The sequence below is a fragment of the Mytilus trossulus genome, chromosome 11 (assembly GCF_036588685.1).
Source record: "Mytilus trossulus isolate FHL-02 chromosome 11, PNRI_Mtr1.1.1.hap1, whole genome shotgun sequence".
Lineage (NCBI taxonomy): Eukaryota > Metazoa > Mollusca > Bivalvia > Mytilida > Mytilidae > Mytilus > Mytilus trossulus.
Genome location: NC_086383.1, coordinates 2,520,218 through 2,581,191, shown reverse-complemented (window position 1 = coordinate 2,581,191; position 60,974 = coordinate 2,520,218). Strand labels below are relative to the sequence as shown.

The window sequence follows — 60,974 nt, the reverse complement described above, 5'->3', positions numbered from 1 at the left end:
TAATATCAACCAATTTTCATTTTTTTCGTATAAAGAATATCAACAAATAAAATGTATACCCTATATTTAATAATGAAAGTCCAGAAATCCATCGTATCTGTCGTTTGTTTATGTGTTCCATATTTGTTTTTCGTTAAATTTTTTTAACATAAATTAGGCCGTTAATTTTCTCCTTTGAATTGTTTTACATTGTCATTTCGGGGCTTATTATAGCTATGTCTTATCTCATTGTTGAAGGCCGTACAGTTGTTAATTTCTGTGTCACTTGGTCTCTTGTGGAGAGTTATCTCATTCGCAATCATACGAATATATATATTTTATATTAAATGTGTATTCACCTTCCTTAATATTCAAATATGTGAATGGTATTGATTTTCTCTCTCTGACTGATTAGAATATTTGTTTAATATCTTTATATAACCATACTGAGGTATTTTAATGCAGATAAGTAGGATAGTGACTAAACATATTTAAATACAACAGAACAAAAAATCATAGTTTGTAGAACTTTAAAAATGATTATAGATTGATATAGTTATACACAGAAACACGCCACGCACATTATATAAATATATACATATGATTTTTCTTTTGATAACATAATTTATCTTACATACCGTTATTTTTTTGTTCAATGAAAAGATATCATATTGATGACGTATTTTACAATTTTTGCCCAGCTATTTGCAGGTTGGAAATACACATTTGGTAAGTTCAAAAAGCTTTTATTCCATTAGGCAAACATAACTTTAACGGATTATATTTTATAAAGTAAAAGTACAATTGTAAAGACAAAGTTTGAGTAACATACATTTTTTTGTAGTATAGTACATGATTTTATTTACTAGACTTGGAAAACCTGTTTTGCTAATTTACTCTATGGACAGGTTTTTGGGACAAACTCATTGATGAAGTGTTCAGTTATGGTCTTTAATCAGGTGAAAATATATAAAGACATAATGTGTATTCACAAAGTAAAATGAAAATAAAACCAGCCGTTAAACGGAGTTTAAGAACAAGAACATAAGGGGTCATTAGGGTTGTATCCTCTGTTTTACTTTTCAAATCTATATTTAAATATGTTTTTAGATTTGATCTATGATTCTAATGCGCATATTTTGAAACTTTTCTCGATTTAAGTGGATAGTATTTAAGCGCACACTTAATGGAAATTCAAATAGGAATGACCCTTTAATTGTGTTGAAGCTTGTTATAAGTGCATTTGTCTATTTACATTTGTAGATCGTCTTTTGTAGTTTCAACCAGAAACCTCAATTGCTGATTAGACACTTCGTGTCATGGCTGAAAGTGACGGAGATTACTTACTTGTGGCAGCGATCGACTTTGGAACAACCTACTCCGGATACGCGTTTTCCATGAGGGACACCTATAAAACAGAGCCTTTAACGATACATGCTAACCAAGCATGGAATGCTGGCGGAAAACAACTTTTGTCTCTAAAAACTCCTACCTGCCTTCTGCTTAATTCCAATAAAGACTTTGATTCCTTTGGCTATGAAGCTGAAAACAAGTATGCAGAGCTGGTGATGGATGAAGAGCAAGATGACTATTACTTTTTCCACAGATTTAAAATGAGCTTGCACAATCAGAAGGTTATTATCAATTAACGAATCTTAAATATATATATCTCACAAGAAAGATCGATTTTATTAGTTTAACATCCATTCTAGTTTAATAAAAGATATGTACTTTAAGTTAATATTATTAGGCCTTTTAATAGCTCCGATGTATTAACCGCTCGACTGATTATACTAGCTGAAATATAATGAGGATTGTGATATGTTAAATTTACACTTCAGTACACAATGTACCGGATTTCATCAAGCTCTGTTCAGTCGGTCCATCAATGAGGACTGATACATAACAAGTACCATTAATTATCAACTATTAAACTACAAATGTACTTAATAATATACCACTGTTCAACCAATCCCAAAAAAATAAAAATAGATATGCCCATATCGGATATTCACAGCAGTTAACATTATACTATAATCTGAAGCACTATAACAACAAACAAATATGTATCAAACAAGCAAAAAAGGCATATAGATAAATCATATAAGCAAAATTGAAAAACAAGAATAAAATAACTATCAGAGAACAATAACGCAATGATTGGATGCATAAGTACAGAGCCACGTCATATGTATTAGGTAAACACAAAAGGGCATATAGAAAAGCACATTAGCAAAAATGAAAGACAAGAATTCATAAATTGTCATAGAACAACAATATAATGATAAAATAAATAAGTAAAGAGTCACGTCTAATGGTTATCACAAAACCCCCAAACCCCGACTAAAATCAATAGTAATGTTATCAGGACAAATAAAAGAATAAGATGACTCATCATTTGGACTCAATAAAGTCTTAACCGTTCGATAAACTTTTTTTTTAAAAAGGGCGAGATATTCTGCGACATTCGTCTGGTTCATCAACTTCTTGCTCAGATTCTGGTGTCGTTTTACAAATTCTAAGTCGGAGTTACAAGCTTTTGCATATCAAATACGTTGGGAAATGTATATCCCATATGCAGATGGAATTGAATTATTACTTCTCAGTTGGAGGAAATAAACAATATATACTTTGTATATCTGTAGGGTTTATCTGATTTATTGTTTGCATGAAACTATTCTGGATTTTTACCAAACTTGGATATAAGCTTCTTACAATAAAAAAATAGTATCGAGAGGAATATTTTTATTGAAAAGTTTCCTCATTTTTGTGGAGTCCTGGACTAACAGCAAAAGTAGACGAGACACTGGGTTCCGCGGAACCATAACGATTTTTTTTTATATTCATATGTGTGCTTATTCTACTCGCTTATTTATGATACTTTATTTTGGTTCAGTATGCATTTCGAAATTAAGTGTTACGTCCATTTTTGCCTAACAAGTACACATTTTTGTTTAGAGGCCAGCTGTGGTACTTTTAACTGTATTGGAGACCAACTGGTGACTTTTAGTTGTTTTCTGCTATTGGGCCTGGTTGTCGTATCTTTGAAACTCTCCCTGTTTCCATTCACAATTTCAATATAAAATTTTTTGATGTTCATTAATCATGATCAGATATGCATTTTCTTTTCAATTTATAGAATGTAAAAGGTGATATGGTATTAGAGGATATTACTGGGAAACCAGTACCGGCGATTGACGTATTTGCACTTTCAATTAAGGCATTAGTCAATCATTTGATGGATGTCCTAGAAACTCGTGGAACAGGAGTACAATCAAACGAATTAAAATGGATACTTACTGTTCCCGCGATATGGACTGATAATTCAAAGCAGTTTATGCGGGAAAGTGCAGAAAAGGTATTCGTTGTATTCAACTTATTTTTTTGCCGATCATGAAGTATACATAGCTTTGTATACTAAAGAATATGAATTTATAATATATTATGATAAGTTATTGTTGAATCACCAATGAAAGTGATTTAATGAATATTTTGTCACTTTGAGCAACCAGTTTTGTTCAATTTTTGTGTGTGTGAATTAAGCACATTCAGGTGATTAATTGGACATCATTGGGTTTGGTTACACGTGAACTTTAATTCAATCCCTTAGCTAGAGATGTAGAGATGAAGTAAACATGAAAATAATCCATATAATAAAATCTATAATAGAAAATCAAACATACCTAGACATATGAAGTTGCACGGGTTCACTGTCCTAAAGTAGGATAATGATGATAATGAGGAGTTTTATTTTTGTATATCTGCATTTGTTTGAGGGGGGGGGGGCGGGATGTTGCTAAGTCTTTTGTGTCTTTCGGTGTCTTGTGTACTATTATTTGTCTTTTGGATTTTTTTTTTAGCCAGGGCGTTGTCTATGAGTTTGAATGTCCTGCTGCTATCTCTCGCCCCTCTCATTAGCATGTTACCTTTGATAACTATATACAGATTCAGTTTTGTCGTCTCTTTTCAGGATACATATATGTTCCAGACCGTATGAGTATTTGGACCGTACGCGTACGGTCTGGACCGTATGCATACTTTTTCAAAATACTCATACGGTCGGACCGTACGCGTACGGTCTGACTTATATTAAAAAGTTTGTAAAGTTTATTAGATACAAATGTATAAAGTAGATCAACATAACTTAACTATCAAATTAATATAAAAAAGTTCAATTGTAATTGAAACAAAACTTTATATGTTAACTTTTGTTTAAACTTCACGCTAATTAAATCTGGTCGATCAGTAGTACATTAATTGAACTATGATCACTGAAATTGAAGATATCCAAAGTAAACATAATGTGGGAGGACATTTGTTTTAGAATATTTAGCAACTTTACCAAAACATGCAAAGGAACATGCATAACAGTATACATGACAATGTGAAAACTATTGCGTTACTTGAATTATGTCACCTTGGGCGAGAGTACCAAAATTGGATTCAGATATACAATTAAACATATACTTAATTTCATGTGTTCGTTTGTTCATTTTATCTATCTTATTGTTATAAATAATCAATAACAATTTGTAAAACTAAAAAAAAAAGATTGTGATAAACGCTTGTTTTAATTTAACCCATATGATCAAATAATATGTATGGTCAGTTCGTACTGGGCCGTACGCGTATACTCATACGGTCCGACCGTACGCGTATGGTCAGACCATATGAGTTTTTAGACCGTACGGTCCGGACCGTACGCGTACGGTTTAAATAGTCATATGGTCTGGAACATATACTGAGCCAAAAAAGTTTTGCAACACTTTTTTTTTATATATTTTTTTTTATTGTTTTTGGAAAAAAATATTCAAACATCATTGCTATAATCCTTAGTTTTACCTGTCAATTAAAACAGTCGTACTTTTTCCCTGCTGTTTGAATTCGCGCCATTTCAGGTTTGCACGTGTAAATGATGTTTTATCTTCTGTATCTGTACTTTTAAAACAATATTAAACATTTCTTTTTCACTAACGTTCAGAAACACACCATTGGTAAGAAAAACACAAACACCTTTGAAAAAAATGCATGGGGAGTCAACCAGGCCTCCCCGACAGTCAGAAAGATCTTGAAATGGTTGATGCCTGAATGAGGGTTGCTGACATTAAGGCTCGATTAAATGTGCAAAAGGCAACAGTTTAGAGACTAACACACAGATATCAACAAATTACAACTGCACAGGATAGGTTGATATATCGTAGACAAAAAAAAAACTATTGTCAAGGGAGGAGCGATTCCTTTGCTTTAAATCAACATGTGACAAGGGTTTTCCTGCTAAAAAAGTAGTGCATTGACTAAGGGAAGTCGCTGGTGTGCATGCCAATCATTCATTGGTGCAATTAGGGCATGAGTGAAAAAAATGATTTTGAGAAACACTATACTCATTTACGCATTTTGACCCTCTCGCGCTCCATACAAAGAAAATCCTAATGAATGTGAGTGATAAACATTCATGTTGCTTCTGACATATCATGATTCCATTTTTTTATTATTTAATTTATATGTTGTTATGATTTTGTAATAAAATAAAATTCAATTTTTGTTGCAAAACTTTTTTGGCTCAGTATATATAAAAAATACACGAATCTTTTAGTGCGGAGAAAACTTATGAGCACAACTTTTAATCTTATTTTCGTTATTGTATTTTTTAGAATTGTTATTATTATTTCGTCTATAAATAGGCTGGTATACACAAAGACCACCTTTCGATATCACTTGAACCGGAAGCTGCATCAATATATTGCCAACATCTGCCTACAGAGAAATTAAGTGGCGCCGAATCTGGTTTCACAATGTCTAAAGAAGGAACAAAATATATGATAGTTGATCTTGGAGGTATTTATTTCGTACCTGTACTAGTACCTTACATAGAGGATCTAAAACAAACAATCCATTATTATTTGCATTTCTAAATTTTCAAAAAAACAATTATACTTGTTGTTTAAAGATTAATCAAGGTACTCATGCACAACAAAAACACAATTGTAACATGACGTTATTTATACTGTCGCTTTCGTGGTAACATATTTAACATAAAGGGCCAACCCTCTTTATTATTATGAGGCTGACGTCATGCAAGAACTTCTTAGGAAGAAAGATTAGAAGTTAGCAATATCCTTTAACTCTACTTTCCGCTATATAGACGTTTTTTCACTAAACAATTCAAAATTTGGTGATTATGTGGAACGCATCTATCCCATCGAATTAGAGATAAAGGATACTACAGATACAGTTAAGTCTGCTTCATATCTTGACTTACATCTAGAAATTGACAATGAGGGTCGGATGAAGACAAAACTTTACGACAAAAGAGATGATTTCAGCTTTCCAATTGTGAACTTTTCATTTCTAAGTAGCAACATTCCAGCAGCCCCTGCATACGGGGTATATATCTTCCAATTGATACGATATTCCCGTGCTTGCATTTCATCCTATCATGATTTTCTTGATAGAGGGTTACTGCTCGCAAGGAAGCTATTAAACCAAGAGTTCCAAATGGTGAAGTTGAAATCATCCCTTCGTAAATTTTACGGACGCCATCACGAGTTGGTTGACCGTTATTGAATAACCGTTTCACAAATGATATCGGATATGTTCCTTACGTCGTAACTACAATCCCCTTCCCTTTCATGAGTTTGACCTACCGAATTAAACTATTTACCGGATTTGTAATCACATAAGCAACACGACGGGTGCCGCATGTGAAGCAGGATATGCTTACCAATTCGGAGCAGCTGAGACCACCCAAAGTTTTTGGTGGGGTTCGTGTTGTTTATTCTTTAGTTTTCTATGTTGTGTCATGTGTACTATTGTTTTTCTGTTTGTCTTTTTTAGCCATGGCGTTGTCAGTTTGTTTTAGATTTATGATTTGACTGTCCCTTTGCTATCTTTCGTCCCTCTTTTGTAAAATCTGTAAAAATTCAAGCCCCCATGAATTATTTCTTAAACATACTGAAATGCAATAGTAAATGTTGATAAAAAGTGAAAACAACACATTTTGAAATTTACTCGTTCGAAGCATTTGTTTACTACTGAGCTGATAGTACCCTAAAATGCAACCGTCAGAGCTATTGACTCGGTGCCGTAAAAAAAATATCAAACACTTTACATTTTATCCTTAATAAATTAAGTGTTTTCTTGAGCTATCAATATTTATTATTTACACTATCGAGCACTGAGTCAATAGCTCTGTCGGGGGACTTATGGTACTATCGGCTCAGTACTAAACAAATGCTTCGAACGACTAAATTTTCAAAAGTTCAGAATTACGAAATTACTTCATATTATATGTAAGGAGGGTGACTGATATATATATACAATGTAGTTATTTTAACGCATAAGCGGACTTTCAATTGAGGTGCAATACAACTAAATGATAGTTGCATACAAAATAGGGTCCACAAAAATAAACGCTTGAATTTGACGGCTGTATGAAAGTAATCCTACATTTTATTGTAGTAACAATGTTTGACTCATAATCATATATCTGTGGTGTTTGGAAGCACTACTAATTTAATATTGTACATATAGAATATAAAGCATGTTGATGTTACATGGTTACTAAAACTTGTACTCAGGAAAAAATCCAGATATAATTTGATTGGTTAGATTCAATTGATGGTAATTGTCCTTGCAGTGATAGGTTATGTGCAATTTTGTCTATATAAAAGTCCTAGACCTTATTCATGTCAAGTATTTCTTTTTAAAATGAAGCGTGTAAATTTATTGCTACAATAAAGGGAAATTATGTGGTGTTTATATGATAACGCAAACTGTTTCATGACACTTTTTGAACAAGACTGGTTTAACAAATTCTTGTGTAAGATTTTGAAAATTTAAGTGATTCACACTGCATTAAAGATCATTGACCTACATGTACGAATATTTATTCCGTTTTACAAAGTAAAGACATTGTCAAGTTGTAGTGGAATGTTTTCTTGAGGTAATAATATGCTCCCTATCACCTTCTTAGCTATATCTTCTCTATATAAAAGTACCTCTCTTTTCCTCCATGGAAAGTAACAATCATGGCAGTATGTCAGAGTATGGTAGTAAAAGGGGAGATAGTAATGCTGTTGTTTTAGTGGAATATTATTCTTTATACATTTAGGAGGCACAGTGGACATAACTGTTCATGAAAAGCTGGCTGGAGGTGGTTTAACCGAAATCAGTAGAGCAACAGGTGGTGAATGCGGGGGAACTTCTATTGATGCTGAATTTATACAACTATTAGCAAAGATCCTTGGCGCGCCACTTATTCATTTAATGAAAAGAGACCAGCCCGACGCTTATTTGGACTTAATAAGGGAGTTTGAAATTGTGAAAAGGACTATTACACCGTCTAAGCAAGGAAAAGTAAATATGGCAATACCTTTCGCTACTCTTGATTCTCTTTGCAAAACGCATTTGAAGGATGATTTATCTACTGCTATAACCACATCACCTTACGCTAATTCCATTTCCCTTAGGGGAGACAAAATGAGATTTGGTGCAGATCTGTTTAAAAGTCTTTTTGATAAAACTATAAATAAGATTTTAACGTTGTTAAAAGAAATGTTCACACGGGAAGAATTAGAATCAGTTTCACTGTTACTTTTAGTTGGAGGTTTTTCTGAATGTGCATTATTACAGGCAGCAATTAAGAAAATGTTTACCTCCCGTAGAGTTATTGTGCCAGCAGGGAGTGGCCTTACAGTCCTTAAAGGTGCAGTCCTTTTTGGCCACAATTCAGAAGCCATCTACTCTCGTAAGATTCGGTTTAGTTATGGAGTTAGATGCAGGCCAATATTTAATCCAGAATTCTACGACCAACAGCACTACATCGTAGTAAATGGGGTGGAGCGATGTGAAAGTGTTTTTGACATTATTATAGAGAAAGATACCAACGTTATACGAGGAACAACTGTAGATAAGAACTATAATTCGACCATTGGTAAAAAAACATTAACGTTTGTAATATTTGCCAGTGATAAAAAGTCTCCAATGTATACTGATGAAGATGGGTGTTTTAAAATTGGGAAAGCTACAATTGAAATATCTAATTACTCACAAAGTCAAAACGTGGAAGTGGAGTTTATGTTTGGAAACACTGAATTAAGCCTAAATGCTGTGGAAAAAATATCAGGGAATCGTTGTCAATCAAGTTTTGATCTTATTTAGCGGTTTGAACCTATTAAGGTTTGTTCATTGTTTTGTTAACTCAACCAGAATATTAAGAGCACAGACAATTTTGAATAACAGTTTGATGTATTTATTATTTTGAATAAATAGTAAGATTATCTTACCTTTGTTTTTCCCCCTCATTACTGAACTTGTTTTTTTATGAAATTAATCCATACTAGTTAAAGGTAATCATAGTTATTTGACCATTTTTAAAGTGGCAGACAAAATGTTATTAGATTTATGATGATCGAGTGATAATGACTGCGACCGACGAATGAAAAAAATAAGAGCATCAGATAAAAAATGTGCGTAGGTCAGATATTGAATCACAAATCTGCCTTATGTCTTCTGAAGATATTTTCATGCACCAGATACTCGTAAATTATTTGAAAATTTATCCTGTCGTAGGGAAGTTACCTTAAAAAATAACAATTGTGCTTGTAGTATTCTTCTGTTCATATTTTGATTCTGTAACATTGTGTTTTTATCATATTGAATCACCTGTTATCATTAATTTATGAAATTAATATTGACTATTCTGATCCCTATGAACGCTGTCATTAGTAATAAAAAGAAATTTTTGTTACACAAATATAACTTATAACTAACATAAATTAACAGAAGTATTTTTGGTTAAAACACAATATATAAAGTATTTGTTTAGCAAAATTCAAACAAAACATTCATTTGCATGTTGGCAATGCAAATCAGAGTAACGTTTATCAAAATAATCTTGTATACATAAGAATCAACACACACATTCAACAACGATTATTTCTGAACTATTGAATAAAAACAATATTTATATATTTTATTATCTGTTTAAAGGGTAGGTACTTTTTATGAATTAAAACAAAAATCAATTATATTTCGCCATTTATTATGATATAACAACTATAGAAACATGATTCACTCTCCCTCATCAAATAAATAAAAAAAAAAAACCAACAAGAAAACAAATAGTAAAATCCCCAAAATGCTGAACTCAGAGGAAAATCTAATCGGAAAGTCCATAATCACATGGCAAATCATATAAAAAACGAAAGGACAAGAACTGTCAGATTCCTGACTTGAAAACAAAAGATGGCCATAAAAAAACCAAACAAAAATGATAACAAATCTAAAATAAAAGAGGTCAAGCCTATAAGGATTTTCATTCACACATACTAAATAAAAATTCTTATTGCTTTAATTTTTTAGGTCAATTTGTCTTAAGTTAAGGTCGTTAAGATCTAACTTTATGCGAAAAGTGGTTGACAGATGCTTAATCAAATCGTTTGTTTTAATTATTATGATAAATTGATAATTTTATAGTCGCATTTATAAAGAGGAAGAACCCCATTGATCATTATGTAAAAAGTCTAGGGTCAAGGTCAAAGTTTCAAAAGATACAAATAATTTTGTAGTCATCAAAAATCTACATACAGGCTTTTTTTCTGAATTTTTGCTCATTTCGCGTTTCGTCTAGAAGGGACCCACCAGTGACGCGCAAACAGAAAAATATTAACAGGCAAAACAAAGTAAAAAGTTGAAGAGAGCTGTCTACTGTTCTGAAATGTTTCAAAATATTTTTTTATCTGACTGTAATGACTTCATAGTAATGAAGTCACATATAATGACAGGTTGATCTCTATCGATCCCTATGTCTCTGAATTCAAGGTCAAATTAGACATTTAGACAATTCCGATATTAGTACCGAAAAATAGTTAACGAATTCTTTAACCTTTTTTCCCTCATATAATTGCATCTTAACAGGGCTGTGTAGTTACTTATAATTATCTTCAAAGTAGAAAATGCTGATGTTGAGGTAACTGCGTCAATGTTACATAATATATACACAATTTCTAAAGATAGAGATTTCCTTTGTTCATCCATCGGAAAGATGCTGGATAGAAAACCTTGGTCAACATTTTCTTTAAAATAGAATAATTTATATTTGATCTTGTGAGCTTGATACTGTAAAATATGGTGCGTGGAAGTGAGTTTTAAATAAGTTCTTGACGTACGTACTATTTGTAAAAATATGTAGTTTCAAATGTCACATCATTATACCATATAACCCGAATTCTAACTGTAAAAAAATAACAAGTTTCTGGATAATCATATTTTCATTCAAAACTGAATATGGGAATGTGTCGTTGCATTGCGTGCTGCTTAGATTTAAAATAGGAGTAAAACTTTAATAAAATTCTGATCAGAAACAAACAAGTTTACTATTTGTCATTTTTATATAAAAACATATGCTTCCAATACCCCACATGTATTTGTCATGGGTATGTCCTGACTGAAGTTGCGCCTTCATTTACATGTATGATGTCACTATTCAAAAGGCAAACTGGTTTCGATAGAAAAATCTATATGAAGTTGTTTCCATTTAAAAAGTCTAATCACGACCGATGATATACAAAAACTCCTATTTTGCGAACATAACAGATTTTGACACAATAGATTTGGTAGGCATATGTCTTACAAATATCTCAGAGGAATATCCTGAACTTATAACGTATACTAAAAGTGATTCTGTAAAAGAAACAATAATTTAAAAAAAATCATTGCTTGTTATTATTCTACAGATTCAAAAGTAATAACTTAAAGCTCTATAACTATACATTTTACATCATATGTTCAATGCATCTGTGTCAAATCAATAAAAATACAATATAAAAATGAAGATGTGGTATGATTGCAAATGAGATAACTATCCACAAAAGACCAAATTGACACAAACATTAACAACTATAGGTCACCGTACGGCCTTCAACAATGAGCAAAGCCCATACCGCATAGTCAGCTATAAAAGGCCCCGACACATATGATGGTGACTGATAGGATTATTTAAGACTACATCACTTATAATTGTTTGATATTGAACAAAATGTACCTGATTTATTAGGTTTGATTGACAATGTAAACTGATAACAAGTGAATAACTTTAAATCTAAAGTACAACTTTTTATTTATTTAACTATGAACTTAACCTTTGACTTTTCACCTCAAAAATCAAAGTTTTCTTTTTTTTAGCATTGCGTTAGTCATACAAAACACAATCTTTTTTTTTATATAGTTACAAGGAATTGATCAGTAGCAGTTTGAGTCTAAACATAATAGACGTTTACCCTTCTTTTTATGTTTGATCGATATATGTCAATTTCTTTAGGCAAAGGGAAACTAAAGTTTTCATTTGAAGAGCATTTGTTACAAATTATTATATTTTCAGTAGCAATCTCCTTTGGATTGACATACAAACAGACAGACTTCGTACTAAGTTAGGAATATAAAAGTTGTTTCCATTCCTTTGGGTTGTTTTCGCCGTTAATTTTTCAACTTTATACAGAAATTTCCGTTTTTAATTTTCCTTAGAGTTTTTGTTATTTTCTTTTTTCATTCAACAATCTGCATTTCAGTCCAAACAATTTCCTTTTTCCAACGTTTTACCCCTGGCTTTCACATAAATATATAAAGTTTTGGCGTTCCTCGTTAATTAAATCAAGAATAGCGCATCTGAGTACCAAATACGAGCATTTGCTCGAAACCTCTGTTTGTGAACTGTAAATCCTCGGGGTTAACATAAGCACATGAGTCAGAGCTACGAGACCGATATTTAAAAACATTTTCCTTTAAAATACCCTTTAGTTAATTAAGATATTATTACGAATCTGACTTTTCGAATAAGACGTATCGCTGATTATACTTACATGAGTAGCACTATGGGTGCAACATGAGTAGCAAGAGCTGCTTTACATTCCGAGAACCTCAGAATCCACAGCTTTTTTTTGTTGGGTTCGTGTTGCTCAGTCTTCAGTTTTCTATACTGTGTTTGTTTACTGTATTATGGTCGATTTTCGTTTCTGAAATGGTGTTGTAATTTTGTTTAGGAATTATAAATTTGTTTTTGTATCTTTCCTCATTAGTTTACTGTCAACATGTTAGGACTCTCGGATCAAAATATTTAAATGCCAATTTGATCACTGATGACAAAAAAGTCAAAGTTGCTGGAAAAATTCTAACTTTAATGTTCTAGATAATAATTTCTTAATCTACTAAAGGGAAAATTGGCTACGATTCAACGTAGCAAAATCTGGTGTCAATAGAATATGAATCTTGAAATGAAATATTTAATACAGTTTAGCTGACAATTACCGTTCTTATCGGATAAGCCCCTTTATTTCAAACGAATGACATCAATTCAGTGCGAATTGTTGTTTATAACAGAACTTTATTTGAACATTCCACCTGAAAATCCACATTGGATGCTACGTAACAAATTGCAACTGCATACTCCGCTTGTATTGGATTGATCAGTTGTTCAATAAACGGTAGTTTATAATGTCGTCGCAAAGTGTTTCTCGAGTCGGTTTTGTTTTTTGCTCACTGTTGAAATCGTACATTGACAAATATTTACTAACATTTAGTTCTTTTGTAGATATCTATTGCATTTTACAAGTATTATGTCATTGGCAATCTTACTACATATTTGTATTTCATATTGAAACTAAAACTAGCTACAAAGAGTTGACTGTATTTAAGATAAGAAAAACAGACCACATGTGAAATAGAAACTGTTACAAACCTATAAATGATTAGAAAAAAGTGATATTTGTTGATGTTACCACCATTAGGGAAAATTGAATCTACAAAAATGAAATGACAATTCGATTATTCAAGGTCAAACAATTAGAAGAAGGTGTACATTGAATGAATATAATAATGTTGCTCAAACTAATCAACATAACTTATCGTTTTGCATTAATACGGTCGAATGGTGTTGTTAATCATGTTAATAGCGTAGAGCTTCTTAAATGTAACTTCATCATGGCATAAATATTAATGTTGATTTTTCTTTAAATTTGGAGAATTAATTTTCAATTTTATTCCGTTAGCTGATAAAAATTATATATTAACTTTTAGAAAACGACACTTACTGTGTGTCATTTTTTTAGAATAATATGAATATATACAGGTTTATTCATTAATTATTTTTGACAACCAAAATGTTTTTAATCACGAAATGCATTCATGCTTGTCTGAATGATAGTCAACTAGACACTCGATAACCTAATTTCGAATATCGTTTTGGATAAATAATCATACGTTAAGCTATTTTTTTTTGCTCTTATGATTCAAGAATATTTTAAAGGTAATAAGTATTCAAGTCAAAATGTTTAGCGTAGGGAACACAAATGATTTTAATTGAAATGTTAGTTAATCAACTAAGCATTGATTAAAATTAGTGTCAAGTAACACGGTCACAAGGATACATTTTACATTTTCTAAAAATCTACAACTTTAAAATAGACTCAAATTTCCAAAACATATATTTTTAACTCATGTTCATTTTCTTATCTTGACCTGTCTGAGAATGATAAATCAAATAGCTGTGTCAGAATTTTATCATTACTGTAAGTTTACTTTGAGACAAATATGCTTCTTTTTCTTATTCTTAAACTTTTATTTATTTTTTTAATTTGAACTTTCCGCAATTAAACGTTGAATATATATAATATGCAAATGTAACTCAATGCATTATACTATGACGTGCTTCTTTCGCTTTGTAAACAACACCGTGATAAAATTATCGATATATCCATACTTAGCACAGACTAAGAGTCGATGTTATAATTTGCCTACCACATAAATCCACATATATCGGAACCTATTTGAAAACGCAATGCAGATTGTATTAAATTAAATATTGCAATTGAAAAAAAAACTATAAAAGTTTTATTCTTATTTGGATGGATGAGAAAAAGAATTAAGGCACATTAATTTGGAGCAATCAACAAAAAAAAAATAAGATAAAAATCTGCAATAGTCCTTTCAAAACATGACTTCATACAAATGATAACACTTAGTTTAAGGTTTTTTCGTTACGTGAACAATCAAAATTCGTATAATATTAAATTGAAATTAATTTTGAGGTAGGTGTTTTTTCTCTTTCTATTTCTCGTATTATTTGCGTAGTTACTGCTTTCAGCAAGTCATCATCGCGGATTCTTAGTTACAAAAAGTTAAACTTTGGATTTGACGGAAGCGTACGAGAAACACAAGTTAATTTTGAAATGTTGGTTTGAAACAATTAAGAACAATTTATTCTAGCGTTTATTTACAAAATAATTCATGCAAGCTACACATTTATTTGAATGCTTTAGTTTTATCTTACAGTGATTTTAAAGACCGTATTTTTCCTATTAGAATCGAAATAATTCATTGAAGCCGTAGATTTATTGTAAATTTGCACTTGGCCTTGGCCATGATACTAGTATTCATTAATTTAATCCTTTGCTATGGCTCAGAATAAAATTCCTATATCACGACATACTTAAATTTCCAAGACGAAACTGACGTGCGTCTGGTGTATCAACTTATAATCCTGGGACCTTTGATAAGTTTTTCTTCTGTTTTTCCCCCAACAAATATATGGCTTCCATGAATTATTCTTATACAACAATACTGTTCAGGCTAATTCAAAACCGCCTTCTTTAGTTGCTTTTGTTAATATTAATTGTGTAACAAATAACGACCTCAACATATGGAAAATACCTTAATGCCATGATCACAGATAATTTCAATTTCCTTCGGCTGAACAGTAGATTTTGACAGCATGCAAGCAACCGTTGAATATGGAGCAAATTGTTTAACTGATAAAGCCTTATTTTTTCTTTCTCCAAAGAGAATTTCTATGATAGTAGGTGTGTAAAAAGAAAAGTACCATAACAGAGCTTTTCAGAAGATAAAATTGAGGATGGAAATGGGAAATGTGTCAAAGAGACAACAACCCGACTATAGAAAAAACAACAGCAGAAGGTCCCCACCAGGTCTTCAATATAGCTAGAAATTCCCGCACTCGGATAAACTATTTCCTAAAAATGTATATATGTTTTTAAATTTTCGGAATCAGAATGAAAAAAAAGAGTCTGGTCCACATGATTTAGTAAAGTGTGTTGTAAATGATCAGGAAAACATTCAATTATTACTATTATTGTACGTTTTATTTACAGAACCAACAATGACTTACTTGCTGATGATATTTGTCTGCATAATACTATATGTTTGTACATCAAGTAGCAACATGACATGCTCACAATGCTCACCAGGCTCACAATGCTCACCAGACTCACCATATTCGCCTTTTCTGTGCAGACATGGCAGACTCGCTTATTCAACTTTGAGACAGGAAAAGGAAGCAACCAAAGAAAAATTTCAATTCAAATAAAAATCGTGTGAATATAATAGTTACAAGAGAGATTGCAACTCAAAGTCACAGATAAACGTATCGAAGTATTTGAAATATATAATCTATAGTAATAGACGTTCAGCTTTGTTAATCATGCCTTCATAACAAATCAAAGTTTATCGCATATTGGTGTTTGTAGAATACAATTTTTCTGCACCTGTTCAAGGTCAAATATTTTTGAAGCCATACAAACACATAAAAGCTAAATGCTACATTCAAAATCGGGCATTTGGATCATGTGAGATAATCAATAAGCTTTGATTAATCTACCAAGAAATAAATCAATTAATCAGTAAAACGTACCTAAATAAGAAAGGATATATCTAAACATAACAACAATAAGTTCTAAACAACAATGCACTAAAATAAACCTAATCAAATGGAAGCAAAGTAAATATGATCAAGAAATCAGAATTAGAAGATTCTAGTCATTCAATAAAAAATCCGGAATAAAATCCTACAAAGAACCTAAAATAAATTGACTGAAAATCACTGTAAATATACCAAAAAAAAAAATTAGATAATTTTGACACTTTTCCCTGAACTTATCTTGTGGAAATTCTGTGATTTTAAATTATCTTATATGGTCAAAACTTTTGTCAGTTAGTGTAGTTTTAACCATATAATACTTCACAAGAACAAGATAAAAAAAAATAAAGATACAATGAATAATAATTACCAACAGAATCTTAAAATAGTGTTTTCGGAAATGATGCTTTCAACATATTTATTGTAATTGACTGTTTCACTGGGTTTACCATATGAAAGTTATTTCAACAACATGTGTATTGCATCTCGGAACATTTTGTGGATACTCAGAGGAACGAATTAATTTTGTTCTATTCTTCATAACATGGAAACGAAAAATCTGAAATAAAAAAAAGGGAACTTACGTCAATAGATATTGGATCAATTTCTATGAAACTCTCCAATCTCTGAAAAAATATTTTTTCATAAAAGAATGAGAGATGATTGACTTCTAATGGTGAAAGCAAAAGAGTCTGAAATTGACTTTATGTTTGAAAATGCAAATAAACAACATGACCTGCTAAAGTTCACGTACGAATGCAATAAACAGTCCATACAATTTCTAGACCTAGAAATCTTCAAGGGCGAACGCTTCAAAAATACTGGTGTTTTAGACCTGAAATGTTTTACAAAGAAAACTGAAAAATTCCAATATCTTCATAAAAACTCAAACCATCCCATCTCAAACTTTAAATTTTTTATTAAAGGCGAAGGCATTCGTATACTTAGAAACACCAACAATGAAAGTGAATTTCAAATAAGAAAAAAATCTCTTTATTGAAAAACTGTTAGTAAGAGGATATACACGGAAATTGGTAGAAAAATTCTATCAAAAATCAAATTCCAAGACAGACAAATTAAATTAAAGAAAAAGAACAAAGTCGAAAATAAATACAATGTATCATTCATTACAAATTATCATCCTCAAGCAGAAAAACTTCAAAAAGTATTCAGGAAATACTGGCATCTTATTAAAACGGATTCTACAATAGGTGCTAAGTTCCATAAAAACCTATCAATATGTTTCAAAAGAAACAGAAACATAGGTGAATTAGTTAAACGAACTATAAAATAATTTATCTAAACCTCACAGTTCCTACTAAACATATAACTGTGCGGAACTAATTAATGACCATCATGTAAACAACACATGTAAACTGATATTCTTCTGAGGACAAATTCGTACTCTGAAACGCTTAATTAATTAATTCAACATTGATTGAAAAAGTTAAGAAAAACAAAAAACAAAAAACAAATCAAAAAGTGGAATTATTAAAAAAACACAATTCAGAAACGGTTTAAAATATTTAGAATTAAAAAAAAAAAAAAAGTAAATAAATTAAAAATCAAAACTCAAAAAATCAAAACTAAAACAATAGGGGTGGTTTCTGATGAAGGTTTCCCTGGAATAAAAACATTTCCGAAATAACCCGAAACATTGCGTACATAGCACAGTATCAATGTAAGGCCAGAGATATGATTCGCACCTAAATGGGTGGATATTGGATCAATTTCTATGAAATTATGTCTAGATCTTATCTTATTGATCTCATCCGTGCATCTGATCACTTGTGATCATGGTCCCTGTTTGTGGCTGCTAAAAATTGTATCTCTGAGCTTGATACTGTGCTACATACAACCAAATATTGAAAACATTAAATTTTAACATCAAAATTCATCCTCAAAATCAAAAACAAAATACAAATCCTAAAATAAAACCTAATAATTATTTTAATTGAAATTTAAACACTTATTAACATTAAAACCAGATTGAAAATAAAAAACTGGTCAAAAGTCATTTATAGACTTAACCAATTAAATCATGTATAATACTAAACCACGCCCATCTAAATAACAATGGTCAAAGACACTATTTAAGGTTGCTGCAAATTTTAAAGCTTAAAACTTTTGTAAACTTCACTAGTTCAAGTATAATCAACGCAAAGCAACACACCATGGCTGAAAATCTGGATTTTAGTATTTCCACAGAAAATCTGTACTCTGATGAAAATCTGGATTTAAACGATGACTTCACCATACCTTGCAGTCAAATCCCAAACAGTCAAAAACCTAAAGATGAAATCGAAATCGCTGAAGAGGGAGTGCAAACTATTACAGAACTCAGTAAGAGAAGAAATCCTCTTTTGACAATGAAAACTTTGTTGGAGTTCCAAAAGAAACACTCCATTAAATCTGGAATAATATCCGTGCATTTCAATGGAAACGTAGGACCGAAGACCAACAATGAGGTCAACGCAGATATCAACAAAACATTGAAACCTGCAATAGACAATCTTCAGGATTCTATAATACAAGTGCTGAACGAACATATTAATAAACTGAATGTGATGCTAAGTGATGCATATACTGAAACAATAGAATCCATTGGAGTAACTACGGAAAAAAGTGGTGACGCAAGAAATATGTTAAATAGAAAGTCTAGGGAAATAAATGATGAGTTCGAAAAACGCTTAAGAAATTATTCAAAAAGCTTAAAATATGAAACCAGAAAGAATACTCCTAGCAGAAGGAAACCAGAAACTAAAAAGAATGGAAATGAAAAAGTATTGAATGAACTAGCCAAACTGTTAGCCAAACACAAATAACGGATTACATGCATAAAGTGAAAAGTAATTATGAATAAACAAGGAAATATCTCATTCCTATCCATATGGATTAAAACGAACAGTAATTACAAATTTCATAATTAGTTCATGCGAGATAAATCTGTAATTATTACTAATTAAACCATATCGAATCTATATCAAACTTTTGTCTTTTATCAAATGGTTACTGAAATACATTAACTCTACTTTTGCTTTTACTTGGATTGTTGATATATTGCAAATTAATGACAGTAAATCAATAAACCTGGGAATATTTTATCCCTAGGTTTGTTTATTTATTGCCTACTGCGTATCCACGATTGATCTAGATAGCAATTATAGATACTGACCAAACAATAATGAAGAAGGACACACCCCTTGTCTTGTGGTCATTACACAATTAAAAACATCCAATGAGAATAGTGATACAGAATCATATTTAAGTATATGAAATACTACAAAATAAAATTGTTACCAATGCAAAAATAAAAGCATGGGAAAACATAGAAGACTTAATAAAAACAAGAAAAAGTATAAAAACATTGAAAAATTCAAAGCAGTTAAAAATAAAATAAAACTACATAAAAAAGAAATCAAGCTTAAAATTGCAAAACAATTTGTGCTGAACCTATCCTCTAAAACATTATCACATCCAGAAACATTAGTTCTTGCTAAAGGACTAAACTTTGTTCCAACAACAAAAACATCCACAAAACAAATAATGAAAGATTTTAAAAAAACGGAAAGAAATTTGAGACTCTCATACTTTTTCCTTGAAAATCGAAATATACATAGTAAAATTCATCCTTTCAAGGAGAAATCAAAATTTTCGGTGCCAGCATTTGCCGACAACCCTATTGAAAAATATATGTTCTATACGAAAATGGAATTATCTAAATATGTCCCTAAAACTGAATTTAACCTTTCACTACATGAAAGGAATTGTCTAAATTTCCAATAATGAATTTACCTTTCATGGAAATTCATATCGACAAATCATTGGAGCATCAATGGGAGCAACAGCTTCCCCTGAAATATGTGACATTGCTATTTACAATCACATAAACTCAATCCTAAAAAACTCTCCAATCTCTGAAAAAATAATTTTTCATAAAAGAATGAGAGATGATGGACTTCTAATGGTGAAAGCAAAAGAGTCTGAAATTGACTTTATGTTTGAAAATGCAAATAAACAACATGACCTGCTAAAGTTCACGTACGAATGCAATAAACAGTCCATAAAATTTCTAGACCAGGAAATCTTCAAGGGCGAACGCTTCAAAAATACTGGTGTTTTAGACCTGAAATGTTTTACAAAGAAAACTGAAAAATTCCAATATCTTCATAAAACTCAAACCATCCCATCTCAAACTTTAAATCTTTTATTAAAGGCGAAGGCATTCGTATACTTAGAAACACCAACAATGAAAGTGAATTTCAAACCAGAAAAAATTCTCTTTATTGAAAAACTGTTAGTAAGAGGATATACACGGAAATTGGTGGAACAAATTCTATCAAAAATCAAATTCCAAGACAGACAAATTAAATTAAAGAAAAAGAACAAAGTTGAAAATAAATACAATGTATCATTCATTACAAATTATCATCCTCAAGCAGAAAAACTTCAAAAAGTATTCAGGAAATACTGGCATCTTATTAAAACGGATTCTACAATAGGTGCTAAGTTCCATAAAAACCTATCAATAGGTTTCAAAAGAAACAGAAACATATGTGAATTAGTTAAACGAACTATAAAATAATTTACCTAAACCTCACAGTTCCTACTAAACATATAACTGTGCGGAACTAATTAATGTCCATCATGTAAACAACACATGTAAACTGATATTCTTCTGAGGACCAATTCGTACTCTGAAACGCTTAATTAATTATTTCAACATTGATTGAAAAAGTTAAGAAAAACAAAAAACAAATCAAAAAGTGGAATTATTAAAAAAACACAATTCAGAAACGGTTTAAAATATTTAGAATTAAAAAAAAAAAAAAAAAAAAAAAAAATTAAAGTAAAATAGTAATAAAAAAGAAAATAAATTAAAAATCAAAACTCAAAAAATCAAAACAAAAACAATAGGGGTGGTTTCTGATGAAGGTTTCCCTGGAATAAAAACATTTCCGAAATAACCCGAAACATTGCGTACATAGCACAGTATCAATGTAAGGCCAGAGATATGATTCGCACCTAAATGGGTGGATATTGGATCAATTTCTATGAAATTATGTCTAGATCTTATCTTATTGATCTCATCCGTGCATCTGATCAGTTGTGATCATGGTCCCTGTTTGTGGCTGCTAAAAATTGTATCTCTGAGCTTGATACTGTGCTACATACAACCAAATATTGAAAAAATTAAATTTTAACATCAAAATTCATCCTCAAAATCAAAAACAAAATACAAATCCTAAAATAAAACCTAATAATTATTTTAATTGAAATTTAAACACTTATTAACATTAAAACCAGATTGAAAATAAAAAACTGGTCAAAAGTCATTTATAGACTTAACCAATTAAATCATGTATAATACTAAACCACGCCCATCTAAATAACAATGGTCAAAGACACTATTTAAGGTTGCTGCAAATTTTAAAGCTTAAAACTTTTGTAAACTTCACTAGTTAAAGTATAATCAACGCAAAGCAACACACCATGGCTAAAAATCTGGATTTTAGTATTTCCACAGAAAATCTGTACCCTGATGAAAATCTGGATTTAAACGATGACTTCACCATACCTTGCAGTCAAATCCCAAACAGTCAAAAACCTAAAGATGAAATCGAAATCGCTGAGGAGGGAGTGCAAACTATTACAGAACTCAGTAAGAGAAGAAATCCTCTTTTGACAATGAAAACTTTGTTGGAGTTCCAAAAGAAACACTCCATTAAATCTGGAATAATATCCGTGCATTTCAATGGAAACGTAGGACCGAAGACCAACAATGAGGTCAACGCAGATATCAACAAAACATTGAAACCTGCAATAGACAATCTTCAGGATTCTATAATACAAGTGCTGAACGAACATATTAATAAACTGAATGTGATGCTAAGTGATGCATATACTGAAACAATAGAATCCATTGGAGTAACTACGGAAAAAAGTGGTGACGCAAGAAATATGTTAAATAGAAAGTCTAGGGAAATAAATGATGAGTTCGAAAAACGCTTAAGAAATTATTCAAAAAGCTTAAAATATGAAACCAGAAAGAATACTCCTAGCAGAAGGAAACCAGAAACTAAAAAGAATGGAAATGAAAAAGTATTGAATGAACTAGCCAAACTGTTAGCCAAACACAAATAACGGATTACATGCATAAAGTGAAAAGTAATTATGAATAAACAAGGAAATATCTCATTCCTATCCATATGGATTAAAACGAACAGTAATTACAAATTTCATAATTATTTCATGCGAGATAAATCTGTAATTATTACTAATTAAACCATATAGAATCTATATCAAACTTTTGTCTTTTATCAAATGGTTACTGAAATACATAAACTCTACTTTTGCTTTTACTTGGATTGTTGATATATTGCAAATTAATGACAGTAAATCAATAAACCTGGGAATATTTTATCCCTAGGTTTGTTTATTTATTGCCTACTGCGTATCCACGATTGATCTAGATAGCAATTATAGATACTGACCAAACAATAATGAAGAAGGACACACCCCTTGTGGTCATTACACAATTAAAAACATCCAATGAGAATAGTGATACAGAATCATATTTAAGTATATGAAATACTACAAAATAAAATTATTACCAATGCAAAAATAAAAGCATGGGAAAACATAGAAGACTTAATAAAAACAAGAAAAAGTATAAAAACATTGAAAAATTCAAAGCAGTTAAAAATAAAATAAAACTACATAAAAAAGAAATCAAGCTTAAAATTGCCAAACAATTTGTGCTGAACCTATCCTCTAAAACATTATCACATCCAGAAACATTAGTTCTTGCTAAAGGACTAAACTTTGTTCCAACAACAAAAACATCCACAAAACAAATAATGAAAGATTTAAAAAAAAACGGAAAGAAATTTGAGACTCTCATACTTTTTCCTTGAAAATCGAAATATACACAGTAAAATTCATCCTTTCAAGGAGAAATCAAAATTTTCGTTGCCGGCATTTGCCGACAACCCTATTCAAAAATATATTTTCTATACGAAAATGGAATTATCTAAATATGTCCCTAAAACTGAATTTAACCTTTCACTACAAGAAAGGAATTGTCTAAATTTCCAATAATGAATTTACCTTTCATGGAAATTCATATCGACAAATCATTGGAGCATCAATGGGAGCAACAGCTTCCCCTGAAATATGTGACATTGCTATTTACAATCACATAAACTCAATCCTAAAAAACTCTCCAATCTCTGAAAAAATAATTTTTCATAAAAGAATGAGAGATGATGGACTTCTAATGGTGAAAGCAAAAGAGTCTGAAATTGACTTTATGTTTGAAAATGCAAATAAACAACATGACCTGCTAAAGTTCACGTACGAATGCAATAAACAGTCCATAAAATTTCTAGACCAGGAAATCTTCAAGGGCGAACGCTTCAAAAATACTGGTGTTTTAGACCTGAAATGTTTTACAAAGAAAACTGAAAAATTCCAATATCTTCATAAAAACTCAAACCATCCCATCTCAAACTTTAAATCTTTTATTAAAGGCGAAGGCATTCGTATACTTAGAAACACCAACAATGAAAGTGAATTTCAAACCAGAAAAAATTCTCTTTATTGAAAAACTGTTAGTAAGAGGATATACACGGAAATTGGTGGAACAAATTCTATCAAAAATCAAATTCCAAGACAGACAAATTAAATTAAAGAAAAAGAACAAAGTTGAAAATAAATACAATGTATCATTCATTACAAATTATCATCCTCAAGCAGAAAAACTTCAAAAAGTATTCAGGAAATACTGGCATCTTATTAAAACGGATTCTACAATAGGTGCTAAGTTCCATAAAAACCTATCAATAGGTTTCAAAAGAAACAGAAACATATGTGAATTAGTTAAACGAACTATAAAATAATTTACCTAAACCTCACAGTTCCTACTAAACATATAACTGTGCGGAACTAATTAATGACCATCATGTAAACAACACATGTAAACTGATATTCTTCTGAGGACCAATTCGTACTCTGAAACGCTTAATTAATTATTTCAACATTGATTGAAAAAGTTAAGAAAAACAAAAAACAAATCAAAAAGTGGAATTATTAAAAAAACACAATTCAGAAACGGTTTAAAATATTTAGAATTAAAAAAAAAAAAAAAAAAAAAAATTAAAGTAAAATAGTAATAAAAAAGAAATAAATTAAAAATCAAAACTCAAAAAATCAAAACAAAAACAATAGGGGTGGTTTCTGATGAAGGTTTCCCTGGAATAAAAACATTTCCGAAATAACCCGAAACATTGCGTACATAGCACAGTATCAATGTAAGGCCAGAGATATGATTCGCACCTAAATGGGTGGATATTGGATCAATTTCTATGAAATTATGTCTAGATCTTATCTTATTGATCGCATCCGTGCATCTGATCACTTGTGATCATGGTCCCTGTTTGTGGCTGCTAAAAATTGTATCTCTGAGCTTGATACTGTGCTACATACAACCAAATATTGAAAAAATTAAATTTTAACATCAAAATTCATCCTCAAAATCAAAAACAAAATACAAATCCTAAAATAAAACCTAATAATTATTTTAATTGAAATTTAAACACTTATTAACATTAAAACCAGATTGAAAATAAAAAACTGGTCAAAAGTCATTTATAGACTTAACCAATTAAATCATGTATAATACTAAACCACGCCCATCTAAATAACAATGGTCAAAGACACTATTTAAGGTTGCTGCAAATTTTAAAGCTTAAAACTTTTGTAAACTTCACTAGTTAAAGTATAATCAACGCAAAGCAACACACCATGGCTAAAAATCTGGATTTTAGTATTTCCACAGAAAATCTGTACCCTGATGAAAATCTGGATTTAAACGATGACTTCACCATACCTTGCAGTCAAATCCCAAACAGTCAAAAACCTAAAGATGAAATCGAAATCGCTGAGGAGGGAGTGCAAACTATTACAGAACTCAGTAAGAGAAGAAATCCTCTTTTGACAATGAAAACTTTGTTGGAGTTCCAAAAGAAACACTCCATTAAATCTGGAATAATATCCGTGCATTTCAATGGAAACGTAGGACCGAAGACCAACAATGAGGTCAACGCAGATATCAACAAAACATTGAAACCTGCAATAGACAATCTTCAGGATTCTATAATACAAGTGCTGAACGAACATATTAATAAACTGAATGTGATGCTAAGTGATGCATATACTGAAACAATATAATCCATTGGAGTAACTACGGAAAAAAGTGGTGACGCAAGAAATATGTTAAATAGAAAGTCTAGGGAAATAAATGATGAGTTCGAAAAACGCTTAAGAAATTATTCAAAAAGCTTAAAATATGAAACCAGAAAGAATACTCCTAGCAGAAGGAAACCAGAAACTAAAAAGAATGGAAATGAAAAAGTATTGAATGAACTAGCCAAACTGTTAGCCAAACACAAATAACGGATTACATGCATAAAGTGAAAAGTAATTATGAATAAACAAGGAAATATCTCATTCCTATCCATATGGATTAAAACGAACAGTAATTACAAATTTCATAATTATTTCATGCGAGATAAATCTGTAATTATTACTAATTAAACCATATAGAATCTATATCAAACTTTTGTCTTTTATCAAATGGTTACTGAAATACATAAACTCTACTTTTGCTTTTACTTGGATTGTTGATATATTGCAAATTAATGACAGTAAATCAATAAACCTGGGAATATTTTATCCCTAGGTTTGTTTATTTATTGCCTACTGCGTATCCACGATTGATCTAGATAGCAATTATAGATACTGACCAAACAATAATGAAGAAGGACACACCCCTTGTGGTCATTACACAATTAAAAACATCCAATGAGAATAGTGATACAGAATCATATTTAAGTATATGAAATACTACAAAATAAAATTATTACCAATGCAAAAATAAAAGCATGGGAAAACATAGAAGACTTAATAAAAACAAGAAAAAGTATAAAAACATTGAAAAATTCAAAGCAGTTAAAAATAAAATAAAACTACATAAAAAAGAAATCAAGCTTAAAATTGCAAAACAATTTGTGCTGAACCTATCCTCTAAAACATTATCACATCCAGAAACATTAGTTCTTGCTAAAGGACTAAACTTTGTTCCAACAACAAAAACATCCACAAAACAAATAATGAAAGATTTAAAAAAAACGGAAAGAAATTTGAGACTCTCATACTTTTTCCTTGAAAATCGAAATATACACAGTAAAATTCATCCTTTCAAGGAGAAATCAAAATTTTCGGTGCCGGCATTTGCCGACAACCCTATTCAAAAATATATTTTCTATACGAAAATGGAATTATCTAAATATGTCCCTAAAACTGAATTTAACCTTTCACTACAAGAAAGAAATTGTCTAAATTTCCAATAATGAATTTACCTTTCATGGAAATTCATATCGACAAATCATTGGAGCATCAATGGGAGCAACAGCTTCCCCTGAAATATGTGACATTGCTATTTACAATCACATAAACTCAATCCTAAAAAACTCTCCAATCTCTGAAAAAATAATTTTTCATAAAAGAATGAGAGATGATGGACTTCTAATGGTGAAAGCAAAAGAGTCTGAAATTGACTTTATGTTTGAAAATGCAAATAAACAACATGACCTGCTAAAGTTCACGTACGAATGCAATAAACAGTCCATAAAATTTCTAGACCTAGAAATCTTCAAGGGCGAACGCTTCAAAAATACTGGTGTTTTAGACCTGAAATGTTTTACAAAGAAAACTGAAAAATTCCAATATCTTCATAAAAACTCAAACCATTCCATCTCAAACTTTAAATCTTTTATTAAAGGCGAAGGCATTCGTATACTTAGAAACACCAACAATGAAAGTGAATTTCAAACCAGAAAAAATCTCTTTATTGAAAAACTGTTAGTAAGAGGATATAAACGGAAATTGGTAGAACAAATTCTATCAAAAATCAAATTCCAAGACAGACAAATTAAATTAAAGAAAAAGAACAAAGTTGAAAATAAATACAATGTATCATTCATTAAAAATTATCATCCTCAAGCAGAAAAACTTCAAAAAGTATTCAGGAAATACTGGCATCTTATTAAAACGGATTCTACAATAGGTGCTAAGTTCCATAAAAACCTATCAATAGGTTTCAAAAGAAACAGAAACATTGGTGAGTTAGTTAAACGAACTATAAAATAATTTATCTAAACCTCACAGTTCCTACTAAACATTTAACTGTGCGGAACTAATTAATGACCATCATGTAAACAACACATGTAAACTGATATTCTTCTGAGGACCAATTCGTACTCTGAAACGCTTAATTAATTAATTCAACATTGATTGAAAAAGTTAAGAAAAACAAAAAACAAATCAAAAAGTGGAATTATTAAAAAAACACAATTCAGAAACGGTTTAAAATATTTAGAATTAAAAAAAAAAAAAAAAAAAAAAAAAAAATTAAAGTAAAATTATAGTAATAAAAAAGAAATAAATTAAAAATCAAAAATCAAAAAATCAAAACAAATCAAAACAAAAACAATAGGGGTGGTCTCTGATGAAGGTTTCCCTGGAGTAAAAACATTTCCGAAATAACCCGAAACATTGCGTACATAGCACAGTATCAATGTAAGGCCAGAGATATGATTCGCACCTAAATGGGTGGATATTGGATCAATTTCTATGAAAAAAATCAACAAAGTTCCATAAAAGTTTGATGAAGCGTTTTTAGTAATTGTCCGAAGTGCATACGACGGAAGGACAGACGGACGGACAATGGTATACCATAATAGGTCCCGTCTTAGACGGGCGTATAAACGTATTAACATTTCGAAGAGTGTTATTCCATGCTATTTTATTCAACATGTTCAACAGAACACAGCTTTTCGAATATGGAGTTTTCATCAGATATCCAATGCATCATCGTTATACTAATAACAATAATTATATCAGCCCAAGACTCCCATATCAAGCCAGAGGGCTTTAGCCCGAGGGCTTGATATGGGTCGTGGGCTGATACCATGGGCCATATGGAAAATGACATGTTATAATCTATTTATCTCATATTTTCAAGCAGGAGAAAACAAATAGCTTACACCAAATTATGTTTGATATTTCATCAAAAATGAAAAAGATATTTAACGAAAACAATAAATAAATGTATCACTGTGCCGTTGAGTTAAAAAAGTTCGTATCACAGTTGGTTAACAACGTTTTGTGAAAAGTTTCAGAAATAAATTAACAATAAATGTATTAATTCTAAGAATTGCAAATATTAAACGACTTTAAAGTGTTACATTACAAATTCTTCTACAGCACATTTGTAACTTTCTAAATTTCTTTTCATTGTGTTTAACTTGTTTAAAAGTAGCCTTTGATTGACAGGTCACCGGAAGTTAAACTCGGGGGCTTGATATGGATTTTGAGGGCTGATATCGATATCGGCCCCGAGGGCTGATAACCAACCTTGACTTCCGGCTATTATTGGCCATGCAAAAACGTACATATAATTTTTTGATTGAGTTAAGTCTGCTAATTGATATTTTATCGTATGTTTTTATATGTTGTGATGTTATGCTATTGTTTCAGAAAAAGGGAGAAGGTTTGGGCCCATTAAAACGTTTAATCCCGCTGCAAATGTTTGCACCTGTCCTAAGTCAGGAATCTGATGTACAGTAGTTGTCGTTTGTTTATGTAATATATACGTGTTTCTCGTTTCTCGTTTTGTTTATATAGATTAGACCGTTGGTTTTCCCGTTTGAATGGTTTTACACTAGTAATTTTGGGGCCCTTTATAGCTTGTTGTTCGGTGTGAGCCAAGGCTCCGTGTTGAAGGCCGTACTTTAACCTATAATGGTTTAATTTTTAAATTGTTATTTGGATGGAGAGTTGTCTCATTGGCACTCACACCACATCTTCCTATATCTATATCAGTACAAAATGTGTGATAATAACATAATATACACATATGGTTGATAACTAAATAGTTTTATGATAAGTATATAATATAAGGTCAATGTCAGGAAAATATATTTTTTTTTGTATGAGGCTAATAAACTGTTTTGCCAATTAAAAGTTTTGCGCCGAGTTCAAACAGAGTTTATATTTTATGACATTGACCTAATATTGTTTTTATACTGCATCTTTAATAATACATTGATAGCTTTTGAAATCGTAACTCAGATGTCAATTTTGTTTTCATCCCTTAATGGATCTCTGATTTTGGACAAAGTGTTTCATCTAAAAAAAATCGTTAATTCGTTCCAAAACGATGCATAATAAACTATGAGGGAAGTAAAGCATTACGTAGATTTTAAGGTCATGTGAAACATTTAGAAAGAGACCAAAAACTGTGTGAGAGGGATACGTCTATTCAAGGTAAGAACTGGTCTGCCATTCTTTGGGTTTTGTTTTATATGATACAAGTAATTTATAAGTATATGGTGATGTAAAGTTATCTTTTTTGTATATGCTAATAAGGCAATAGTAATGAATTGCAATCGTTAGAAAATGTAAACGGTTTACTTTAGCATTTCTTTACAATCGGGGTTTCTATAACCAGAATACATCTTTATTACTATCTCAAGGGGTGACGGAGAGACATTATGCAGTTATTGATATGTTTACCTATAATGTGTGTTTGGTTTGCTCACACATTGTTGACAATATAATGAAATGATGTTCGATTGTCATACAAGTCTTAGTTACAGCTTCATGTACAACAAGATTTACTTTTATATATTCTACACAAGCGGCATATCAATCATAACCTTTTCATCAGATAATACATAACGACTAAACAACCCGAAATGGCGTCCGTAAACAATCAGATGTATATGCAAAGTCACCACTTGCAACTCTTGGATTAAATACAAAAAATGTAAAGTTTGATTTTCATCTATTTCAAATTTGCCAACTGCCGATAAAAAAATGAAATCACATTAAATGACTTTTCCTGCTTATTGACCAAGGATTCATACTTCCCTTGGAATGATCAACAAGTTGAGAACGTTTGGACCATCACTTCTAATTAGGAGACCTACAAAGGATTTTTTTAAACTTAATAATCATTTTGTAGCCATAAGATGTACAAGGTGAATGCATTGCTAACAAGGTACTGACATCCTTTTATCCGAAAAACCTATAGACGTGATATCCTAAGTATCAGAACTGTTTAAGGATTGTCTTTTTTGCAAAACAGGCAGCTTATTATTTTGGTCGCAATAATATTTAACCCAAAATGGTTGTAAATTTATGCAAATTGAAGAAAGAACTTCTGGTTATCTTGCAAATTGTTTGTTTGATATTCATTTATTAACTCGATCTGATCACAATTAACAATTCACGAGAGGTCTTCTGAAATAATAAAAAAAAAGATATATAGAATGCAGATACCTCTTTTATTTCATTAATTAATTCGTATAGGGTGTTTCAAAGAACGCTATCGGCGTCGTAAAGTGCTTCTCATGAAATTATTTTGATCGTTTTTTCTTTTGAGTTTTGTTTTAAATTTTGTTATCAAAGAGCCTTGTATGGCTTGTTATTTGGTATATACTTTTTGTCTATTGTCAATCCAGTATCGTGACATATATTTTCTAACATTTAGCATGTCCATTATGTCATTATGTCTTTCCTGTATTGTAGTTTGCCATCATACCAGATATTTGTAAAAGTAATCATAAAAGCTTATGTTAATTTATTTTCTTGTCATGTTTTAAATAGCGTATACCTTCTCACATTTAAATTTATAATGTGATCAATAATGATGCATGCTTTTCTGTAAAAAAAATTTCAAGATTTTTCATTTTAAGAAAGGTAAATAATTGTGTTAAAAAATAAATGAAAGTCTATCTATAATCAAATTAAGAAGAAAAAAAAGTTGAATCTCTTTTCGTGTATTCCATTCTTGTCAGAAAGATAAAATAAGTAATCTAAGTTCACCTTGCATAATTTGTTTTAATGTATGACCTTTTCGAATTATCAGCAAGGTACACGGTCACATAATACGTTTAACATTTTCTGAAAATCCACAATTTAAAAATAGACTCAAATTTCCAACATATATTTATAATTCTTGTTAATTTTCTATCGTGGCCTGTCTTCGAAGGATACATTGTACCTGAAATAAGTGTGTCAGCAGTCAATTATAACTGTTATTATTACTGTAAGTATATTTTGAAACAAATAATGCAGCTTTTGTGTATTTGAACATGTGGCAATGCAATTTCGATTTCCGTTTTTTTAAAGTCGTTATGTAAGCCAAAGATTAAACCCATAGAACGACCAGAAAGGGTTCACTTTTATCTAATATAAGAAGACTTTGGTAGCATTTTGCAACACAAGCTTGCACTTTCAGTCCTTAGTTCATATAGGAGACAAAAAATGTCATATTCATTAATGGATTTAACATGTTTAAATTTCAAGCAAGGCTTGAAAATAACAAATTATCAGAGTGAAAAACCTTACAACGTTTAACGTTACGTTACAGATCCTTGTTAACCGCTAGTAACAATTAAGTTTTATAATTTTATTAAATTGTATTATTCTTAATTTTTCTTTCCTTTTTTGTAGTTTCCAACAGAAACATGAGTACCATAAAGAAATATGTTAAAGAGGATGTGTCTTATTCTGAAAGCTCATCTGACGACGAGAATCGATTCAACAAAAAAGGTTTGATAATTTGTTCGATAGTTACAAAAGTTTTAATGCTACATTACTCGATTTCGTCGGATAACATAGCAAATTATTCATCATGTTCATAGAGCATATGTTTTAATGAATGATGTGAGACTTACAAATCAGGATGATAAGTGGAATTGAGAAGACATTTTCTGATTTGTCGTGCATGCACTTCCTTTATAAATACTGTTTTAATGTTCTTTTTATATTCAATAAACTTGGAAGGTTTTTAATTGGTCATACCAGTATAACAAGTCAGAAAATTCATTTGACGACATTATATGTAGATATAGATAATTTAATCTACGCATTATTAATATCTGCAATTTTCACAATTTATTCAAAATAAAAATATTGTCTCGATTTCAATGTTTGAGGGAAAAGTAACAGTTTTACAGTAGATTTGTTGACAGAAGAATCAACACAAAATAATATTAATAGTAAAATGAAAACTGAGCAATACAAACCCACCAGAAACCGCTTGTTCGAAATGAGAATCTTGTGTCGAAAATTGGTACAGTTCATGTTATTACTAAATTAGTTCAAATGTATAAGATAGTATAACATGTTTTATACGCTTGACTTTATCATAATTCCGAAGTAGTATTCCTGGTTATGAGAAAACTAAACTGTTTCTTCATGAATTCTTGACAATGTTATTTCAAAGAGTGAGCAAAGAACCTGCCGGGTATCTGCTATTGTGTTGACTACTATCTGTTGAACTATCAATTTGTCAATCGTTACAATGATGCCTTGATTGGTTGCTGTGTTAATGAATATTTGACAAAACATACTGCTCAGTGGAAAAAAAAATATATATAGACAATCATTCAATGTTGAGTTAACAAAATACACGATTTAAAATGATGGTGTAAACACTTGATTTCTGTCAAATTGCAGAAATTCTTAAAATTCAGTTTTTAAACTTTTCTGCTTTTCTGTATTCTTTTTTTTATGATAGCGCAGTGTAATTTCGTTTGCTCTTTCTTGACAAACTGAACAAGTCGACCATAAAGGCCAGTATGCACTTGTTCTAGTCGGGGTTACGACTGAATCGTTTGTATCTCAGTTGAATCGAGTTTCTTTCTAATTAATTAAACAGCTGTTGTTTTTTTTATTATCATACGATATTGTTTCTTTTTTTCTTTTAGTTTGCACTTATGTAGATAATGCTATTTTCGAAAGGAACTTTACGGCTAAAACTATTTGACTTGTTCTGTGATGTTCCGTAAAAAAATAAATCTTAGAATGGAAAGTTCAAATTATAGCCTTTGTATGAGGTCGTATTGACCGGAAAGAAGTGTCTTGACCGAGGTCAATTTCATTCGTTAAGTCGATATATTATGTATTGACCTCACACAAAGGCTATAATTGTTGTATCATTAAATTCCAACCATGAGTGTATCAAAAATCATCAGTGTAATATATTCGATCGTTTGCTTTTATTTGAGTTTTATAAGTATCATATTCAGGATAGTATCGCCTTAACATAACAACATATTTATTGTAATTTCATATATTGTTTTTAGTATTCATCATATGTTTTAGAAGATTTTTTTCTTTAAATAATCGATCATTAATAAACAACTTTTTATAACGTTTAGCAATATCATGAATTCATTAAATGACATGACGATGTATATTGGTTTTTAGATATTCGAAATTAACCGTGCAATATCACTTTTGCTATCCACCGTTTTCTATATATCTTCGTAAATATAGTTTTAACATGATTTTTCCTGAACGAATCAAATCAATTAAAATATACGAAATGATAAAATATTAATAAATATTAACCTAGCTCTATACATTTATATCATGTGCATGGATTAAAAGATAATATATTCTGAAAATGAATAATAGATAAACCCAACCATGTTAGATCTGTAAATATGCTTTCGCAATTATTTTGTTCTTCCCTCGCCTGCATTCAAACGAATGCTTCCCAAATATCGTGATACCAATCGCCTGCACTGTAGCCGTCCATATATACTATATATATAATGTTAGTGATTCAGAGTGCGGGAAAATTATATTAAATAATGTTCAGATAAATAACAGTGATTAAATTTATATTATGTTATCAAATGGAGAATGAAAATGGGGAATGTGTCAAAGAGAAAACAACCCAACCATAGAAAAAAACCAACAGAAGGTCACTATAAGGTCTTCAATGCAGCAAGAAATTACAGCACCCGGAGGCGTCCTTCAGCTGGCCCCCAAACAAATATACACTAGTTTAGTGATAATGAACGCCATACTTATTTCCAAATTGTACACAAGAAACCTAAATTAAAATAATACAAGACTAACGAAGGCCAGAGGCTCCTGACTAGGAACAGGCGCAAAAATGCGGCGGAGTTAAGCATGTTTGTGAGATCTCAACCCTCCACGTATACCTCAAGCCAATGAAGAAGAGTAAACGCATAACGATACGCACATTCAAATTCAGTTCAAGAGAAGTCCGGGTCTGATGTCAGAAGATTTAACCAAAGAAAATAAACAAAATGACAATAATACATAAATAACAACAGACTACTAGCAGTTAACTGACATGCCAGCTCCAGACTTCAATTAAACTGACTGAAAGATTACGATCTCATCATATGAACACCAGGCACAATCCTTCCCGTTAGGGGTTTAGTATCATACGATCATAACATATATGAGAAAACATAACCCGTGTCATCCCAACAACTGGTTTTTGAATAAATGTGTTTAGTTCCGATACAAAGACCCTATGAGTGAATTTAATATTAACGCCAAAATATGCAATCTTTAATGACCTGACAACAGTATCGTAACTTTATCCCTTCTTAATTAGTCTATTTAAAGGTTTTGTTAGTTTCTGAGGTGAATACTGACACCTTTGTGCTTTATAAAGAATATTTCAATAAAAAAATGGATGTGAAATACCTGAACGTATAAGAAGTCTGCATGTTGAGCTATATTTACGAATGATGACCGTATACTGATGATAAAATTTAGTAAATGTTTTGACTATTTTGTGATATCGAAAACCCTGGTGTAATAATTTTTCAGTAATATATAAATTTCTCTCGTTAAAACCAAAAACATTGATACATACACGAACAAATCGTACAAGTTGAGATATATAAACGGTGTCAAGGGGGAACGTCACCATCTAAAAATGGATAATTTACGATAAGAAATGAAAAATCATCTCTTTTATCATAAATTTTAGTATTTAACTTTCCGTTAGTGATATAGATATCAATATCGAGGAAAGGGCAGTGGTCATTGTTAGTATTATATTTATTTAAAGTAAGTTTAACAGGATAAATTTCTTTAGTATATATTATGAAGTCGTCATTATTGAGAGCCAAAATATCATCCAAATATCTAAAAGTATTATTAAATTTGATTGTCAGATGTTGTTTCGATGGGTCTTTGCTTATGTTTGTCATAAATTGTAACTCATAGCAATACAAAAACAGGTCCCCAATAAGTGGTGCACAGTTAGTCCCCATTGGAATTTCGATATGACGATATACAGAATCCCCAAAGCGAACAAAAATGTTTAGTAGTAAAAATTCAAGAGCATATATAGTATCAAAGCATGTCCAATTGACATAGTTTTTTTGTTTATTGCTACTAAAAATGACATACAAGAGTTTGAACATATATATTCACATTCTGACTTTTTAAATGCCCTTTGAATTAGGTGTGTGAATTTTTCTTAATGAGAATGTGAGGCAATGTTGTATACAGGGTAGAAAAATTAAAACTTTGAACAGATTCAAAATCACCAATATATATTTATTTTAACACAAATTTTCGTTTAAATTATCAGATCCCTTTTGAAATCTTTAAATTGTTTAGTCATAACTTCTGTATAACTTCTGTTTAATTATAACTTCAAAGATTTATTTCAATTGAACTGATCTATTGTTAAGGTATACAGGTTCAGGGGAGTGTTATTTCAACCTAACTGATAAACCAATTCAGTGCATGTCTCATGTATATTGTTTTTATTTTTATTTTTCAAACTTCAAATGTCTATTAATTGTGAATAAATGGAATTTAAAAACTATGTCAGAGGTGCTTTATCCCCGATTATTTTTTTTTCTGTCAAAAAAAACCCCGAACAGAACAAAAAAAAAAATCATTCACTAATTAGAAATATTTCATTGGGACTTGAATATATCGTGATTGAAACCACGGGTTTGCCCTTTATGACAAATATTTTACCCTGAGCGTGGTAAAAGTGCGATATATCTAAGCACTCCTGAAATATTTCGTTTCTAATGAAACAAATACGGCAATTCTTTTGGATAGAAGCGCCCTATGTAAAGGCAAATATGTGCCAAGCTTTAACTATTTACAATAACGTATTTAGATAGTTTAGGATGAATCTAAATGAAAATTTACTTATATGTATTATGTGTGTCCAAAGCTTTTTGTAGAATATGATATCTAAGATAAAGTTAAACGTTTCTGATGTTCCGTATCTAATTGATTTATCTATTGTCAATCGTCATATTTTGATGATTTTAGAGTTTAATGATAAAGAACTATCGAAAATTGCAAAACACTTACTAGAGGACTGGACGTTCATTCTAATGGAACTTGATGTGACGCTTGATGAAATAAAACACATCGAGAACTTACATCCCCGAGAAATGCGAAGACAAGCATTGGAGGGTTTAACAATGTGGCATAAAAGAAGCTCAGCTCCATTGACGGATTTATTAAATGTTTTTAGAAACAACAAAAGACAAGACATGATAGAACTTATTAAAGAAATGCAAGGTAAATATACACATGGAAAAAGTATTGCAACACCAAATTGAAATTGAAATTAAAAAAACACTTTTCATTTTTTTGGGATATCATTTGGTAAAATAGAACTAGTTAAACATTATTTAAGTATCATCTGAGTTTAATCAATAAATATTGACTCGATAATTTTTTATCTGCACATGCAGCTACTGTACCCGTAAACAGCAAAACAGTTGTTTTTATCCTCATTGTTTTCAACCCTTTAAATAACCAAATCTTTAAAGTTATGTGATTGAAACCTTATAATGGGTCATTGACAACTCTTAACTGCAGCAAGATGGCAGATTATCAGCATAAGGGAAGCAGGGATGTCGCTGTTAAGACTGCACGTATTGTTGGTAATCACCATTCCACTATAAGTCGTTTGAGAATAAATCAGGCAATAAACACTGTTAAAGACATTTCGAGATAATGAAGACCCCCTATACCATTTGCTAAGGAAAATCAAGCATAATGAAGGTTGGTCAGAAGGAAATCCATTGCATACAAGACAATTCTAAAAAGAGAGTGGTGGCCATACAGGAGCCTTTTAACAAGAACTGTTTGAGATCGACTCATCACTACTGGTTATCGTGCGATAAGACCATTTCGGAGACCTTTGCTAACGAACAGACACACAGTTTTCCGTATCCAATGTAGTGCAAAGCTCGCCAAAGTTGGCAATTAGCATAGTGGAGGAAGATCCAATGTTCAAATGGAATTCGGTTCATCTTTCTTGGCTTGATCGTAGCCCGAATTTCAACCATATCGAGCATATTTGGGACACTATTGGGCGGAAAGTGCGCGAAAGGACACCCCAGTTCAAACACATCATGAAATAAACAATGCCCTTCATCAGAAATGGTTGCTGCTACCTTAGCAACAAATTAGTCGATTTATGGCAGGAATCAGAAGACGTTTAGATGCGGTTATCCGTTTGAATGGAGGCTGCGCACAAAGTACTCATTCTTTGGCGTATAACAATCAACCATGATATGAACAGTAAAGTTCGACTACAGTAAAAGTTGTAAAATGCATTTTTTTTTGTACAAAAAACACTACATTTTGGTATTAAAATTGTGCTTATATACATTTTTTTTTTTCAAACATTTTTTCTTCGTTTTAATGCCAATGTTATCATAAACTATGTTTCAATAATATTATTCACATATTTTATTATATTTCATCCAAAAAAAGAGGTTGATTTTTCAAGTTTTAAAAAATCAAGGTGTTGCAATACTTTTTTCCATGTGTATATAGATATAAAAATATGACTTTGGCTTCGGAGATTAAACATGCTAAGCTAAGAAGATTCGGAAATTTCAAACGTGAAAACATAATACCGGTTAATTTATAGATTATATCATGTTTTTATTTTGTATTGTTTAACTCTTTTAAGGTCTACACAATCCTTTCTTTCGTGAGAAATAAAGTCCTTTACGCCATGTATATTTTCAGACAGCACAAAAAAGACAGTTAGACGTAAAAGACGTTTACCTCGCAGCTTCTATCGTCGTTCAACGAAAAAGAGAAGAACAAATCAAAAACAGCAAAGTTCAACGTTTCTCAGCATATGCGAGGAAAAGAAATCAGTAACAGATACAGATATGAATTTGCAATCTGACAGTGAACCTTCTGTGAGTTGATAATCGTACCATACCAAAAATCAATCGTAAAATACTAATGTATAAATATCCAGAAAAAGAGATTTAGACAATTTGTTAGTACTGTTGTCATATCTAACAAGATGAATTGATATTGTGACCTCTCCATTGATCACTCCTTAGATCAGTAATGATCCTCAAAATTTACGACGAACAATTTTCTTTTACTTATAAGTTGTTAACATTCGGATTTCCAGAGGTTGCTTAATTGTTATCAACTCGATGAATGATGATCAAAGTTTGAATCGGTCCATTGAGGGTTTATATGTAATAAAAAAGCCTAATATTCTAAAAGCAGACATCTTAAAAAAAAATCATTTATTATTAAATTAAAACAAATTTAAAAGGATAGTAAATATTTAAACATTAAGTAATATAAGAGCTTTCTTACAAATTGACGAAAGGTACGTATGCTTGACGAATCATACGTAAGAATTGTTTTAGGGATCCTTTATTTTGACATATTTGAATAGTAGTGGTGGAACTTCGGACAATTATCCTACATGATACGACTCTTATTAAATTGTAGTTTTCTTGAGATATATTTAGAATTTCGGGACGTACGATAGGTTAAAATGTGATTCCACCAGGTCGGAGGAGATAACACTTCAACATATCCTAAATATAGAGTAGTCAGACGAAAACAAAACTCCTAATAGACTAAAAACCAGGCCCCTCCCCAACTCTTCAATACTACAATTAGTTGTACTGCTTAACCTAAAAAAATGTCAAAGCAAATATATTGTCTTCTTCCCTTGCAGAAAAATAAGAAAAATCTAAACACAAATACTTCCTTGATTCAAAATTTACAACGCTCAAAATAATAGAATCAAAATGAAGAAAAAAGATGATCTTCATACTATGCCATATGCTGGTGCTCGTTTAAAAACTTTTGAATCATCGCCTCTCCCCTGGTAATATCACCCCCACCCTTAATGTGTATATATGATACACCGGAGCAATTGAAGGGTTCTTTTAGCGAATATTTACGTTTTGCCTATAGTTCGGAACATTCATGAAATATTAGCCAATTGACGATAAGTGACAACTTCGCGTCTATCTTCCAAACATGTGAACTGTTAAATCGTCATCATAAAATCCACAATATGTATGGCGCAAAATTGTAGGTTTATTTTCTTGATATACAAAATTTGTTTTTCTAGATTTATTCAACATTACTTTTTAACAACATTGTAACATCATGTTTTGTTTTTTTTAGCAAATCCCGATATTTCACTTTGACAATTCGCTGAAAGTGAACTATAAACAATAAAAATAAATGTAAATCTTGTCGTTAAATTTAGACTAACGTACTTCAATACTGTCATTGGAATGCTAATCGTGAAACTCGTGCTTAAAAAAATCCCGCGGAAATGTTTGTGCTCGTGTTTAACGTAAGTAACGTATCGGAAGTAAGTGTATTTGACACTATTTTTCTCTGTTTGATTATATTAAAATCGTGTATTATTTACGATATTATTATTTTTGAAAAATAAACTTGATTTAGAAAATAATGCTGTTTTACTGGATAAAACAAAGACTCTTTTAACTGTTATTGTGGAAATGAAATACGTGCTCCCTTTACGTTCGTTCGTACTTTTCGTCAATTTGTAAGAAAGCTCTACTAGAGGTAACAGATGAGATCACGAATCACGTACGAATCACGACGTATCACCTAATTTGCCGTATGACACGAAGCGGGATCATTAATTTCAAGTAAGGATTATAAGTGCATTTTTTTATTGTTTGATACGCGTACTGCCTATTTTATTCTTTTTACTTTGTATGTCGTCGTCAGTCACGGGGCATTTTCTGGTGGGAGTGGAGGGGGGTTATATTTTTTAGAACAAAATATTTTGATTCTGATTTCTGGCCAGCATCAAGAGTAGAAAACCTCCGTTTATTTTGTAAAGGGGGGGGGGCAGGGGACTGAAATAAAAAGGCAGGGCATTCATTAAAAGATAAAAAGTTAGGCTCTCTTATTTTTCATTATTGCAAATTTGAGACTTTTAAAAATAAGTAACAACTTTCATTGGATGCAGGTCCAAAACATCTCGCGTTGAAATTGTTACCAGAACATGAGTTTAGGGTCCGATAATTTAACTGGCATGGAAAAAGGGGGGTATTTTAAAAAAATAAATAACTTGATTCCAAAATCTTAGAGACTGAACGACTAAAGAATGGCTAGAAAAGGCAGAGACAAAAATAATTTCTGACGAGAAAATTGGACATGTCCTTCCTTGAACAGCCCTGCCCGTAGACCCATTTTTAATTTAAATGGATGGTCTCTTAGTTCAAAATTTCTGCCCAAATCATAGATTCGCCTGATAATTTTCGCCTGGTTAATTCTTAGGCCTGAAATTACCGGCCAAGTCACATAATAAGGTTCAAATTTCATACCAAATCATGGATTTGACGAGTTGAAAAATTACCAATTCTAGCGGAACGTCTGTATATTTATTCGGTACTTTTATATATGAATTGACCCCTCCTTGGGCGCATACATGCAAAGCTTTAGAAAGAATAAACTGAAAATTTGTATTAATTCGAATCATTGTTTAGAATGAGCTAAATAACAAAATGGGGGAGATTCCTTCTAGTCTTTGTACTGACTAGGGAAAAAAAGAAAAACAATCGAATACCAAATACTTAACCGAAAACCGGAAGGAAAATATGATACATGCACAAACGATAAAATATAAACAAGTCTAAATTGAAAACTACGTCCAAACCTATGATTGCGTTGGATAAAACCGCAATTTTTATACGTGTGCATGTAAAACAAATTTCGTTATAGAAGGGTCTAAATACTGCACAAACAGCATTTTCCAAAAGACCAAAAAAAGTGAAAAAGTATATTTAAACAAAACACATTTGACTAACAGGTCGAACAACTGATGTTCTTTAACCCTGCTGACTGCCATTGGCGATTGCCAAATAAAATTGATCACAAGATGTTACAAAATGGATCTTAATATAAATTTAATACTAAACAGAAAACAATGAACCTGTGAGCAAGATGTTATGCCACAAACACAAGGTGTCAATATTTTTTTTGTACACCAGATCTAGATTGCGACAATATATGTCTCTTCAGTGATGTTAGGGATCGAAACGGTTTTTGGAAGGCCATATAATGTACCCTCAATTTAAGGTTGACTCTTGAGTATATATATATACTATATATGTGTTCTTTCGCATAATAACCAATGAATAACCAAATAAGATATAATAATATAATTTTATAATTCCAGCGTATCAAGTTCCAAATTTTTTTTCGGCGTTCTATTCTTTTTCCCCGGACCAAATATACTAAATAATACCAGCAACACCGCATACTAAATGAGGGTTAGTCGACGATCCTTTGATTCTAGGATCGGAGCTGGCAGGTCACGTAAATAAAATTTGATGGTCAGAAAAATAATAGTAAAAAATATGCTGGCTCCAACCTAAAATAAACTGGCTTCCAAATTCTATTATACGGTAAAATGATACATGTGTAATAAATAATCTTGCGTGTAGCAGTTGAATTTTTTTTCAAAAATAATTAACATGACTGACCAAATCTGCCCGGTTGGTCCCATCAGAATCAAATGATTGCCTCCGTATACCCTCCTCAAAGATAGATGATCGATACCCGCTTTAACTACGATATAAAATAATATATAGGAAAAAGACTGGAGAATAATATATTTGATTTTGAATTAAATCTTATCTTGGATAATTACCACAAAAAAAAGTGTTAAATTTAAAAAAAAATTAAAAATTGTCGCGCCGCATATTTTTTTCAAGTAACTGGTCTGTCCCTACTAGTTAAAATGTTTATTTTTGAACAAATATGTATTCAATATCTTCTACATATTCTTCTTTCAAACACATGCACCGTAGTTAATTAATAGATTGTCCCCATGATTAAATCATGCTTTCATTCCACGTGACTATTAGAAGGTGACCACCACAGGTATACATTTATACGTACTGTTTCGTTTTGATCCATATTTAGGCACTTCCGGTATTTAAGTTAAAAATACATAGTCTTATAAATACCTCCTTATACTTGAAAGCTCGAATTGTATTGTTCTAATACAGGGAACTTTGTGAAATGTCAAGGGGTATTTTAGTCGATTATTCGATTTTAATAAACTTTAACCAATATGAAAATCACTGCTCCTACTACGTTCGTTCGTCATTATTTGTCGGTTCGTGATCTCACCGGTTACCTCTACTAAGAGTAATGGACTGGTATATCTTACGTGAAGATATATGTATGCGTAAGTTATTCATAACCATAATTATCAAATTCAAGAAAAATATTTAAAAACACCTGTCAGTTATAAACTTAAAAAATATTGATTTAGATACAAGTCAGTGGCATTCACATTTAGACAAACATAAATTTTTCGTTACTGATGTTAAACATATTACAGTACAGTAGAAACACTGTTAAAAATTATATTTACGGGATATAAATCAAATATGAATGAGTCAAGTTCAACATTACATTAAGATGAAAAACATAGCATACAATATATGTTGCTTTCAAAATACCCATAACTAACTAACAACTGTATGCTTTCATTTGCCCTCTACATCTCTCAATTGTGTGTTATCATTTATTAATAAAAATAATGGAGTACATATAACAATTTAATCTTTTCAATATAATAAAAGACTGTCAATTTAGTAATAACAAAATGCTCACCTTAAAACGAGTTCAACCGCATTTTATGTGTGTCTGTCCCAAGCAAGGAGCTTATAATTCAGTGCTTGTAGTTTGTTGCTGTGTAACATATATGTATTTCGTTTATCTTTGTTTACGAAAAATAGGCCGTTGCTAATTTTCTCCTTTAAATTTTCGGGCCTGTCAACGCTTACTTGGTGGTAAAGGCTTAGCTCATGGTCGAAGCCCGTACACTGGCCTAAAATTGTTTACTTCGGTGTCATTCGGTCTCTTGTGTAGACTTGTCTTAATTGCAATCATATTCCATCTATTATTTTTTCACTTATATGTTTAAAAATATCATATGTTTGTAGCTAGATGTTTAGAATATTAAATATTTAAGCTATATGATCAGTGAATAAAGTAAGTAAATATGATAGTTCAATATGTAATGGTTCATTACTTTGAGCATTAAATTCATTGATAGACAATTGATTTCTAAAAAGTAGCGGAACTGTCTGATATGCCTCTAAAACATTTCAGTTACCAAGACTGCACTAACAAACACCTATCTTACCTTAGCTTGTTACCTGTAATTTAAAGGTCTTTGTGAGAATTTAATCTGGTGTCGTCATTTACTGTTTCGTAAATCTTCTTACAAATCTTAATCGTATTTGAAATTTTCTTTCAAAGAAAATTCCTTGGTATATTCGTTAGTTTATTTATTGAACATCAATGTTGCTCAAAAAAGAATATGGCTTTTAACACTACCGTTTTTGGCAAACTGACAGTAACTTGCTATCGTCTCTGAATATGACATCAAAGTATGACAGACCATGTTCATTAACGACATTTTGCGTAATTGTTGGCGACAAGTGTATGGCAGGGTACATACCATCCATATTGAATATGGTAACAAATGGAAAACAACACGTTTTATAATTTATCGCGTCCGAAGTGCTTTTCTGGATTTACCTTCATCAGGAACGCTCAAAGCCAAACATTTGAAATCCGAAGATGTATAAGTACCGGAAATCGTTGAAGGGCTATATGTAAAAAATTCCAAAAAAAAAATAGCCAAATTCGTCAAAAGCCATCTTTGCCTGAGGGAGTTGAAACCTTAGTTTCATAATAATTTCAAAATTTATAAACAGACAATTTTAGTAAAGTTTGTTAAATCATGTCAGTTTCGAATCACTGACTACTGAGCTGATGATACCCTCGGGGACTGATAGTCCACCAGCAGAGGTATCGACACAGTGATGTAATAAATGGAAAACAACACGTTTTATAATTTATTGCGTCCGAAGTGCTTTTCTGGATTTACCTTCATCAGGAACGCTCAAAGCCAAACATTTGAAATCCGAAGATGTATAAGTACCAGAAATCGTTGAAGAGCGATATGTAAAAAATTCCAAAAAAAATAGCCAAATTCGTCTAAAGCCATCTTTGCCTCAGGGAGTTGAAACCTTAGTTTCATAATAATTTCAAAATTTATAAACAGACAATTTTAGTAAAGTTTGTTATATCATGTCAGTACCGAAGCACTGACTACTGAGCTGATGATACCCTCGGGGACTGATAGTCCAACAGCAGAGGTATCGACCCAGTGATGTAATAAATGGAAAACAACACGTTTTATAATTTATTGCGTCCGAAGAGCTATATGTCAAAAATTCCAAAAATTAATAGCCAAATTCGTCTAAAGCCAACTTTGCCTGAGAGACTATTATTTTTAACAAGACTATATGCCCTGACAGAGTAACGTCACCAGCAAACGTTTCTGGTTTGAATACACCAATCGCCATAAAAATTCACCGCCTGTTGAACTAACATGTCAGAATTGACATTTTGACCAATCAGTAAGCTAACAGATCAGAGGACTTTTCGAATATCTTATACTTGAACAATAATAAATTCAAAACTACAAAGAAAATGGATCTACACACATTTCTTGATACATATATAAAAATTTAGATCATTTCAATCATCTGTTATAGAAGTCAATGGTAATTATAATAGACAGTAAAAGATGAGCAGTAAGATTTATTTTACAACTGAATAAAGATGACAAAAAACGTATTTCTCTTAAGGATGTATTCTTCTGACTTTCCAGTCTCGTTCAGTCTCGTTGAAATATCGTTCTTGAATTATTTCCAAAACATGTGATACAAGTGGGAAATATCAATGAAATTTAAAAATATCATAATTAAACATACTTTGTGAACAAATTGTGTATTTACAATAAATGGTTTTGGAGTAATCCAATTTTCAAATTTTACTACGAATCAAGTTAGTATTTTTATCTTAAATTTTGAGAAAATGGGTGAGGGACACAAAGATGGATTTTACAAGAATTTTGTACATCCCATATCATTTTGGTCTTTTCAAATTGCTTAAATATGTATTTTTCAATCATTTATAGCAAATAATATATGAAATGAATATAAAATAACATACATTTTGTTCTTAAAACTGAGAAAAATCACAAAAATACAAAATTGACAGCATGGTAAATTTTACACAAAAAAACATCAAAATATGATAAAACTTTCTTATATTAACACCTACTTAAAGTTTTTTTTAAAGTAAAATATTAATCAGATTGGTCCACTTCATCTTTATAGAAAGTATGAACAAAAGTTTTATTGTGGAACTGTGCATTTTTTTCACAATAATAGCCCAAAACATAGGTAAAAATCGATGAAAAATGGGAAAATCATCAAAATTGAGCATTTTCAAAGGGCTGTAGCAAAAAAAGAAGTGCACCACCCATATGATTTTTTCTTCACCAATTGTTTTGTTACAGTCTAATAAACCCAAAAATCAGGTAAAGAAACAAAGTTTAATTCTAGAAATGTTTGGCTCCTCAGATGTTTACATCCTTAAATTTCAATGTTCAGTCAACTTGGACATAATCATTCTTAGTTAAAGAAAACCTTCCAACACTTCTTCTGATTTTGGTTTACATATTTGTATTAAATTAGTATCCCATGCTGCTTGGAGTCTAACGTCATTTTAAATCATAGTGACTGTGTATAGACATGACATGACAGATAACCCATGATATCGGATATGTTCCTTACGTCGTAACTACAATCCCCTTCCCTTTCAAGAATTTGACCTACCGAATTAGACTATTTACCGGATTTGTAATCACATAAGCAACACGACGGGTGCCGCATGTGGAGCAGAATCTGCTTACCCTTCCGGAGCACCTGAGATCACACCTAGTGTTTGGTTGGGTTCGTGTTGTTTATTCTTTAGTTTTCTATGTAGCAAATGTGTAGTGTCACGTGTACTATTGTTTTTTCTGTTTGTCTTTTTCATTTTTAGCCATGGCGTTGTCAGTTTGTGTTAGATTTACGAGTTTGACTGTCCCTTTGGTATCTTTCGTCCCTTTTTTGAATTACTTAACATGTTTGATTTGAGCAGATATTTTTATCTGGATATGCGAAATGACAAATTATGTTACAAAAAGTGATAATTTATAGATAAACGTTCATGCTTGTATACGAGTAAGTTAATAATATGTTACTTAATCTTTCAGACTAGTTTTCAAAGACAGGCTGATGAAGCAGAGGACGGAAGCAAATTTGTTGAACGGAAAACCTCAGTTAAAAAGTTAAGAATGACTACAATGACGGTAGAGGTTCTCGAAATGTCTCCAATACAAAATTATGGCAACTTGATCTGCAAACAAAGAATAGGAATACTATTACATAGCGACGCATACTTGCAAAATATTAGGGCATCTGCGTTTGGCAAACACGTTCACTATATCAATCAAAACATGAAACCTGGGATGTTATATAACATTTCTGGCTATGAACTTAGAACAAGCGAGTATGTAAGTTCAGAGCAGGAATTGATTCTGTCTCGATCAACAACAATAGAACATGTTTCAAAAGAAGAACGATTGGAAAAAACGAAATATCATTCTCATAAAATAGCTGACATGAAAGATAAGACTATCATAAGGAAGCTACGAATGGTTGGTCCTGTAATAATCACTTCAGTTGGCCCAGTACGCAAACCAAGCAAAAAGTATTTAAAGGAAGTTATGTTCAAAGATAAAAGTGGAAAAATTAAGATGAACATTTGGGGCTTTGGAATAAACGACATCCGATTTTGGTACAAACCAGGACAAGTACTTAAACTTAAAAACGTGGAGGTAGGCATGTTTAAGGTTTATGACGGAGATAAATTTTATTTGACAGCGGGAGATTTTGCTACTTTTGAAAGGAAATCAAGTGAGAAAATGAAACCGCTTTTAGAAAATGAAGATGAAAGTTATCTTATCCCTGAGACGATGAATATTAAAGATGTTGTAAATTTGGAAAGGAAAAAACATTTAATTTACATAAGTTCAGTTAAAATTGAATCATTTGCGAAAAAAAGTCACGTTGAAATGATTATTAAGCACTGTGAATATGAAGAAAGCCATGGGAAGCTTAAAGAAACTGACGACGGATGGTACTGTGAGGAATGTCAAAAGTGTCAGAAAGGGGAAGACAAGGTTCGATTGAAAGCTGAATTTGTGGACTCTCCGATCAGCTCGGATAAAAGTTTATGGATAATACTGTTCGACAAATCAGCTCAAACTATACTTGGAAATACATATGAATCTTTTCGACAATCGGAAGACGCTAAAGAGAGGAGAGCTATCCTACGGAAAGTTGAAAAACGAGCTACAGTATATCGGCTCGAAATTACCTTTAACCCTGAATTTGAATTCCAAATCGCTACTAAAATCGAAATTATACCGCAGTTATCTTTCTAAATAAGTTTTAAAAAACGAACATACTATACTTCCTGTCCAGAGTTATCTGCAGATGTACACTATTGTGATTTTTCTTTTTCATAACTTTGTCCAAATCTAATCTACGAAATGATTAATAAATACTGCTTAATTAAAATGTTTATTTGTCCAAATTGTTCAAAAGATGTGATGTATTCTGACTTATAATGTTTTGTGATCAATCTTTTGTAGCTACATTGATATTTTTTTCTTCTTCTAATAAACGTCATATGAACCAATGATTTGAATTCGATATTTTTTTTTAGATAACTCTGTCTTCAAACCTAGCCTTAAGCATATTAAGAAAATAAGAAATAATCATGTACAGTACGAATGTATATGTAGTATGCTGGTCACAGGTAAATAGCAATATTTCGCTTCATAAATATAGGAAGATATGATGTGAGTGCCAATGAGACAACTCTCCATCCAAATAACAATTTATTAAAGGAAAACATTATAAGTCAATGTACGGCCTTCAACACGGAGCCTTTGCTCACACCGAACATAAAGCTGTAAAGGGCCCCAAAGTTACTAGTGTAAAACCATTGAAACCGGATAACCAACGGTATAATCTATATAAAAAATGTCATGTGTGTTTCTCCGTCAGATACGTTCTGAGTCAACATTATGGCAGATTGTTAAATACACGACAAACAAAGCAGATCTACCAGCTATACTAATTTCATTATTTATTGATGTTCGAGGTAGTTCTCCGGTTAGACATTGAAGTATGGTCATGAAATACTAAAACCAACTTATAATATACCCAAAATAACAGCTTAAAAACAAAATGAGCGTAATAAAGTCTTGGAAGAATTCAACTATGTGACAGTTATCATAATTATGCGAATGACTAACTTTCAGTCACTACTTTTCTCTTAAAAGAGAGACGAAAGACACCAGAGGGACAGTCAAACTCATAAATCGACAATAAACTGAAAATGCCTGGCTAAAAATGAAAGAAGGCAAACAGACAAACAATAGACCACACATGAAACAACATAGAAAACCAAAGAATAATCAACACGAACCCCACCAAAAACTAGGGGTGATCTCAGGTGCTCTGGAAGGGTAAGCAGATCCTGCTCCACATGTTGCACCCGTCGTGTTGCTTTTGTTAAAACATATCCGGTAAATAGTCTAATTCGGTAGGTCACATTCATAAAAGGGAAGGGGATTGTAGTAACTGTAGTAACGACGTATGGACATTTCCGATTTCATTTGTGAAACGGTTATTCAATAACGGTCAACTAACTCGTGATGACGTCCGTAAAATTTACCGAGGGAGGATTTCTACTTCACCATTTGGAACTCTTGGTTAATAGCTTCCTTGTGAGCAGCAACTCTCTATCAAGAAAATCATAATAGAAAATGCAAGCACGGGAATATTGTATCAATTGGGAGATAAATATCCCGTACGCAGGTACTGCTGGAATGTTGCTACTTCGAAATAGAAAGTTCACATTTGGAAAGGTGAAATCATCTCTTGTGTCGTAAAGTTTTGTTTTCAACCGACCCTCATTGTTAATTTCTAGATGTAAGTTATGGTATGAGGCCGACATAAATGTATATGTTGTATCCTGTATCTCTAGTTCGTAGGGATAGTTGTGTTCAGTTTAGTCACCAAATTTAAGTTATTTATTAAAAGAACGTCATCTATATAGCGGAAAGTAGAGTTAAAGATTTTGCTAACTTCCTATCGTTCTTCCTAAGAAGTTAATGTATGAAGTCAGCCTAATAATAACAAGTTGGCAAGAAAATTGCAGATGTGTTGTCAATCAAGAAATCAAGCATCTTGATAATGTCAATTTCAGAGATATTTTCGTTTAAATCAGAGTGATCTTTTACAAAGTAGGATTTATCCCTCCCTTAGACAAGATAAAGGTTTCGTGGAGCACTTGGAAGACCCAGCAATATACCGTTGTTTGTAAGGACACTCTTAAATCGTTTCATGTCACTCATATGAGTGAAGTTAATTATATCTGATTTGATGTTTGTAATTTTGTTAATCTAATTTGCTGCTACATTAATGTCCCTGATAGGGATGATCGCTAATGCTGATATATCCTGGGTATTGACGTTGTTCATCATCATAATAACGCGTTACAGTATATATTTAGTTGTCTTTGAACATTACCTTAACTGTTTAGTCCTTTGGTCGTATCCATTTGATTAGGCTATGTACTTCCTGAACTTGCACTATTTTTCTATGATTATTTCGAATTCTTTATTCTTGTCTTTCGTTTTTGCTAATGTGCTTTGTCTGTTTGTCTTTTTGTGTTTCTTTCCTGCATATGACGTTGCACTCGTTTTATGCTTCGTTGTTTTATATTGTCATAGTGAATGTTTGGTTAAATATCTGTCTTTTTTTAAAGTTATAAAAAGAAAACACATTGTTGATTGCTGTACCCCTATTTTTGACATTTTTACTTATTATAAAAAAAAAAAGATGTAGTATTATTGCCAAGATGCCAACTATTTACAAGAGATCAAATGACACAGAAATTAACAACTATGGGTCACCGTACGGTATTCAACAGTGAGCAAAGCCCCTACCGAAAAGTCAGTTATAAAAGGTCCCGATTTGCAAATTTAAAATATTAAAAAGAGCAAACTATCGGCCTTATTTATGTAACAAAAAAAAAACAACAACCAAAATCAAATATGTAACACACCAACAAACGACAACCACTGAATAAGAGGCTCCTAACTTGGTACAGGCACATACATACATAATGAGACAGAATCCAAACCCGCTCTTAACCTGGGACAGAAGGGTAAAAGAACGAACTATAAAAAATCAGTTGAGAAATGATTAATAACTAATTAGATGGATACAGGCTCTGTCATTTCTCAGTTAAAAGTATAAAAACAAAACCAATACCAGAACGGAGAGATTGTTGGGTTAACAAAGTTGGAAAGCGGCAAAATTTAAAAAAGAAGTTAAACTATGTCTGATAATTACAACCAAACGTTAAAAGTTAGTAAATACTGTATTTAATAACCGTTATCTTTGTAATTTCTTTAAGGTTGTCGGTGCTAGTGCTAAGGTTGTCGGTGACGGTGCTATGGTTGTCGGTGCTACGGCTGCCGGTGACGGTGATAAGGTTGTCTGTGACGGTGCTAAGGTTGTCGGTGCTGGGGCTAAGGTTGCCGGTGACGGTGATAGGGTTGTCGGAAACGGTGTAAAGGTTGCCGGTGACGGTGCTAAGGTTGTTGATGATGGTGCTAAATCAGGTTGTCGGTAACGGTACTAAGGTTGACAGTGACGGTACTTAGGTTGTCGATACTGGTGCTAAGTCGGGTTGCAGGTGACGGTGCTAAGGTTGTCGATGATGGTGCTATGTCGGGTTGCAGGTGACAGTGCTTATGTTGTCGGTGCTCGTGCTAAGGTGGCGGCTGACAGTGCTTAAGTTGTTGGTCTCGGTGCTTAATATTTTCGATGTTTTATTATACCAAGTTGGTGTGGTATAAGGTGGAATATGGTAGTTAAATCTTTATATAGAGATATTATACAAATAGTCCAAATAAGTGCCAACTTTGAGACTTGACTGTTGAGAAATATACTAGTGTTGTATGTCGAAGTAAGACCAATCATTACCGGGAACTCGACCAGACCAGTGACAGAGCCTTTTTACTTATTATAAAAAAAAAAAGATGTAGTATTATTGCCAAGATGCCAACTATTTACAAGAGATCAAATGACACAGAAATTAACAACTATGGGTCACCGTACGGTATTCAACAGTGAGCAAAGCCCATACCGAAAAGTCAGTTATAAAAGGTCCCGATTTGCAAATTTAAAATATTAAAAAGAGCAAACTATCGGCCTTATTTATGTAACAAAAAAAAAACAACAACCAAAATCAAATATGTAACACACCAACAAACGACAACCACTGAATAAGAGGCTCCTAACTTGGTACAGGCACATACATACATAATGAGACAGAATCCAAACCCGCTCTTAACCTGGGACAGAAGGGTAAAAGAACGAACTATAAAAAATCAGTTGAGAAATGATTAATAACTAATTAGATGGATACAGGCTCTGTCATTTCTCAGTTAAAAGTATAAAAACAAAACCAAAACCAGAACGGAGAGATTGTTGGGTTAACAAAGTTGGAAAGCGGCAAAATTTAAAAAAGAAGTTAAACTATGTCTGATAATTACAACCAAACGTTAAAAGTTAGTAAATACTGTATTTAATAACCGTTATCTTTGTAATTTCTTTAAGGTTGTCGGTGCTAGTGCTAAGGTTGTCGGTGACGGTGCTATGGTTGTCGGTGCTACGGCTGCCGGTGACGGTGATAAGGTTGTCTGTGACGGTGCTAAGGTTGTCGGTGCTGGGGCTAAGGTTGCCGGTGACGGTGATAGGGTTGTCGGAAACGGTGTAAAGGTTGCCGGTGACGGTGCTAAGGTTGTTGATGATGGTGCTAAATCAGGTTGTCGGTAACGGTACTAAGGTTGACGGTGACGGTACTTAGGTTGTCGATACTGGTGCTAAGTCGGGTTGCAGGTGACGGTGCTAAGGTTGTCGATGATGGTGCTATGTCGGGTTGCAGGTGACAGTGCTTATGTTGTCGGTGCTCGTGCTAAGGTGGCGGCTGACAGTGCTTAAGTTGTTGGTCTCGGTGCTTAATATTTTCGATGTTTTATTATACCAAGTTGGTGTGGTATAAGGTGGAATATGGTAGTTAAATCTTTATATAGAGATATTATACAAATAGTCCAAATAAGTGCCAACTTTGAGACTTGACTGTTGAGAAATATACTAGTGTTGTATGTCGAAGTAAGACCAATCATTACCGGGAACTCGACCAGACCAGTGACAGAGCCTGCAAGACCTAGTTTGTTTTCGTACAAATAAAATATGAAACTTTATCTATTCAGATATTTTATTTCATAACTATAGATAAACACAAGTACATAGACGATCTCTCTTTCTGTAACGTGTTTGGGTCCGACGGTAATCAGTTGACGTCGAACACTTTATAGATTCTTTTACTCTATTTTCTTTGTGACCCTGTGTTCTCTGGTGGCCGACTCTAGCACCAGGGAGGCAGCGTTGCAATTTGTGTCAGTTAGCAGTTTAAATAATTGAAATCGTCTCTTATCTATACTATTAAACGAGAAGACCTCATTGTGTGTGTCGCTTCTCTATAGCTACCTTCCACGATAAAAGAGGGACGAAAGATACCAAAGGGACAGTCAAAGTCATAAATCTAAAACAAACTGACAACGCCATGGCTAAAAATGAAAAAGACAAACAGAAAAACAAAAGTACACATGACACAACATAGAAAACTAAAGAATAAACAACATGAACCCCATCAAAAACTGAGGGTAATCATGCCTCTGTGTTTTACAGGTAATATGCATAGTCACACGTCTGGCGTATAAAATTATAATCCTGGTACTTTTGATAACTATTGCCATCCATTCTTAAGATTATTCATATTGAGTTATTTTTGGAGAAAAACGACAAAAAAGAAGTCCGGATATTGATTCTGTCAACTTCATCAAAAACTACCTCGACAAAAACCCTTAAACCAGAAGCGAGACTGACGGACAACGGACGAACGAACGAACGCACGGATGCACAGACTAGACTGAAACATAATGCCCATACACGGGGCATCAAACTATATTGTTGAGAATGAAAGTAGGGATTTGGCAAAAATGAAATTATGATGGAGATTAGAGGAAGGCAGGATCTTTTTCGGGACGTCGGGTCGGTTATTTTTAAGCTCGGGATTTTGGGACTGATCCGTACGGGATCCGTGAATATGTTTTTTTTTATTTCTGGATTTCTGGATATGCATTTCTTTAAGTTCTTCATCTCGGAACTTCGTGTTTTTAAGCTCGGAATTTCGGGATCAGGACCCCTCCGACAACCCCTCAAGTTAGCCTTAGTCGGTCTTCGTCATTTATACAAGATTCATTTCTTACCATAGGCATATTAATAAGGCTCTCAAAACAAAAAAAAGCACCAATGGATTGTCCTTGAAGCATATTTTATTAGACTAATAATGGTCTATATATAAGCAATTACATTTATTTCATGTTTGAAGCGGTGCAAATTTTTGATTTAATTCGACTTTGACGCATTGAAGCAAAGGAGAAGAATAATTGTGGCCTGAGGCCAGAAACACGAAAATAATTTAATTTAACAGAAAAGAAACAAATATCGGACTTTGGAAAAAGGGAGAGGGCTTTTGATACATTTTATTCTAATTTTATTTTAAATTCTTCATGCATAATATCTTTTACAAAAAATCATCCTACAACAGTTCACAAGCTGTATATGCTCGCGATTTCGTACAAATGAAAATAGCGAAAAAATGTTATGCTTTATCTCATTTTTACCATAAGATACAATGTTAGCCATTTCTTCTTCCTATACTAATATGTACATATGATGTCACGTTGTTTCCATGGCAACCAGACAATATAGATTTTGTAGAACTTTTTTTTTAATTTGATTGTTAGTTTGGACCATTTCAACTTAAAAAAAGTAATCGAAACAAAACTATCTGGCCAAAATTTTTCAAAACTGGTCTATTATTACAGAGAGTTGATGTTAATATCGGATAGTTTGTCTTTCTATGATTTGATGTTACACGATTGTTTCAGATAAGAGTGAAGGTTTGGTACCATTATTACGTTTAAATCCGCTGCAAATGTTAGCAACTGTCCAAGTTAGAAATCTAATGTTAAGTAGTCATTTGTTGATTTGATTGATAAATGTTTCTCGTTTCACTTTTTTTTATACAGATTAGACCGTTGGTTTCACAGATTGAATGGTATTACACTAGTAATGTTGAGGCTCTTCTAGCTTGCTGTTCAATGTTAGCCGTGTTGGAGACCGTAGTTTGACTTATAATGGTTCACTTTCATGAATTGTGGCTTGGATGGATATTTGTCTCATTGGCACTCATACCACAAATTCTTATATCTATTTAAAGGCGGATGGAGTGAAATTAAAACTTTTGATGTGCACAACAGAGATACCTGCTGTTTCCACGCAATATCTATGCATCGACGTATACACTCGTAATTACGGAATATTGTCTGTGCTAGAGCATATAAACGCGTTTTAATGGTTATTAACCTAATGCAATGACAAATATGTTATTTATCTTTTCAAATAAAAAACGATTATGAAAAGAAAAAAAACGTTTGATGCCAAAAATATATGTTCAGTCATTCTGTGTCCATTTTATAGATAAACACTTAAAAATCAAAATGTTATTTTTTGAAAAAGTACAAACTGCTGACGTTAAGGTCTATCAAACTTAAAGATAAAACCCGACTTTGTTTAACGTTTTAATTGCTAAACTGAATACCGTGCGTCTCTTAATAGCAATGGATAAGAAATCAGGATCGCTGAATTATTGTGAAATTATTTTATTTTAAAGAATATGTTTCTTTATAAACAATTTTATCTATGGGAACCTAATGGAAACAATCATATCCGTACACATAATAAATGAATAAAAAAAAACATACAATGTACTTGTTAGATATAGTCCCTTAAAACTAAGATGAATAATTAAAATACGTTTTTTTACTTAAAATAGATAAAATACGATTATGTTCATTAATACAATCGTATAAACATTTTAACAACTAACCACTTGAAAGCACTTTATATAAGAAACATTTATTTCCTACACAATCAGTTAAGACTTTTTTAATTCACTATTACCATCTAGTAAGAATCCTCAATAGGACTTGCTTCTACAACATGTTTTATTTGGAATTATTTGATAAAAAATATGCAACAAAGGAGAGTATCTCCATCTGAAAAAAAATAAACTATCAATAAGTTGTTTTAATATTAAGGAATTGACAAAATAATGAGACAATTGATAGGATGAATACAATCAAACTTAAATTAAAATAATTTAGTAGTTCATGCATTCAAAACACGTTATGCTAATTATTCTAAATATAAGGGATGTTCTGGTACCAAACAGAAAACCTTGGCCGTTTTTGGCACAGCTTTTTTGAACTCAATGCTGTTCAACTATGTACTTGTTTTGGCTTTCAAACTTTTGTATCTAGGTGTCACTAGTAAGTTTTGTGTGGACGAAATGAGCTTCTGTGTATTAGATTTTAAATATTGTGCCATTTTTAACTATTATTTGAAAGTGTCTTTGTCAAATATGTTCTTCTATTTATTTGTATTGTAGTTTCGAATGTTGTGTTGTCATTTTAATGTTATACTTCACATGGCCAGTAAAGCGGGAGGTTTGGCATGCCACAAAACCGCTATCGGACGGAAGTGAAATTCTCCGGTAAACATGAAATCATTTAAAATATTGTAATATTGTAATGTAACATCAATTTACTTTTATTAGATATTCTCCCTGGATACCTAATAACTAATATATCAGGACTAATTAGTGCAATGCTGTACATTAAGTAAATTGTTAACAGCAATAGAGTGCAATAAAAATATATCATCCACGTTAAAAAAAGAAAAAAAAAAAAAAAACGGGTTCGACCCACCATTTATCTTCCAAAAATGTCCTGTATCAAGTCAGGAATATGATCCGTGCTATCTGTGGATTCATTAATTTTCGTTGAATACCAATTTTCGTGGATTTCATGGGTACAGGCGAACCACGAATTTAACTGTTCTACGAAATACAAATGTTCCAAAGGAATATATCCAAACTGCCAAAACCACGAATTAAATTATCCACGAATATGCAGATTTTCCTCTATCCACGAAATAGGTACCCACGAAAATAAATGACTCTACAGTATACTATAGTTCGTTTCTGTGTGTGTTACATTTTTAACGTTGTGTTTCTTTTGTGTCGTGACTTCCTCTTTTATTTGAGTGTGAATTCATATTATTATAAGACGTGTCACCGTGCTTTTCTATCCCAAATTCATGTATTTAGTTTTGATGTTATATTAGTTATTATCATCTAATTTTGTCTTATGCTTAGTTCGTTTTTGTGTGTGTTCCATTTAAATGTTGTGTCGTCATTCTCCTCTTATATTTAATGCATTTTCTTCGATTTTGGTTAGTGACCCGGATTTTTTTTTCTTTCGATTTATGAGTTTTGAACATCGGTATACTACTGTTGCCTTTTTAATGGAAGAATAGTAATTTCAAAACGATTTCAGTTTCAACATCCTTTCATAATGGCTCATAATTGCTTGCTTTACTTTTACAAACTACGTAACATATTTATATATGTGGCGAATGCTGTCAAGATTTGGCAAACATTAATTCATTCTCAAAATCTTAAGTTTGATTAGTGAATCTTTATTGAGCTGAACATACAAAGAAATAAGGAATAACATTTCATCACGTACAAATGTGAAGGTAAATATTAGAATACAAACAACCACTCTATTACGATACAGTTTCGAACATAACGATTATCAATATAAATGAAAGCGACAGTTTTTTTTTTACCGATGTTCAGATCAATTCAAATGGTTGAGAAGAGACTTTTCATGATAAAAGAAATCCCGAGGGTTTCACAGAAACTCAAAAAGGAGTGCGTGGAAACAATTTTCATTCAAATTAAAATTTTTCTTCAAAAACACTATAGCTGTTTATTATATAAGGAAAATACATTTCAATTTGTTCTGCTTTATTTACGGGAGAACGTCTTTTTCATACTAATATCCGAGCTCATAAAATCAGACTCCTTATTCCTTTATGATAAGCATTGTTCGAAAAATCGATATTATACTTTTCTGATCTACGTATGAATGTTATATAGGATATCTGTTTACACAATCTACGTATGATAAAATGCCCGAACTGTGATCTGTGTTTTTTGTGGTAATGCATATTCTCCCCTATTAAGTAGAGAAAAAATTACCTTGAAGGAAATAAACGGAGAGGCAAATAATCAAAGTGATTTAATAACGAAATGGGTTTTTTTTGCAAGTAAGAAAACTGAAATTTTGAGATTGATTCAATGAGTACTTTCTTGTGTATATATGATAAAAATGCTAAAAGCTTAAAGTACTTTACAAATATGATGCGACCAAAGCTTTATTATGATGTTACACGATGAAATTTATGACATTTTCGTTTATTATCAATTATATAAAGTTGTATTTCAAACTTTCGTTACTCGTTTAGGATTTAAAGGAGAAACCAGAGAAACGTTATCAAACTACTAAAAGGAAATATTATAAAAGTTAGATATCTGTTTAATATAAGTTGCAAAATGGACGAGATATATATCGATCTTGGACCATACTTAATGATACCCAGTCATGTGTAACATGCACAATATAATGCGCAATCGCAGAGACCTGAACATGAATCAATGTATCATCACATTGTTCTTTATCTTTCAATGAGCTTTCAAATTATTAAGTAATTGGATAAATATGCTTCATCTTATATAAACAGAAAATTTATACGTCATGAATTTGTTCGTATAATGACGGATTACAATGGCAACAAGAAGTCATATTTTTGTATAACTGATAGAAAAAAGTAGAACAATTTTCACATATAGCAACAAAAAAACAACAATAAAAGTCCCTGAAACATTTTAAGTAACAACAGAATGATTCATAGCACCGTACATTGTCTTCAAAAAGGCAACCACAATTACAATCATATGTCATCTTATGAGCACATCCTTCCACCATGGATGAGCTATTACCTAAGTATCTCGAGGTATTTGTAAAGTTTTGCAGTTTCTGACCATATTGTTTTACGTCATTCGGGGTAAAAACTATAATTCCTGTTTCAGGTAGAATTTTCTTGCAAACAACACTAGACTTTAGAACGTCCATAACAACAGTTGAGCAGTTTTTATTCAACAAATGATAACCCTTATCATTAATAATAGAATGCCATTCGTTAATTATTTTATCGCACTTAATACAATATTTTTTAATATCAAAAGTATGATCTGCTGGGCGTTTCATATATTCTTCTATCTCTTCTTGATATGTCTTTGGTAAACCTTCTGCGATTGTGGCCTAAAAAATCACAAAATTAAACTCTTATAAACTGAGGCGATTAAATTTAATTCAAATGTTTAAATGCATGTTTGCAGATTTTTAGAACGAAAGAAACAAATTGATTTGATTTTTGCTATGATGAAATGTAGCAATGGTATAAAGGAATGCTATGCTTATTTCTTTTCAAGTTTGCTTGATTTGTTCTGTTGATTTGTTGAAAACATTATTCACTCGACAAGACATCTCGCTTCCATACAGAAATATTTTCACTAGTTAGTTCTACTTTAACAATGCAAATTCTGGTCAATTTCAAATCTAGGTCTATTCCTGAACATAACTTTTGATTATTAACCCTATATGCCACCATTTACCATGTCAAATTATAATTGTTTTGAATAAACATTGAACGGCAAAATTTCTACCAATGTGACATTTACATTTTTATGAAGTCAGACACGCGAAGCAATGAATGAGTTTTTTAATTTAATAGATGCGTTTGAGTGTTTTTTGTTTTGTTTAAATAATTGTTTATTTTGAAATAGTATCGCAGTGATGACTGCTGTGCCCATATTTTGACTATTTTATTTGTTATGTCTGTTTTGTTCACACATCGTTGTAAATATAACGGAATTTAATGCGACTGTCATATACATATAAGTAAGGGTTTAGCTCATTAAAACAAGGTTTAATCCACCATTTTCTACATAGGTAATTCATGTACCAAGTTAAGAACAGTGTTTATCCCTCGTTTGAAGTGTAAGAGCTCTTGATGTTGCCACTTGATTAGGATTTATATCTAGAAATTGATTATGAGGTTCGGTTGAGAACAAATATTTATTTCAATATTTAAAACTATAATGAATGATGCATGGAAAAACATTGGATTCAGAATATTTGTTTTCTTATCATCTATATGACCAGAATAAATTTAATTTGAAACAAGTGTACATAACATTAAACTATTTGTTAGCATGTTTACAGTACATGGCGTTTGGTGTGAACACGACCTTAGACTTTTTACCTTTATTTGTGATATTTTCACCTGTTGTGTCTGTTTGTTTTGTTCACGCATAATTCATATCAATATTATTAAATTTGATGCGACTGTCGTAAAAGTGTGAGCGTTCGCGCTATAACACAAGGTTCTATTCACCGTTTTCTATATTTGAAAATGCATTTACAAAGTCAGGAATAGGACAGCTGTTTTTTGTTCATTTGATGTTTTTTGTCATTTATTTTATTCATTGAATATGGACTCATGTATATGCAAAGAAAACAATACATACATATCAAGTTTGATACCAGTATAACCAATGGCCGAACAAACAACTTTGTATCGTGGATGGGCAAATGCTTTTTTAATAAGGCTGTCGTTCGGGTTGCTTTGATGTTGTAGTAAAACAACCCCACGTGGCTATACTTGCTTAAATGGAGATAGGTACTCCGTATTAATTATCATACTAGGTTATCTGTAGTTTTGAATAAAAACTATGTCTTAAACAAGAAATAAGAGAGTCACAAACTTATGAATCGAAGAAGTGGCAAACAGTATTATGTTTCCAAGCAAATGTTCATTTCACCTTTTTAGAAAAGTGTTTTCTAAGAAACACATGTATTCTTTCCAAATAATAATTACACAGCTTTTCATGCGGTTTTAATTTGATCAATTGGTACTAATGATTTCGTCCTTAGTTCAAGCATCTCATACATGTAATATGATGTTTTAAA

General features: G+C 31.7%; 2 protein-coding genes across 4 annotated transcripts; both read left to right on the top strand.

Annotated features, from left to right (window-relative positions):
• The first annotated feature begins 601 nt into the window (after positions 1–601).
• Positions 602–9,187, top strand: LOC134691664 (heat shock 70 kDa protein 12B-like). Of its 3 annotated transcripts, none has more exons than XM_063552228.1 (5): positions 602–708; positions 1,257–1,613; positions 3,119–3,337; positions 5,661–5,814; positions 8,090–9,187. In XM_063552228.1, exons 2-5 carry the CDS (start codon positions 1,299–1,301, stop codon positions 9,136–9,138), a joined length of 1,737 nt encoding a protein of 578 aa, XP_063408298.1. In that variant the 5' UTR covers positions 602–708; positions 1,257–1,298; the 3' UTR covers positions 9,139–9,187. The 3 variants fall into 3 exon arrangements, with proteins under 3 accessions (XP_063408298.1, XP_063408296.1, XP_063408295.1); XM_063552226.1 differs by having other exon boundaries at positions 621–708; positions 1,243–1,613; XM_063552225.1 differs by lacking the exon at positions 602–708 and having other exon boundaries at positions 1,146–1,613.
• A 20,864-nt stretch (positions 9,188–30,051) lies between these two features.
• On the top strand, positions 30,052–48,307 carry LOC134691564 (uncharacterized). Its single transcript, XM_063552129.1, has 5 exons — positions 30,052–30,073; positions 32,267–32,365; positions 36,893–37,147; positions 38,615–38,793; positions 47,031–48,307. Exons 2-5 carry the CDS (start codon positions 32,281–32,283, stop codon positions 48,261–48,263), a joined length of 1,752 nt encoding a protein of 583 aa, XP_063408199.1. The 5' UTR covers positions 30,052–30,073; positions 32,267–32,280; the 3' UTR covers positions 48,264–48,307.
• Positions 48,308–60,974: the final 12,667 nt, after the last annotated feature.

Coding starts and splice junctions, on each gene's coding strand:
- LOC134691664 (XM_063552228.1), top strand. CDS start 1,299: ATGGCTGAAAGTGACGGAGATTACTTACTTGTGGCAGCGATCGACTTT. Junction 3,338..5,660: donor TGCGGGAAAGTGCAGAAAAG/GTATTCGTTGTA, acceptor GTCTATAAATAG/GCTGGTATACACAAAGACCA. Junction 5,815..8,089: donor TATGATAGTTGATCTTGGAG/GTATTTATTTCG, acceptor TTATACATTTAG/GAGGCACAGTGGACATAACT.
- LOC134691564 (XM_063552129.1), top strand. CDS start 32,281: ATGAGTACCATAAAGAAATATGTTAAAGAGGATGTGTCTTATTCTGAA. Junction 32,366..36,892: donor GAATCGATTCAACAAAAAAG/GTTTGATAATTT, acceptor TGATGATTTTAG/AGTTTAATGATAAAGAACTA. Junction 37,148..38,614: donor ACTTATTAAAGAAATGCAAG/GTAAATATACAC, acceptor GTATATTTTCAG/ACAGCACAAAAAAGACAGTT.